The sequence below is a fragment of the Carassius auratus genome, chromosome 47 (assembly GCF_003368295.1).
Source record: "Carassius auratus strain Wakin chromosome 47, ASM336829v1, whole genome shotgun sequence".
Classification (NCBI taxonomy): domain Eukaryota; kingdom Metazoa; phylum Chordata; class Actinopteri; order Cypriniformes; family Cyprinidae; genus Carassius; species Carassius auratus.
The window spans coordinates 9,345,502-9,417,590 of NC_039289.1; the positions used below are offsets into that span (position 1 = coordinate 9,345,502).

The window sequence follows — 72,089 nt, forward strand, 5'->3', positions numbered from 1 at the left end:
GCCGGAGTGGAGCCAGCGGGCTGACAGGCTGAGGTGGAGACATGGGTCTGGAGGGCCAAAGTGCAGCCGGAGACTCAGCGCAATCCCAAGCTGGGGGAGGGGAAGCCTGAGGCAAGGCTGATGAGCCGCATGGAGATAGCAGCAGAGGCAGAGCCAAAGTGCAGGACGACACAAGTAGGGCCGACGAATCCAGGGGACTCGCTAAAACCAATGAAGGAGATGGGACCAGGAAACCTGATGGGGACATCGGGGGAGGAAGATATCCATACGGGACTGGAGCCTCTAACAATCTGGACGGGACTGGCGAAGAAGACAAAGGTCTGAGGGTGGGTACTAGGGTAGGAATTGGATCTGCGGACCACAGATCTATAAGGTTCATGTCCGCTTCTGACTTTAAGGTGGACTGATCAGCGTGCTTCACTTCCTTGGCTTCGGTGGGCTCTGTTTCCTGAACGTGCCCTGTTGGTGTCTTGGGCTCGCTGACTGTGAAGGAGAGGCCGCCTTGCTGGAGCATCCAGCCCAGATACTCCAGCCACCTTCGGCTTTCAGGTCTGAGGGGGAGGCGTAATGCTGGTGAGTCCATACCTTCCATTTGTTTCGATGTGGTTGGTTACTTCGACTTCGCTGGCACCGATACAGGATGGCTGCCACCGTGACGTGCTCTGCAGTTGTTTTTGTGTTTTTGTTAGTTTGTCCTGTCATTAGTTATATTCCTGCAATCAGTTTCACCAGGGACGAATTGCTGGACATTTGGCAACACACATCTCCCGATATATCACCGGTTTTCAACTATTCTGATGTTTTGCTGGACATTCTTGTTGGCGGAGCGGCTGCGCTGATCACATGCTTCAAGAAGATGCGCAGATGGGGAAAAAGAGCTGGCACGCTCGTGAGACTCAGAATACACGGATTTCGAACGCCGTTGCCTAGCATCCATCCAGCAAATCTCCACTCTCTACCTAACAAAACGGACGAACTGCTGCTCTCTCGGACAAATATGGATTTCTCTCACTCTGCTGCTCTGTGTTTCACGGAAACTTGGCTGAATGACAACATACCGGACAGCGCGCTCCATCTGCCGGACTTTCAGCTGTTCAGAGCGGACCGCGACGCAGAATCAACGGGGAAATCGCGCGCCGGCGGGACATGCTTTTACATCAATGAACGGTGGTGTACAGATGTAACTGTGTTAAGAGTGGTGGAAGTGACACTGTAAGATTATTCGGACTAAAATGCCTGCCATTGCTGTCTTGCTAAGGCTCATTTTATATTTAGAATTTTACACTGTGTATGCAAAATTGACTTACAGTTAACAATTAGCACTTTATGCCTAATTTGACAAAATGTCATTGTTTGCTACACATATCGCATCTCAAGTCTCTTTATGTACACTGTTGTCTTCTTTTTCTTCAAGTATACAACCTTTTTTGATGCCAATGGTTGAGTGTGGTGGAAATGATGCAACGACTGTGAGACGTGGTCTGAGTCGTGGTTTTTGGACAACGGATATCAATTATTTTCACACAATCAGTATTGAAATGGTTTCTGATTATTTTACTTATTCTGATTATTTTATTTTTGTGTGTTTTATAAATTTAATAATATTTTATGATAGATTTTCATTTAGTAAAACTAAAATTTTTAAGGATTTTTTTTTTTTAACTGAAAGCTGAAATAAAATAAAATATAAATATTAGGTGAAAAATTTCAACAACTTATTTCATTTAGTTGCCATAGAAACAGTTATAATTTTCATTTAAGTATTAAAATTACACTTCAAACTGAAATAAAAACTTTATTACAATTACAAAATTCCTTAAAAGTTAGACTAAAGTTAAACTGGTTTAAAATAATAATGATAATAATAATAATAATAATAATAATAATAATAATAATAATAATAATAATAATAAATACTATAATACTATATAAGCAATACTTAAATTTCTCAGACAACAATAAAACAGAAAAAAAAATATATAAATAAAAGGCATTTTAAAAGTAGTACAAATAAATAAAAGACACAATAAAATAAATAAATAATAAAATATTATCTAATTATTCTTCAATAACTCAAAATATACAACTTTTCACAGTGAAATTTGATGTGGAGAATGCAATGAGGGTCCTTGTGTACCAATGGACGAGTGTTGAAAAAAAAAAAAAAAAAAACTTTGTCTTCCACTTGTCAACAGAGCAATATTGTGTTCATAAAGATCATTTGGTGACCTGATTACTGAGCAAAACAAAATTGCTTCTGACCATCTTTCCATCAGACTCTACAAGACGATCTTCATTTCAATTTATTTAGCTGACATGTAGGCCAAGAGCTGTCTTTGTAGTTTTTCCTAGCGTGCTTTCATTTAAATTACTTACTGCCCAAAGTATTCCCTGAAAGCTTGAGTGTCGAGTGTCCTGCTAAAAAGATCAGTTTTTATGCTAGTCCAGGTTGTTTATTTGATGCTTTCCATACATCAACATTTTAAAGCATTTCTGTCAAATTATCCAGTTAAATTTACTGTCTTATAATCCAGGTAAATTTACTTTATGAAATATAAATGTACTAATAATTGTTACGATTACGTTTAGTTAAGTTCCTGTCTTGTCTGTTGTGAGGACTTCAGGTCCTGAGAGATAGTGGTGCCCAGGAACTTGAATGACTCCACTGCAGTCACAGTGCTGTTCATGATGGTGCATGGGGGGAGTGCAGGGTGGTTTCTCCTGAAGTCCACGATCATCTTCACTGTTTTGAGCGTGTTAAGTTCCATGTTGTTGAGAGTGCACCAGACAGCCAGCTCTTTAACCTCCTGTCTGTAAGCAGACTCGTCACCATCATGAATAAGGCCAATGAGTGTGGTGTCGTCTGAAAATTTCAGGAGCTTGACAGAGGGGTCCTTAGATGTGCAATCATTAGTGTACAGGGAGAAGAGCAGTGGGGAGAGAACACAGCACTGGGGAGCTCCGGTGCTGATTGTACGGGTACTGGATGTGTATTTACCCAGCCTCACTAGTTGCTGCCTTTCCGTCAGGAAGCTGTTGATCCACTGACAGATGGAGGTGGGCACGGACAGCTGATTTAGTTTGGGCAGGAGGAGGTTTGGGATGATCGTGTTGAAGGCCGAGCTGAAGTCCACAAACAGGATCCTCACGTAAGTCCCCAGTCTCTCTAGGTGTTGCAGAACATAATGCAGTCCGATGTTTACTGCATCATCCACAGACCTGTTTGCTCTGTAGGCAAACTGAAGAGGATCTAGTAAGGGTCCAGTGATGTCCTTCAGGTGGGCCAGCACCAGTTTTTCAAATGACTTCATGACTACAGACATTACAGCCACAGGCCTGTAGTCATTTAGTCCTGTAATTTTGGATTTCTTTGGGATGGGGATGATGGTGGAGCGTTTGAAGCATGAAGGGACTTCGCACAGTTCCAGCGATCTGTTGAAGATCTCTGTGAAGATGGGGGCCAGCTGGTCAGCACAGGATTTCAGACAGGCTGGTGTAACACAATCTGGGCCTGGTGCTTTTTTCCTTTTCTGCTTACGGAAGACCTGGCGCACCACATCCTCGCTGATCTGAATTGCAGGTGTGGGGGAGAGGGGGGATGCAGGAGGTGTGAATGGTGAGAGTGCTTGATTGGAGAGGTGTTCAGGGCGGGCTCCAGAAGTTGTGAGTGTTGTGAATGGTTGTTTGGAGAGGCATTCAGGGCTGGTTGCAGGACTTGTCAACGGTGTAAATGGTTGTATGGGGAGTCGTTCATGGCAGGTGATGGGTGTTCTTTCAAACCTTCGATAAAATTCGTTCAGATCGTCTGCCAGTCGTTGATTCTCCACAGTGCTGGGGGGTGGTGTCTTGTAATTGGCGATGTTCTTTAGACTTTTCCACACTGATGCGGAGTCGTTGGAAGTGAACTGAGTCCTTATTTTTTCAGAATAATTCCACAATTTAGGTGAGTCTTTGTAGGAATACACATATCCTCACAGAAATTGATATATGATGTTACGGTCTCTGTGAGTTCATCCAGATCCGTGGCAGCAGCTTCAAAAACACTCCAATCAGTGAGGTCAAAACAAGATTGTAAATCCTGCTCTGCTTCATTAGTCCATCTTTTTACTGTCCTTACTACAGGTTTAGCTGATTTTAGTTTCTGCCTGTAGGATGGTATAAGATGAACCAGAAGGTGATCAGAACGTCCCAAAGCTGCTCGTGGAACATAGTGATATGCATCCTTTATTGTTGTGTAACAGTGATCCAATATATTACTGTCTCTTGTGGGACAAGTAACATGCTGTCTGTATTTTGGCAGTTCACGGGAGAGATTGGCTTTATTAAAGTCCCCAAGAATGATTAAAACAGAGTCTGGGTGTTGTTGTTCTGTCTCTGTGATCTGGTCAGCGAGTTTCTGTAAAGCTGAGCTCACGTGCGCTTGCGGAGGAATGTAAACACTGACCAGAATGAACGAGTGAAACTCCCGCAGCGAATAGAACGGCTTGCAGTTAATGAAGAGTGTTTCGAGATTGAAGCAGCACATCTTCTTTAATTCCATAACTGAAGTACCATTTGACTGTACAAATCATCTTTATCTGCTGACGTTCAGTGTGGATGCTAAACGCAGAGCTAGCATATTGCTATTAGACATCTGAGGTGAGAGAGACAAGAAAAAAGAGCGGTTTCCCTTGTCTTTCTCTTTCACATGATTAATGTGCTATAGGAGTTTGTGTTTTGGCTTCAATAAATCACATAGTGGATCGATGGAAATAAGTTTGGTGTTGAAAGCAAATAACATTGCGTCTGTATTTGTGTGTACCGTTTCTCTGCTGGAGGCGAATTTCAAGACATTATTTTGGAAATACTGACTGTCTGTTTTTCTTTGAGGTCAACGTATCTCTCCCACTGGGTTGAGATTTGACAAATCACATGGAGGAAATACCCTGCTCTTCTCGGTGCTGGGATTCCCTGAGTGAGGGAGCTGGATGGAGACACGGCCTGCTTGGAGAAGATGCCTGGCTCCCAAGAAAGCGTGTGAGAGAAAGACAGAGAAGAAACAAGATTGATGGTGCTTGTCTCTGTTGCTTATTGGTGAGTTACACTCATCAGGATGGTAATGGTAATACCAGTCACTCTGCTATTTTTATTTCTTCCAGCTCTCAGTTCATTTAGCATTACAAGATCCAGATTCTGACCGGGATGATTTACTTTAGTGGGCATTTGGAATATCAGAAGGGACTCAAATTTGACTCTTTCACTACAACTACTACTACTACTACTATTAGTATAATGATTAACACAAACAACAAGATGATGTACAGATTTATTGTATTTTAACAGATTTGTTGTTGCTATTTTATCCTTCTATCTGTTATCCATCCTTCCATCCATCCACTGTCTGTCTATGCATCCATCCATCCACCCATCCACCCACCCACCCACCCACCCACCCACCCACCCATCCATCCATCCATCCATCTATCTATCTATCTATCTATCTATCTATCTATCTATCTATCTATCTATCTATCTATCTATCTATCTATCTATCTATCTATCTATCTATCTATCTATCTATCTATCTATCTATCTATCTATCACTAGCCTGGGACATGCTATCAATGTGTTAAATCATGCTAAAACGTTAGCAGTGTGCTGAATCATGCTAACGACATATTAGAAACATAATAATCATGTTAGAAACATGCTAGCAGCATGCGACTATTATCTTGAACTGTTAATTTGCGAAATAAACATTCACTTGTGATAAACTGAGGTAGACACATGCATTTTCTTTAAAGGTGCTTTGTAACAATGTTATGTAAATTGTGAAAAGCGCTATACAATTACATTTTATATAATAATAATAATAATAATAATAATAATAATAATAATAATAATAATAAAAGCAGTGGTAATAGTAGTGGTAGTAGTATAATAATTTGTTTATAATACTAATAATTATACAAGGAATTTTATTATTATGACCCATTTAATTCAAATTCCCAATATTACATAAACATCTTTGTTTGTGATCTTTGTTTGACTAGGGTTACATTTTGAGGAGAACAGTGAGAAAATATAATTTAAACACTATGTGGTGCACCATGTTTTCCTCTGGCTTTAGAGCATTTCTTAAATTGCTTTTTTGAATTTAATTCCAAGGAATTAACACAATTTCTGTGTTGCTTATGAGCAAAAAACCAACCAACCACCCAAACAACCAAACAAACAAAAAGCACTGTTATTAAAACGTTTGAACTTTTTGTAAAAAAACACTCTCACTTCCACTTAAATATCATCATTTTGGTTTTGAAGCATCACGTGAACAAAATGCACATCTGGTTTCCAGTCTTTGAAGAGGAAAAAGATGAAAACAAATGGATTCTATACGCCTCAAAAAAAAAAGAAAAAAAAAAAGAAATAAAAAATGGGGTGGGGGTTCAAAAAGAGAATGGGATAAATAACAAAACTAGTGAAGGATAGTTCTGTGTTATGGACTGAATCTTTTTAGTGCTCATCTATCTTGTGGTTCATAGACCATGTGCTACCTATTGAAAGCTTCAATCAAATCCACTGGTTTTCCATGAAGTCTTGGAGTCAGTGTCAAAGGGTCAGTGTTTGGCTAGTTTGCATGTTTTGTTAGCCATTGAAAGCAGATGTGACTTTTTAAATATCATTGAAAATATGTTGAATTGGTTATTGTGTGGATGTGCAAGTATGTGGTTAAATATATATATATTAATATCACCACAACTAATCGAGGATATTTACACACATAAATGCACATAAAATGAGAGCAATACTAAATTTAGCATTTTCCTGTAAGGTCTTAGCACTTGATCAACCTTAACTAATGATAAAATTTGTAACTAAAGCCTCGTCGGTAAACCCAGAACACCTTTAACAACAAACCAAAGTGCATTTGTGTACGTTCCCGAGGTCCTCCCAGCACGTGTTGGGACCTAAATTGGACACTGGACTTGTCGTAGGAAGCTTAATTCTTCCTGGCTGCATTCTTGCTGACACGCCAGGCATGGACCGTGCAATGGCTACTTTGAATGCAGCTGTGCGAAGATTAAAGTAAGCTGTAAAATCTGCAGAGAGAGAGTTGTTGATTTGTGTGAATGCTTTGCTGTCTAAAACAGCCAAGTGAAGTTGTGAGGGTGGCCTGCAATCAATGAGTTTCGGTAAAGCGTCTCATACTCTGTTCAGGACCTTGTCACCCCATTTAAAGTCTTTCCGTCATCGTAAAATCTCATGCCCTTAAAATCCCAATCTGGACTCTAGACCCATTTCCCCACAAAGTATATATCCACTCATAATTCATTGAATTGGCTACAACATTAGGTTGCATAATGGCATTGTTTTTATGTAAAAGTTGTGGAAAACTGTGACCAAACAGATTGTTTTCACATTTGTGCATATTTGGACACAGTATGTCGCTCTTTAATTATGTTGTCAACCCAAACTAATGTTTATATCTTTCGATTGCTTTCTTATACGCTCTCCCATTCTTTCTTTTGGTTGTAAAGCTAATAAAGTCACCAAGAGGGATTTTGAATTTTATAGTCTTTTTTTTTTTTTTTTTTCTAGCATTGTGGTTTTCGAAGAATGTCCCTGTATTTGGTTTGGCAGGGCAAACCCCTCTCTTTGTCTAGCTCTGGAAAAGTATAGTAATGCAGTAAAGCATGTATTGATGTTTACTTTTATCATTTGAGTTGGTGAGAAGAGGCAAGTTAAAGCTGCGGTAGGGAACTTTTGACGCTCTAGCGGTTAATAAACAGAACTGCTTGTGTCTTGCGGAAGAACATTGTAGCTGGAACTACTTCTCTCTTAATGTCTTTGAAGAATCACAAAGGTACTGGGTTACTCCGCCGCGGTATCCCCGAAGCAATCTAAAATAGTCCGAATATAAACACTTATTATAGGTGTACCCTAGTGATTCAGGACAAGCTAAACACGGTTTGGAAAATGGATTCATGGTGTACTCGCTTATTATGTTCATTTTTCTACATTTTGAACACAAACAAAGTTACGGACCGCAGATCTGATTGGTTATTTTTTATCGGGAGCGCATGACTTTCTGCAAATGGCAATAGGACCACTGGGAGGAGCCAGAGGAGCTTGATTTTTTTCACAGATTATCTGTCTCATATTCTACTGTCAGGACACAATGACAGGTTTAATAAATATGTAAAAATATTTTTTTTTACAAAAGTTCCCTACAGCACCTTTAAGTGGATATTAATTGTAGTCAAATTCCCAGCGGTCAAAGAGACCCAAGTGTTAACAGACCCACCTGAAAGACTGTTTCATTGTATTCTCTAAAAAAAAAAAAAAAACAATGGCACAGACGCACATGATAAAAAAGAGACAAATTTAGTTAGTTTTCAGTTAGTTTTTTTTTTTTATTATTATTGTAAAATACATACAGAAGAAAACAAATCCAGAACAACAACCAACAGTTTCATCTTACAAACAAATTCCATGAAAATACGGAGAAGTCAGAGAAACTCAAAACACAACTGTACAAAGTATGGGACCCAGATAAGCTCTTCTTGAAGTATTACGATCTTCAAGACTCCTTGAAGTATTCAGTGGGATAACACTCAAAAAAAGTGTTTTTTAATTTTATGTTTTCAACTTGTATCATAGTTCACAAGCTTAAAGGGGAAGGATTTTTTATTCTCTCATAGGTTTCCAGAAAAAAATACTCTCTCCATATACATATAAATATATTTGTGCTGTGCAAATTGCAAGTGTAAGGCTGTCCTTACAATCTAGAACCATAAAATATACCAGGACTTACATTGGAAGACCATAGCCATAGTACAAAGCATCTGAGTGAATAGTATTTGCATGTGTGTTTGTAAAGGAAATGATTATGTTCATCCCAACCCGTTGTAAACAAAGACGTGTCGTCGTCTTGAGTCCATTGTGTCTATTCTAGTGTGGGCAACCTGACTTGTTGAGCCAGTACAATGTGTCCATAAAAGCAACATTACAAAGAGTCCCAGCTATACATATCATCTCACATATCAGAGACCTAAACTAATACAGCTGCCTCTGGTGGTAGACAAAAGCCCAGGCTGCCTTTAAAGCACTTAATAAAAACCTGGCCCTTTCTCACTGGAAGAAGGCCAATGAAGAAACCACAAACTTTGATAAATAATATTACACAAAATATCAAAATAGTTTCAGGGAGCCAGCTTCCCAATATTTAAACAAGTACGTTTACCTTTCTTTCTTTTATTGTTTTGTTTCGTTCATCACATCAATGTATCCAAAGTGTTTTTCTCATAATTAAGTATTTATTGATTTATTTTCCGTTGTTCTAATTATTGCATGATAAATAACAATATGAGGCACTGTTCTGCTATTTCATGTCACGAATGCACTCAAAAGTATTCCCTGACTTTGATCCTATACACTAATATACATGGTATTAACTTTGGTGACGTAGGCTGAGGAGTGACCAAACTCACCATCATTGGTGGGGGGGAAACAGTAAAAAAAAGAAGCCTGTCATGTGACCTTAGCAGGCACCAACCCCAACCAATGAGAGTTATTCTTAAGGGTTCCTTGCAGACACTTGCTCCGGTCCTACCATTTCCCTGGGATTGGCGTACCGCATTCGTACCATGCGACGTAGGTGATATGGGAGTTTCCACCTATCTGGCCGAAGTGGACTGGCTCTTGTCTCATTGCCCTGTAGAAGCCTGAAAATCATCAAGAAAAGCATTAGACTCCAACCAATAATCATTTACTCACACTTGTATTTGAAACCTTTACAATGTCCCCTGATCTGGCCGGTTGCTTTTTTCCATACAATTAGTTTACATGGGGACTAGAGATTTCAAGCTTCAAAAAGAAAGCAGGTAAAAGTATATATGACATATATCATACGATAAGATTTTTGTGAATAGTGCACTCTTAACGTCTACAAGTGGATTTTGAATTTACTGAGTTCAGAAGCTGCTCAATACAATCCAAGAATGAATCATTTGGAATAGCTTTTTACATTGGATCAAATTATACTCATTCTAGGGTTGGAACACCAAAACGTTGAATACATAATCAGATGTATTGCATATGTCAACTGAAAGCACAATAACATCATATTTGGGGTTTCTTGTAGTTGAAATACCTGGCCTGTTTGGTAGCTGGTCTGCAGGGAGCTGAGTGCCCGTTCTTCCATCCAGGAATGAGTCCACAAACTGGCAGTGGTCTTCACCATGACCTGTCTGGTCTCCAATATTGTAGAATTTACCTGAAGGGATGAGGATGAAAGGAGTTGGCCATTTATTATCTATTCTAGCTTCAATTGAACCCAATATATAGTATGCTTCAGTGTTCGAAAGACTGACCATTAAGGGAGTCGCTCAAGTAGATCTTGTATCGTAGGGAGTTGCAGAGTTGGATGCCAACAAATTTGCGGTACCACGTCCTCTTGACATACTGCTTCCCGTTGCACTCAGAATAGGAGTCGGTTTTGAATGGGAACTGGGTCCAAATGGCATCTTTACCTGAACGGCATGCCGAGAAACCCCAAGATGTTATTTTATAAACTGTCAAGGCCATATATTATGTTCTGACACATGCTGTATAAAACACTGTTATTTTCAGTGGTCTTCTGAAGAGAAAACTGGAGTACAGACACCATTTTTTGTTTATACACATATTAGCAAAGGCCTACTGGAAATGAAGAGCTGAGGGGCTGCTCAATTGATTTATGTTTCTATTAGCTCCTGTCATATCCTCGTCTTACTATTGGCTAACTTTGCTCCCTATATCAATTGTTCCATTACTCTATAATTTTCATCTTGAAAAGAAAATACACAGGAAGAAATCGAGGGAGACTGATATCAAACTGGCCTATTCTTGCAGCTAAATGAGCGCAAGAAAGTAACAAGGCCCTTATTTGAGAGCAGAAATGGAGGAGGATGGTGTTGCCACTCTTGGGTAAATGTTATGTCTGGCTGAGAACTTGGTATGGAAGAAGTGAATTCATAGGAAGTCTCCACAGCTCCTTTACCCATTCTTTTTCCTACTTTCCTCTACTAGGACTGCTCGTTACATTATCCATTCATTCAACAGCTAGGAATTTGTCACCTGAGAGAAATAGTGTGCAAAGATGAAATGCGTACCTGAAACGTTCTCGCTTACACGCGGATCCGCTGCAAGAGAAAACAGGGCAAGAATGAGGAGAAATCAGAAATTATGGTTTTGTTTTAGAGCCACCTGGTCGTAGAGACAATCATAATGATCTGTGGACCATAGGAAAGTTGCTGACACAAATCAGCCAACTCTGCATTGGCTATCCATGGGTGGGCAGAATGCCTTACGTGAAAAAAAGAAAATACAATAAATTCCAACAGACAGAAAATACTGTGCTTTTCAGTGGATTTTGAATATCCCTTATGAAGAGAGATCAGCTGGCATGAACTAACCTGCCGGATCTGCCAAAGCTATAGGGGAGAGACTGAGCCTCATGGGCTTTGGCGGTAACAGCTCATCATTCAGTTTTCCTCTATTTCTTTCCCATCATCGCCCATATGGTCTCTCTTTAATTCCTCATTGCCTTTGCCCTGCTTTCCATTATGTCGCTAGTCTCTTTTTTATGCAGGCCAGACAAGGTTAAAAACTAAAGCCCCCTCCCGTAAAACATGGTGATGATATGAGTCTTTATTTGTTCCTTTTTTATGATGTGTTGCTAGTGAGCTTGTAAGACAGGAAAAGGTTGGCTGTGTGACAGCACTCCAGGGGTGCATCTGCAGGCAGTAATAGGGCCAAACAATGCTGAAGTCATTATATTACCAACAAACAAATTCATTAGATATATCTCTAAGAGATAAAGAAGAGGTCATAAATATTGGTGGACTTGCACAGACAGCATGCAAACCCAATCTGCAGCTCTTCCCTGGGGATATTTGCATTTTATGCCTAATGTGTCACTTTCAAACATATTTTATGTTAGTACTGGGATTTGTTTGGGATGTAAGAATATAGGAATGATTTATGGTTGAACTATGACTAAAATAAACAAACATTCAGATAGCTCCAGGACCTTGCATTCACATTTAAATATATATATATTAAAATAAAGCACCACATTACATGTTTTGATTGCACCACATCACTTTGATTTTGGGGATAAATGTTTTTTTTTGTTGTTTCAAATAAGCAGTGAAGAAGTTTTTGCAATTTTTTTTTTTTTCTTTTTCTAAGTAATTCTACAAGAAAAAAAAAAAGAATATAAAATGCATTACCTGACTCTGTGTTGAAGGTCACTGGTTCGCTGGACGGCCCTTCTCCGAGTTCATTCTTGGGTTTCACCTTGAATTCATAACTATAAGATAAGATAAAGACAGGTAATGGGACATTACGTTTCTGCTTTGATGCACATAAAACCATTAGGTATATTCATTTCAGTTCTATTGATATGCCCCTGACAAGGCAGTGAGTCTGCTTAATTCAAAAGTATTTTAAAAAGATTTCTTTATCGGAAACCTTGTGGGATGTTGTCAAATTCTGAGCAAAATGAGGTTCTTATTTCCCGTCTTCTAAGCCCTGACACTTGATATATTTATTCTGCAGTCTGAAGACTCAACGTCTGTGGCCCCCTTTAATGGATCCTCCATGTGTGATGTAGAGACATTACCAAGGCCCACGTGCCTTGAGATGAAGTCCATAGGATGTACTGGTTTATATTCTGTCACCAGTTCTTGAGCCTAAATTCAGTCTCATTAAAAAGCTAGCAAATGAGCCAGACCACAGAGCACGTGTCCAAACCTCACCTTTTCACCTCGTCCACCCCTGGTATTTGACACCCACATCAACTAAATACATCTACCAAAATTCAACAGGGATCCTTAAATAGAGAGATTGGAGTTCTCTATTGAGACTGTACCTTCTCTCTGGCTTGAGGTTCTCCACAGCTGTATGAGTCTGGTTGGTGGTCAAAATGGAAACCTGTTCACCATCAGGACCTTTAGTAGTTGAGATAACCTCATATTCTGTGAAAAAAAAAAGAAAGAAAAGGAAATGGATTTGGGACTGATTGACTGAGTATTGAAAGGTATTGCTTGACTAGAAGAAGGTAAGAATTTGACCAAAGTTGACCAGTCAAAGTAGAGATTTAGTGTTCAACTGATCATAATTGAGAAATAGAGCTTTACTCACTCATTGTAGATGAATAGTGTTTTACTGATCAAGGTCGAATGTTAGTGTTTGACTGAATAAAATCAAGGCTGACCAGTCAAATTAGAGGGTAAGTGTTTTACGGATAGAGGTCAAGGGACAGTGTTTGACCAAAGTCAAGGTTTAGTAGTTGGGTATTCAAAGTAGAACTTTAGTATTTGACAGATCAAAGGCAATGGTTAGTGTTTGATTGACTCTTTTTTTGACTGATCAAAGGCAATGGTTTTTGAGTCATGTCCTAAACTTTCACTTTGATTAATTGAAGAAAAGGATCAGTTTCATTTTAACACCACAACATATCACACATTACATTCCTCAGAGAGAAACCAATCGATATTAGACCATGGTTTTCCTTTCACAGTTCATCCCTCGATCCTACCTGTCGTCTCATTATCTGTTTTCTCCCAATCAAGAATAATGAAGGAGGGGCATCCTTCCACGGTTACAACAGTGAGGTTGGATGGGGCTGTTCTTGGAGGGTTGGTGACATTTTGTTCTCCAGCCTCCGCCTCAGGGAAGTAACTCAGAGAGGTGGTGATGGAGCAGGGTTCATCTGGCTTCTTATCCGTCTTATAGACCACATGTGGAGCTGGACAACAACATATTTATGTTTAAATTCAGGCTCTAAATTCTTTGCTTTGGCTCGGAAACTCAGATTTGCATCATTTAAAGTCCTTGGAATGTACAGCTACAGCAGTTAAGAAGTCTTATTACCAATGTAGCGTTCTTTGCCCATGGCATCAACTTTAGAAGCAGGAACAGAGCTGAATACTGAAGAGTTCTCCCATGTCTCAAATCGGGGTGCTAAGACACCAAACATATGAACAAACAGTGTCGACTATATCAAAACTATTGTTAACCGATTGTTTCAACCAGCATAGTTTTATACATCATCTAAAAATGTATTCAAAAGATGTTTAACCTTCAGCATAACATTGAGGAATAATACAAACCATCACATGAAGACAAACCTGTCACTGTGGGAGATGTTGTTGTCTTTGGTTTGGTTGGTTTTGCTGTTACAGGTGGCAGCTTGGGTTTCAAGATGGAAGCTTTATCCTGATTCAAGTCTGTTATCTTGTCTCCTGTTTACACAAATGAATTCATTAAATATTTTTTAAACATAGCATCTTCTCAAGTAGTTTAGTGTTAACTGGGAGAAAAGTATATCAAAACACATTTTTACATCAACATTTCTATAGTTTTCATTTGGCAGATTATGGGGTTCCAAGAGATGGACAAAAGTATTTACATTTAATTAACATTTTACCCACCTAATCCTCCAGGATTGCCAACAAGATTGGGCTTTTTTGCTGGAATAGGAAGGCGTGCAGCTGGAGAACCTGTAATGATGGAAGCAAAAGTCGTGAAGTGAAATCCTGCTAGATTCAGATATCCTACTCTCCCATTTCCTTCATCTGTTTCCACTATTAACTAACATGGACACAAGTCAAAAATGATACCAAAAGCACTATAATAGGTCAAAAATAGACACCACACATTCTCATAATATTCCCACATCTTCATCATGTTCTCTTAACTCATGAATTAAGTTTTATAAAAATAAAAAATAGTGGAACACATCACTGCTGTTGAATTTCTCTCACATTTTAGTGAAGAACCTAAAATGTGTGCCTTAAAAATACCAGTTGTCCATTAACCATGTCTGTTACAGTGTCAAATATCTAACAATCAAGTAATACATCCAAATTAAACAGCAGCAAGTTTCTAACTTAACTCAAAATATGGAACAATAGATGGAATGCCCTCATTCTGAACCACAATGTGGTCAAGCATAAAATTTCCTAAGACGAAAACACAGGTTTTAAAATCTTTCTCCTGATTTATGGGAATTGGAGCATCTCATACTCTAAATAATAAAATTGAACAAAATTCTTGTTTACTTTTGTGAACCGGCAATTTCGATGTTTTTCTAAACGAGAGTAGCAAATTGAGAGGTCAAGCTCACTTGTGAAGTTAATGGCAAATTGAATAAAATTCCCTGTTTTCTTTCTGATTGCATGGATGAAGTCTAAACATTGGCACTTCAACTGCCTTTCAGGCTTCAGTTCTCAGTGCCATCTTGCAGTCGAGCCAAAAGCAAACAGGCTAGAGCAAGTGGACTCTTCCCAGGAAAACTGATTCAATTTATATCCAAGGCACCAGTTGTGAAACCTTCAAGTTCATCACAGGGCAATCAAAAAAAGCTCAGCTCCCTAAACCCTGTGGGACAAGTCAAAACTGCAAAGCTGGGTGGCGAAAAAGCCAAACTTTGCTCAAAATAAAATTAAGGACCAACAGATGTCATACTTTTGCAGAGGGAAAGTAATTTCCAGAGAGCTAGCCGAGATTTTTGGTGGTGTTGCCCGATGTTTTGGGTGATCTAAAACTTTTGTGGTTAGACGATTTCAGGCAGCCACTGTCAAACAAATCTGCCATAGGATCTCTCTTCAGTAAAAGCCAGCTAGCCATGGCCTCCTCGGATCTCCAACTATTGGTCAGTAGAAGAAAACGAATGTAAACAGTTTGTGCTAATTTAGTTGTATTTCACAAGCTGTAAGTAATAAGCTGTGGCAATCATTTTGCAGACTTTATTTTGTCTGTGATTGTTTTATTTGTGTAGATTTTCTACTGATCACGGCAGCAATAATTAATCAAATGATCAAATAATAGGGAATAGTGTTACAACCAGACAAATATCCAGATGTTCAATGCAGTTAAAAATCCTATTGGAAATGTAAAGTGTCACTTCAGTATCTGACCTGCAGTGGTGCTGTACAGTCTTTACAAAGTATGCCAAATTGTGGAATCTGCTGCATTTTCCAAAACTAGTCAGAATTGATATGCTATGCGGATTCAGCACATATTCTTTGGCTGTTTTTCTGCTGATACCTTAATTTTATGATTTTGCTAGTCATCTAGGCACTAAATCAATTCTGTTTTGAAACTTTATTCATGATGCTAAACCAATTCTCGGTAAGCAGCCCTCCAGCATCATTTGCCATGTCAACTTTGTTGAAAAGAAAAGTAATGAGAATTAATAGTTAATGGTAAGTAGTATAATTTCAGGCTGTTTTTGATTTTGCTACACAGATAAACAATATGGCAGACTAAAAAGCCCTCATACCGCATGAAAGCTCAAGAATATATCAAAGCATGCAAGCTGTCATGCACATAATGAACTTTAACCAGAAGCAGCTACAGTCCTCTGCAGAAGTTTCAAACATTATTGCTGTAATGCACAAATAAAAGAGCCACAGCATGTTATGAGACAGTTTAGGACAATGGGGTGGGTTTGTGTGTCCTTCAAAAAGACATGTGTTTCTCTTGAAAATAAATGTCCTACGGCACCATGATGTTTTAGAAATTAAAGGAACCAATCTGGGGAAAAGATTTGAGATTTTTACACAAATCTCGTGGCAACACGGGATCTGCAGAAGCTTGCAAAACGACAACAAAAGTCAATGGACAACATGGCAGATTTGCAAGCAAATGGCTTGACTGGTGAATGAATGGATGGATGGACAGACATGAGTTTACAGGAGATTATGGATGGGAAGGACATCAACATGGGCACATGGGCTGCGTCACAAACAGACTTTCTGCAGGTTAATGATGGCTAACACAAACAGAGGACGAGTTGGCTCTTTTTACCGATTTTTGCTGTGGACCACATGACTGGTTTGGGGAGAGAAAGTCCCTTATGGAGCTCACCATTAGCTGTTGGAGGGGAAAAGAGCGGGTGTTATGGAGAAAAGGAAGACTAAGGTAGCATCATATTGTTGTTTTGCTAAGGTGCACAGAAGCTGAAGGAAACTGGGGGTTTACATAGAGTAATAGGCTGCCGTTCAACTGCCTGAGGAGAAGAGAAGGCTTTCAAGATCATATCAGTGCAAATGTTGGTGGTCTGAGTGCCCATGGGGCTAAATCACACATATTTCACTGACAGTAAAGCTGTCAGTAGTGACAGAGTATGATGGCCAGTTTGCACACAAACCACATGTTGCAAAGGAGAAAATTTGGCTCTTGAAGAGAAACTGCCCCAAGAGAACTGCAACAAAAATTACTTAGCTAAGAGGGGAGGATAAATATAGTTGACAGGGGAGAACAGAGAGGGGAAAAATATTCTCTTAAGTATTTTTAGTTAGTTTGTTTTGTTTTCTAGTAAAAATAAATAAACAATAATTAATACTTCAAATTCATAATATACATAATATATTTTAAATCATAATTTTATATCCACTGAAATTAAACCTAATTATTATTTATTTAAATTCAATTTTATAAAATTGTATTTTGTTTGAAAAACTATATATATATATATATATATATATATATATATATATATATATATATATATATATATATATATAATTATTTTGATGTAAAGGAGGCAAGTTCTCTAAATAAATAAATAAATACAACATAAAAGAAAATCAGAAAAGAAAGAAAGAAAGAAAGAAAGAAAGAAAGAAAGAAAGAAAGAAAGAAAGAAAGAAAGAAAGAAAGAAAAAAGACTGGAGCAAGAGGGGTAAGAGTAATGTCTTTTACCCCCATATCTTCTGGAGGAGTCACCACCAAGCCTGGGGGAAGAAGGTCTCATGCCATTAGAGAGAGAGAAATGGTATCTGCCCATGGACGTCTGATTCCTTGTGGTCACTGTTAGGACTGAATCGACAGGTTTGGGTGGAAGAGAAGAGATGGAGTCTCTCCGGATGCTCTTATCTAGATTAAAGAACAACAACAGCAGCAACTTTGGTTACTCTTGGAAGCATTGCATGCTGAGGCAGGTACTGTTATGTGTTAAAAAGATTTGCCATCTGCGGGCTGATGAGAGATGTCAAAGTTAGCTAGTCATGTTTCAGGTAACAATTCTGATATCTAAACTGAACTAAAAGTACCAGTACAGTATAATCACCATAAGGACAACATAAGAGCTTCTTTTAAAACACAAGTTATCTGCCTTGCTGCATACATAGGCAGCATCCTAACCAAAATCACCCTCTTAAGTGAATGATTTGGAACACTTTCTGTAGCTAGCAACTCAAAAGAATGCTCCTCCAATCTCAATTGTTTTGTGTTGGCATGCTGCTAAACTAACAGCCCAACATTTTTAATAGGCATAAAATTGGTAAACACTTGAACATTTTGTATAACATTAAATAAGTTAGTTAATTCACAATTAAATTGATACTTTTTGCTACTGGAAGAATTATATCTATAATTAAAAGTTGCTCCGCTTTATTCGCCACTTTGAATGAATTTTATTACTGAACATACGTAGCAATGCATAATGGGATTGGCTTTCCTACATTGGATGCGTTCGATAATCATGTTACGTGCACTTTGGAAAACCTATGATGCCTAACAATAAGTATAAGTAGCTTCCAAGGTTTGGAACAGAAACTATTGTTTATAGAAAACCGAATGATGTGAGAATTTAACAATAAATAATGTCTGTTCTGACTGTGGTAAGACTAAATCTGATGTGCTGATGATTACAGTAAAGTGCAGCAGTGCATTCCTGTCCTGTGAAGACAAAGCATGGTGTAGAGGAGGATACAGGAAAGCGGATTTCAGACAGTAACACAGACATGATATACACCGATGGGACAGTTGTGATAGCTTGCCTGACAGAGCAAATAAATGAGAGGATTATGTGAACTGATGTCACCGGTTCTTGCTGTTTTTATTGGCGGTCTTGCTCACATAGACTATAGACAGCTCTTCCTGTAATCCATTGAGCTGGAGTGTGAAAAAATGTCTGTTTGTGGCTGAAGTTACCGAATTACTTCATTCGATTGGAACACGGTTTGAACATCCATTAATTTCCCGCATATTACTTTTCTCCAAAACCACCTCAAAAAGCAGAGATTCAAATGAATCAAGCTTTGAAGTCTGATATTCCTGTGTTTAGACTAAGTTTGCAGTGGTAGAACGCAAACCAAAGGTTGAACGGCAAATGACAAAATAAAATACTCAAGTATATATTTGGTAAAAAGTGACTCACTGAGGCAATATCTTATTTTCTCATTACCTGTCAACCATCAGATCCTGAAAGAAGTATTTTTTTTTAAGAACTTTAAAAAAGAACAAGAAGGAAACATAGTAATTACCGGAGGAACTATGTGGCATCTGAGTGGCACTAGGTGCCCTGGTTTGGGGGTGTCCATGTAGGGGTGTCCGGGCACTGCTGGATAAGGAATAGGGGGTAGGGGTGACTGAAGGATGGGAGGGCTTAGTGGATAGGAATTGGGGAAGGATGGGACGGAACTCCACCAGGTGAGAGGAGTCATTTCTAACATGACTGTCTGAATCTGTTCAGGAGAAATGAGCAGATGAGCTCTCCATGCTGGAAAAACCAAGTCAGTACACCTCAAGGTGGTCTAGTTGGTCAACCAGTTGAAGATGGAACAAGGTTAATCGGATCAGCAACTTAGCCAAAGTGGACTAGCATCTCAAACCAGGTCAATTAGAGGTCCCACCGGGTGGTAGGACCACTGATAATCCATCTAGAATCCATCTAGCTTGTACCAGCAGTTTGGACCACCTTAAACTGGTTTCATCTGGATTTTCCAGCATGACTGATTATTGAGACCATGACTGGAGAAGAGTCCCAGTAAGATGAACTGTGCACTCCTAAAACTAAAGGATCCAAATGGGTAAGGGAGAGGTTTGGAGTGATTTCATAGAAGGTTATCCAAAGACCCATTCAGTGACTAATTCTCAAAAGAACCATGTTTTACATTATGTTGAAGGACATTATAAAGATCAATATTTTTTCACTATCAAGAACCTTTTGTGGAATGGAAAGTTTCCACTGATGTTACAGACTCTACATGGAGCCATCAGTTCTAACAATCTTTATTTTTAAGAGTGTTTTGTAAAAAATGTTTGATAGTAAACACGTTTGTAACAATTACTGAGTTTCATACTATTGATTCTTGATGGCACGTATGCTTGAGTGCTTATTACCAACACTGAGCGTTTATTCTTATGATGTTTTTCAGGGGGGTTGAGAATGAACTTGATGACTTTGGTCTCATAATCAGTTTGGCTCCAAGTGGAAAAGCTCAGAGAAATCTTAGCCAGAGTTCAGAGACAGGGGAAGACAGGAAAGGAGGTGGGACTCCCAGAATTCTGCCTTTCCCTGCCAGAACTGTCATGGGACTGATTCTTTCTCTGCGTGCAGTGACTTCATGCAGACTGAATGAAGGTGCAAAACATAGTGCAAAAACACTGCAAATGAATGAAAGGGTTGATGAAATCAGAAAAAAGAGAGATGGGTTTGAAGCTTAGAAGATGGAAAACAAGATTAGAGATCAAAAAATGTAAGAAAAGAAAAAGAGGCTAAACTGTTAAACTATAAAAAAAAAAAGTCCAAGTTGATAAAAAAAAAAAAAAAATGTAATGATGATTTCTACAAATTGGTAATACCACATAATGACCGACAAATGGAACTTTAAAAAAAAAATGTACTCTGCCATTGCCATGGTGCAGTGGTGGCTTTACATTATGGTACTCTGATATTTGCAAACGTTCTCTTATGGTAACCATGTGTAAATAGCACATTTACCGTAAATCATGGTCATATTATTTTATTTAGTGTGATAAGCCTTAATTGAGACATAATTTGCTGTTATAACACTACATACTGTATAAACAAAGAATTCATAGTGGCAAAGAGGGACAAAGAGGGGAAAGGACAAAAATAAAGGCAGAGTGCCGTTTATGTCCACAGTAATAAATCAGATGAGGGACTTGGGAAACCAAACATTTATAACAGTTATGATGTGATTGACAGGTGATGAAATGATGGGGGATTGGATGGACATAGATGAGCATGACAGGGAAAGAGCTGATTGGTGGACACAGAGAGTCTGAATGGTGCTGATGGGTGGAGCGTGAGCAGGCCTACAGAATCCGCGCCAATGCGTGACCATGCGTGACCACAGAGGGGCTTTTGCTGTGCACATCCCTGGGAAAACTTACTCTCACACTTGCTCCTCACTGTGGAGCCGGCTGGTCAGGAATCCTCATCGCGGTGGAATTAGGACTTTCTAACTCAATGTCTTACAAGGCATGCCAGCATGCAGCCAATCATAACAGTGGATGTCTTTAATCCCCACCCATGCCCAGCAAAGCAACTAACAACTGACTGCTCATAAGGAGAGCGATTTAAAACAAAACGTCTCTTGGTTACCGGATGGGAGCTGAGGCCATTTTGGCTCATTGGCTCTTGGAGCAGCCACAGTTCCTTGCTGGACCATTGGTGGCACTGTGGAAAATAATGCAATGTTTTTTTGTAAAAAAAAAAAAAAAAAAAAAAAAACTGAGAAAAAACATGCAGGCATCCCCAACAGGACTCTTGAGAGGGAGAAAGTATTCAATGTCTTTACTGTGACTTCAAATGCAAATTTAAAGCAAGTGACTGGATTAAAACCAAATCCTGCATGAAAGAAGAGTGCAGAGAGAGTTAGAGGGAAAATTACCAAAAGATGTCTTGGGACCTCCATTAACACCTGTGTTTTTGGGCGGTCCTGGCTGGCTTATGTTGTGGAGAGCTAGAAAGATGATTGTGAAGGAAGAAACCGACAGAAAATGCTTTCAAAAAGATCTCCACAGACCAAAAAAAAAAAATAATCATTTTACACAAAGATTAAAAGAAAAACATTCAGCCAAAAATTACTTAACCATGCAGCGTACAGTGACCTGGATTCATTTTATTTTATTTTTTGCTTAGACTGTAAGTCATATATAGGTTGAATTTCCCAAAGTGTAAACACTGCTCTGCTATCAAAACATTCCTTTGTTTGTTTTAGGGTTCCAATCAGCCTAGCATAGCAACAGTGCCTCAACCAATATTGTGAGTTTGGGTGGGAGTTATCCGTTTATTTGACCAATGGCAGAAGTGACAGTTCACCTTTAAATTTTGGTAAGTCCCACACTCAAATCTACCTAACCTCTTCAGGTGTCCCAAAACTACTATGGTTGATACCTTTTAGGTGCTCTTTTGTCATTTGACAAGTTTGACTGCCCTTTATCACTATATGCCTTAACTGTATGGCAAAGAACAGTGTGCTATTGGCAAGTTATTTGGGATCTACAGAAGTAAGTAAGTCATGCGGGTTGGGAATGACATGAGGGTGAGTAAATGATGACAGAATTATCTTGTTTTCTTTACTACATATAGGGCAATTCTTAAAAGTAGTAGTAGATGGTCTTACCATGTCGAGGTGGGAACAGACTGCTGTGGGGTGCAACCTGTAAAAAGAGCGTTACTAAATTACATAAAAAACATGAGAGAAACACTAAATGTTGTGCATGGCATGTGGTTTTGCCTGATAAAGTCAGTTGTTCTGTAAGTCTTCTATACTAGAGTATATACAGCTACTGTAGTTGACATGAAACAACATTACACACCAAAGTCTTGACAAAGGGGCGGTTGGACTTGAAGGTTGTCTGCATTTTTTTGTCTGAAAACAAAATGATAGCAGTGCAAGTTACACTTGATCATCTTTTTTAATTTCTCATAAAATAAATAAAATAAATAAAATTAAATGGATGTTACCTCCCATGTTCGTGTTGTGGATCACTGGTTTGCTCCACATTCCACTACGGTCGTCTTTGTTGGATCGGACACCAAATTCATAGGGTGTGTTGGGCTTGAGGTTGTCGATCACAGTATCAGAGGTGGGGCAGGTTTGGTAGATCCACTTCCTGTTCCTTTCTCTATAGCGGATGGTGTAATGCCTGGTTCAAAGACACATTGGTTAAGTACTGTATTTAGTGGACAAAAAGTTCAAGAATCATTTCTACACCCTAGTTTTGGCTAGTTATAAAAAAGTATGTTGTATATCAAATGTTGGCATGTTAGAGGTTCTACAATTTTAGTAAACTGGTTTTATGTCACCATAACAGTGATCAGGGGTTAAACAGAAGGGCTTATGTTAAGTTTATTAAGAGTACTGGTTCATGACTTTAGTTACCAATTGTTTTTGTCCAGGTCAACATTTCCAATGGCCTTTCTAAAAGTCTCTCTTTATTGAAGAAAAATGTTCAGCGAGTTGGGGGGCTGAGAGTATGTCAGTGCATCCCAACAGTGCCTGAATCCTCAAAAAGCATTTAAATGTAGACACACCACACCTGCAGTGGCAGGTTTCCATATCCCACACATTTTTTTTCTTCATCTGTGTAGAAAAACATCGCACTCATGCAATGGGTCTCTCGATTAAGCAACATAAATCCAGTCTCTTGTCAGCGCAGTGAGAACATTGAAGAAAAACCTGCACTACACTGTAAGGCATCTGAGGACGGGACCCCTAAATACTAGAGACAGGGTGCCATGATATTTCATTAAATTGTTCCCCAATGTTTTTCGGGTTAAATGGTCCCTAAATATGAGGTGAAGTAAATTAAGTCTTCCTCTGGGATTTAGAACATTCATATGGAACATCTTGGTGGAGGAAAAAGTAAAATCCAGATGTTGTTTGTGTAACTCACCCATCCTCCAAGCAGTCGTTCATGATGTTTCCCTCGTAGGGCGTCTTTAAGTAGGTTCCCCAGGACAGAAGTACAGATGTCGGTGTGACAGAATCGATCACCAGGTGAAGAGGTTTGTCCAGGTTCACCTTACCTGTTTCAAGCCCAGATTTATTAAAAATTATGAGAAACCAATGTTAACAGAAGGTCTTCAAAGATTCCCACTGGCTCAATAGCACAGTGTGGTGTATTTTCCACTAAATATACCGTCATGGATTTTTTTGATTTTTAATCCATTGCCAATACTTTTCTTATATATTGCACCCTACCTGTGCAGTGCTTTTTCACATCATTGGTTGGGATGGGCTGAACAGCTACAAGATACTTGGGCTCAGCATCTGTGAAATAAAGCATCTCAAGTTATTTAAGGGTTCAGACAAAACCATCCTTACAATAAATTCAATCCAACATGAAAGAAATAACCTAAAAACAAAACAAAACAAAAATAAATGTAAAGCCTACAACACACGTCAACAAAAGTTTGAGTACTGAAGACTCTCATGGCTCTGTCTCTCTGTGTCTCATAAAATCTGATTGTTTGACCTTTAACAAAAGTGGTCCCCAATCCTGGTCCTGAAGAACCATCAACACCGTATATTTTAGATATCTCCATAATCGAACACACCTGATTCAACTCATCAGCTCATTAGACTCCAAGACCTCAAGAGGTGTGTATGTTAGACAAGAGAGACATCAAAAACATGTAGTGCTGGATGTTCTCCAGGACCAGGATTGGGAACCACTGTTTTCTGACATGGCATGTTTAGTTTTGTTTGTAAACAATAAACTTACTTTAACAAATATATTTGAAAATTATTAGGATATTTACACATTGAAAGTATTAGGGAAATTTATTGTTTGTTATACCATGAGTCATTAAATTTAACAGTTTGTTAAAAATTGTATAATGTATTTATTTTTTTACTAATTAGTTATTACATGTGGTTTAAGATAGATATTTTTTTTTTAAATGGCCTTTTTCTGTAACAAGAACACTCATTTTGTCACTGGCCCACAATTCTGAACGTTTATGGTAAACTTCTGTTCAGTAAAATGTCTTGAGTTGTTTAATGTGAAGCTTTTCACACAGTTTATAGCTATGATGACAAAGGTTGCTAAACATCTGTGTTACCACTGTAACATAATTAGACCGCACATTTGCCAAAATTTGATTTGTTGGGGTGATAAGTTTGTCAATTATGCCTTTCTAGCAGTTATGAATATCTACACAGGAAAACTCATTTAGGCAAAAAAGCCCATTGGATTGATGGGCAGTACCAAAGTCCACAAAAGTCTGGACATTTATAAGTATATGTTTGTGTGGCATGTCAAGTTGGGAAGATGCCAATAACTGCTTTCGCCATTTGACCATCTGTTGTGCACATGTATCATATTGAAATATCAGCACACACTGTAAATTCAAGTGAAATGATCCTACTGCTTGCAGCCAATGTTGAATAATAATGTGACTCTGTGTTCCTGTGTTGGTATGTGTATGTAAAGCAGCCAACAACTTAGAGGATTTTGTTCGTTTTGGAACAAAAAATGCTTTGTTTGCAAGCTTCTGGATAAGTGCATAATCAGCAATGTGTAATTATATTTTTTTGTTTGTGTCAGTGCTTTCCTTTGAGCTGAACCTCAAAGACCTTGACTTCACAAGTTCACACGTACATATAATAAACTGAGTAAACGGTTATGCGTATTTGGCGTGCTGTCCGGGGAGAGGACTCCAAACTCAGTACTTACTCCCGAGCCCGGGGTACTCCCCCTGACTGGGGAGAGGGGTCCAAGCTCGGCGTTTACCCCAGATCCAAGTACTCCCCCAAAGTGTTCTTCCCTGTGCTAGGTTAGGAGCGAGCTGAAGGTGAGAAGTTGGGGTGGTTGAGGGATGCTGAAAAACTAGAATAACGAAGGTAGGACTGGTTTGATTATTTATAGGGGTTCTCTCTTGCGCTGATTGGATAGATGGATGTGATTAATGATGATGAATTGGCCGCGTTATTTATCTGCGCATGCTCCTCCCGAAACTTGTTTATAAAACATCAAAGTTTGAGACCTTGTCCACTTCAGTCTTAAATCTTAAATCGCATTTTCTATTATTTTAAAATTCTATCCGACACTAATAAGCTGATGATTATTTAGACAAAATTGCTTTTAACAGCTAATTGTTCAGTATTAAAAGGTGACATATAACAAATTTCTTATTTTCATGTTATGGCTGATGACTGATAAAGAGCTAATATAAAAATTCTACAAAACATTGATAATTATTTTCATGTTATAGCCGATGACCGATAAATAGACAAAAGTAAAATTCCATCCAATTTTGTTCAAATAAAACACCAAAACATTACTTTAATTGCTATAGGTAAAACTTACATGTCACAGCATTATAATGTACAATTTGTACATGTATATTCATATTGAGATTTGCTAAAAGTTTAATTAGTTTTTACTATATTTTCTTTTCTTTTTTTAGAAATTTTAAGTTCATGTTAAATAACATCAAATTTAATCCAAAATGTAAAAATTTGAGAAAAGGTTATGACCAATTAAATATCCAATATCGGCCAATACCGAATTTAGACAAACTTCTTAAGCCGGTTTTTAAAAACTAACATTAGCTTTAGGGTCCCTTTGACCTGACCCTATCCTTCTCAGAATGAACTCCAGGATTGTAGCTCCTAGGAACGTGATGATGTATGGACAACAGGAAGTTATTTTACAGACGAAAAAAAAAGTGGTTAGTGTTCTTTGGAGTAATATGTGACCTTTTTACCTTGTCAAGTGTGATGTGTGGGTTTTTGGTGATGACAAACACTGTGGTTACCAAACCTTTAACAAATAGCATTCATTTGGGATTCAGTTACAGTTTTTGTTTTCAAATAATGGCAGAGCTGGCACAAACATGGGTGTGCAAATCAAGACAGTGGTTTAAAAGGGGCAAGGAATCAACATTTGTGGTTACTCCTCCATTCCCATGCTAACCCATAAAACAACATTAATTATTGTTTTGTGGGCTTCGTTTGGGCTCTTAAGTGAAATAATGGCTGCCTGTGGTTAAACTCGGACTTACCAATCTCGGTCTCATAGGGTTCCCCATTTTCTGGAAGCTGAATGAACTGTTTGGAGAACATGCTGGAACCATATCCTAAAATGTAGCCTTCAAGTTTGATGTCAGGGTTGGGTCGAACGAACTTCAGAACTATGGTATCCCCACTCGCGTTGATTCGAACCTTCATATTCTGTCTTCTTACTGCAAAAAGAAGTGTTTGAAACACTTTTAATTGGGTTAAGAAACAGACCTGCAGCTATTCAAATGTTCTCTGTTTCTGTGTTTTTACATTCAATGGCAGTAAAAAGGAAATGTACAAAAAGAGTTACTTTCAGAACACCGCAATGAATAAATGATTAATTACTTAAAGAGTAAGTCTTTATGTTTCCCATGTATTGAATGGAGATTGTTGATTTTTGAGGCCAAAGGGGGACGGAGGAGGGCTCTTTTGAGGAGCACAATACTGTGTGCCATGAAAATCATCATTGAGGTAAATCAAGGACAATGGATTTCACAGCTGAGCTTCCCATCACTTCACTCAAATCACAGTAGCATATGGACCTCCAATATTATGGACTAGTAACGCAGATTTACAGTCAGAGGAATTATGAGCATTTGACGCTCTGTACAGTTTCAAGAATTTGACACAGACCCACATTTAAAGTTATCGGATCATTATCTATTCAATCCCACACCAATCAATTCATTATAAATTAGCTTCTTTTCTAGCAGTGTAGTCTTTCACTGCCATTTCATTGGATAATTTGCAGCATGGAAAATGTCTCGAGTCCGTTTCAGGCCCATTCTAAATCCAACAAGCCACCAGGCTAAGCAGAGATTTGTTTCGCTTCCACCTTTTCTCCATCAATCAGAACAGTTTAACACTGAGTTAAAGAGGCCACAAGACGTCCTCCTTAAACTGATTTAAACTGGTTGGTCTGGGCCTTTGGAAAGTGATGTAGGTGTTTAACTTTAAAAGTAATTGCAAGCTTGGCAGGTCAAACTCATCGCCCCTATCTGTCAAAGTCTCGACGAAGCACCATTTCAGCCAAAGCTCTCATTAATCAAGCTCTTTAAACAGGCAGTTCGCCAAAAAAATGAAAATCCATAACATACTCGCCAACCTAAAACTATTCGACGTCGGTAGAGAAAAAAGATTCTGAAAAATATTGATGCAAATCTTTTCGAACAGCAACAGTTCCTATTGACCACCGATATACATCGTAAATGTTTTCATATGATAGAGCACTAAATTACACATTTTAAGTTACCTTAAGTCATATGACAGCTTTGTATAAGAAAGTCAAGTCTTTTAGTGAGTTGGTAATTCAAGAACTGCTGTGACCTGATCATTGAGTCAATTAGTTGAAAAAATGATTTTTTCTTTTGAGCTTATTCTTTGGATGAACTAGACATTCAATTCAAAAACTACTCAGTCTGATTGTGAACCGGAACAGCCAGTGTAATGAAACATATAGCCTTAATAAATAATAATAATAATAATAATGAATTGATCCAGTTCTTGACACAACCGATGGAGTTGCAGTGCTTCTTGAGTCAACAGCACACCAGAGGGGAAGAATTTCAATAAATAATGATTTAAATTCAATCTGTTCCACACATATCACTATTGTATGACTTCAGAAAACTTGTATGAAGTGAATGAATTTCCTGGACAACTTTTAAGGGTGGGTGAAATGCTCGTTTTCACTCAATATCCTGTTAATCTTGAGTACCTATAGAGTAATACTGCATCCTTCATAACTCCAAAAAGTCTTTATTTTTATTATATTTATAAGAGAAAGATAGTCTGTACCGATTTTTCCCGGAAAAACACGAGCGCCTAGAGGTGTGACGTGTGGGCGGAGCTAAAGAATCACGAGCACCAGTAAGCTTTTCAGTTGAGAGCATGTGGAAGCTGTGACACAGATCCAGAGGCTGAAATTTAACAAGAGCAGCATCAGCAAAGGCGGTATGCTATGTGGTATGTACTGAAACTGTATATATTTGCTTAGCGGTTTTGGAAAATGACTAAGTTCCACTTTATGTCGTCTTTTTTTTTATTTTTTTATTTTTTTTAAGCTGTACATGTGGAAAGTGCAGTTTGATGACAACATCGCATGTTGTTTACTTGATGTGCTTACACGCTGATAGTTAAGTTAACAACACAGAGATATTTGAAGCAGTTTTACTCACCGCATGTGGTTCTAACACACAATCGTGACCCTTTTCCGTTGGGACTGCATTATTCTTAAGAAATAAACGATGTGCAATCCGAAATGCAGGGAACAAACAAAAACACTTGCACAACTCCGTTGATGCTGTGTAAAAATAAACTCCATCCACTGGTCCCTTAATGCTGTTTCTCTTTTGGTAATCTGTGCAGGGTTGTCTTGCCCTAGCAACCAAAAACACACTTCTTTTGTGACTTTTTGCGACGCTCTCGCTCTGATCAGGCTGTGCTCAGCCTCTCTCAGTGCTCTGCTAAACTGGAGCGCGCGCTCTTCCGGCAGAAAAGCGCGCACTTAGGACCCATATAAGGAAATTCCGCTCCATCTAACGTCACACAGAGCCATACTCGAAAAAAACTTTCCGAAACTTGTGACAAACCGGAAGAGGTTTTTTTGGAACAAAAATACTCCTTCAAACATACAACTTAATTTTTGAAACTTTGTCCATGTTTAGCATGGGAATCCAACTCTTTAACAGTATAAAAAACTCAGTATGCATGAAATAGCATTTCACCCCCCCTTTAATGATAATTAAATGATAATTGGGTGTTTTACTGTTGTTTTGTGAATTTCAGTGGTCACTTTTGGAAAATAGATGCATGGGTGCTATTGCTTTTTATGTTCAAAAAGAAAAACATAGCAGCATGTGGGTCTAGAAAGACATAAAGGTGAGTAAATAATGACAGATTTATTTGTAGTTGTATTATTATAATTTTTTTCTGAACTGTCTGTGAAGAATCACCCAACATTGAAGCACAGGCGTGTGGAAAGTCAACAGGCTAATTCAGTAACTCGTCGTCTTAATCTTTTGAAACCAGTTAAACAAACAGAATAGAGGAAGCGTGTGTGGTCAGGGAAGCGGCTGGATTTGTACAAGGAAATAACTACAAACCACTGAATCACTGGGATCACTGTAAAATAAACAGCTCAGTGAAGAACACTTGAAAATGAACTCTACTTTAGGTGTTCCCTACACAACAGTGCACCGTATCACTTTGATTAACTATAATAAAAAGGCAGGCACAGTCTTGTTTCTTCACCTATTCATTCAGATGTCTTTTTCAATTCCTAACCATGTCATTGTAGCTTAAGACTGGGGCCAAGGCTGTGAGTCATGGATAGGTTGGCATTGGCGGCAGAGTGGTGTTTTTGGTTTGCCTATTTGGTAATACTGTGATTTTTAGACAAGTTAGGTTGTGCACCTTACTTTGTGAACTAAATAAAATGATTGCTAAATTATCAAATTGAAGATGTATGAAAAAGAAAATAAATCCATTTAATCAGTAATTCTTTCTTGGGTCTTTGAATCCAAAGATTTGATGTTGTACCTTAAAAAAATCTGAAGGGTGGATAAATAGCAAAGGCTGGGCAAAGGTATATCTCATTTGACACCACTGACAAGCGTAATCATGCATGCTCTTTCCTGGCACTGATGTTGAATGACTTCTAGACTCAGAATAATCAGCCCCCATCCAGTGCCCTGCCCCAAGCTGAGTTCTGTCAGATATGGTTCATTTTTTAGCTTGTGCATGAATAAGGTCCAGTTTTAATTGGACATCTGGCACTTGTTCCACTTTAAACATAATTTACAAATGCATTGGTTTCTGGAAGGGTCAGTCTGATTCACAGCATTTCTCCTGGACACATGCCATGAAACACAAAGCACTTGCCAAGTCTGCATTCAAAATCAATTCGCTTTATCAAATCAAACTTGATTTTGCTCTGTTACTTTTTGTCATGTTTAAGACTTTAAATAAGCAATTTCAAGAAAATTAGAAGAGATCTTTGGGCTTCACAATGAACAGCCACCAAGTGACTTTAGTGTAAAAAAAAATGAATGTCAATTATTTCCACTGTTGAGGTTCACAATTGCTTAATTTGTAGAAGATAAGCAAATAATAATAATAAAAAAAAACAATGCAGTAAAGAAATGACATGAGGTTGAGTAAATTGTGACAGATTTTGATTTTGGGTGAACTATTCCTTTAAGTCAGCAATTTTCATGGAAAATCCAGAAATCTAGTTCTTATGTAGAACTCCAGGCTCTTGCACACCACATTACACGATAAACATGACCCAAATATCCAAGGAGATGATAAAAAAAAAAAAAAAATGGCACTAAACTTCAGAAAAAGCGAATCACCTGAGGGCACGAAGAGAGTGTAAATCTACTGTTTTCCCAGACTTCTGCAAATCATTCTTCTTTCAGGCACATTTACAACAGTTCTGATCTCTGCACTCAACAGCTGCTCTCCTTTTCCTTTCACCTCCCAAATCCTTTCATCCTCTTTTTCTTGTTCTGACTTTACTCCGGTGCTCACTTAGACACATTTTAATATTAAAACAACCGGTATTAGTTGCTTATACACAACCCTTCATTGTCAACACCAATCCTAAACACATGCTCTCTCACAATTCAAGGTTTTCTTTTTTTTTCTGATACTGTTTGGCTTCGGTTCTCAGTGTGCATTGTGAGCCTTCAGAGCTTGTTTTTACAGTACGTCTGCCTGCACATGACTTGTTAAGCCACCTTTGCCCTGCAGCAAGTTGAAGTACAGTAACAAGTAGAAGCTACATCTGAGCCACGTGAACTGCTGTGTCCTTTTAAGGCGTCAATTTTCAATCAAGTTCATCCATGCTTAAAAAAAAACCCCAAACACTTAAACCAGCCTAAGAGGGTTTGCTGGTTTTAAATGGTTTAAGATGGTCTGGAGGGTCTCTCAGCCTGATCAAGCTTGTCTTACCTGGTTTAGCTGGTTGCACAGCCTGACCAAACTGATGTTCAGCTACTTCAGTGAAGCGGAACCAGTTTAAAATTGCCCAAAACCAGCTTAAAACCAGCAAACCAGACCAGCCGGAACAGATAAGTGTGTTTCTTTACAGCAGGGATGAGAAGATCAATTTTCAATGCATCTTCACACTTGTTGAACTCAGCCCCACCCGGTAATTTAAACTCTGTCTTCAAGAAACGAAGTTGGCTAACGAAAGATAAACACAGAACGCTCCTGGGCTGGTTGACTAGCTGTGCTGAATGAAACTCGGTACAAGAGACAGGGATCTGAGCCAGTGCAGACATTCCTCCCCTCCGGAGATGGAGGTGGTTTTTAATAGCTGATAAATGAGGACTGATAGTGAACCGAGAGCTTGTATTACTAATGTCATAGCTAATCTAAGCACTCAGGGAAGCTGGGAGCTAGAGATCTTGCAAAGATACATGCTTATACACACATACACTGCTGGCACAGAGGAGGCAGGTGCTGGAACATATGTAGACACAGACAAAAATGCACCATGAACAGAATACTTAGGTGCAATGTATTCATTCAACAAGCCCTAAAACACACAATCAAGCACCATCGTGGAATATATATATATACACACACATACATATGCATACATAAAAAAAAAAAAAAAATGTAATACAACTTGATTTTGGCCAGCTTCATACACCATGTGGTAACCATTAGCACTGTTTTAAATTTTTGTCTATCTGCCATTTTGCATCTCGCAAGTGCCTGGTTGGTTTCTGAAGCTGGATTCTGGACAACACTGGACAAATTGCACGTGCCTCATTTTCCAGTACTTTTTCAGGCTCCAACCCCATTTTTTTCCCTTTGCAGAGTTTCGCTACACCCCAAATGTAATCATGTTGTATATAATTTCGCTACTAATCTGCTCACGCATGCCCAAATGCACCTGCAAAATGCATGGAATGTTCCTAAAAATGAATGAAAAATAAAACCAATGGCTTGTTCAGGGCATCTTGCAATGCAAATGCAACAGGTTAATCATGCACCTGCAACTCTACAGAAATATTTTTTAGGATCACATTACAATCCTAATTTTACAAGACCTACTGCAGAAATAAATGCATGACATTCTGAAACACAAACAGGTGCATCATAAAAAACACACTGATCACCAAAAGACATGAGTGCCCCGTGCTGAAGGGCATGACACTGTGAGTATGCGGCACCATGGTGCTGAACTTGCCTCTGACTCTTTGTGCTGTGCTGCAAGCGAGGAGGAGAATTCCTGCAAGCTTCAGAAGGAAGCCCAAGTGAAGGACAGTGCTGCCTGCCATGGTGCTCTGCTCCGAACCGAGAAGGGATGCTGCCCGATTTCTCTAAGTCTGTTGCTGCTGGTGCTAGTGTCAAGTCAGGACTTCTTGAGCTCACCGTGTGCGTCTGCTGAGTGATAGACAGTGCGAGAAGTCCTCCAGGATGTATAGTGACCAGGGAGGGAGGAGATTGCTGATGCATGCCTCAAGCACACCCACCCTCACCAATCCACACACACATTTGCGGGGGGTGAGCATGGTTTTCATTTACTGGTCTTGCTCGACCAAGCGCTCTCTCACATTTTCTTCCATCAAGGATTTTTCCCTGCAGCTTTTGTGTTTGTGGGTGTGCAAGTCTGTGCTTGTGTCAGAGTGTTCCCTCGAAAATTTGATTGGACCTAGTACACAGACTTGGGGCACCCCTACAATGGCAAAAAGCCCAAAGAGAGTCTGAGTACCAAGAGGACAATGACTGATAAAGTACATAAGCAGGACATGAAATGGACAGGAGGATGACACAAACTTCCCTTCCTCCAGTGAAATAACCTGGTGCAGATATAGTATCCCTCTATTTCATCATCACAGCGGCACTTGTCTGCCTGTGCCCATTGCTAACCACTGTTCATTACATCTTGTCTAGAAGGGTGTCCAGCCACACATTCTCTGCCAAAATAACCTCACCTCTAGGGCCATAGGCGAAAATTGGGGAGGTGGTTGAGTGGAAAGTGATTATAATGACAAGTGCTTCCAACACGTGCCACTGCATGCAACGTGCAAAGGGAAGCACTCACTCCAGTGAGCCTTGTCTGACAAACAGGATGTGAACAAAGACATATTCATGAATCAAGCAACCTAAAAATGATGCAACTACAGCTTAGCATGTGTCTCCTACTACATCATCAGCACAGAGCACCATAAAACAAGAGCTCTACTCCAGGACGTCCCGTGCTCCAAAAAGAGCTTTTTTAAAGACCATAGCAAGCAAAACAAACTCAAAAGAGAGAAAAAAAAGAACAATTTTGGAAAACCACTCCCTATCATGATTCAAACAAAACGTCACTCATTTATAGCTGTGAACATGTCTACAGCTGCTTGCTTTACCAATACAACAGTTTACAACCAAGTGAGTTGCCAGAATCAAGCAATATGTTTATGTAATAAATTTAGTTGATTTTTTTTTTTTTTAATGTATTTTGATTATTTGTATGTGTGCCTGTTAAGGTTTGATTGAATTTGTGTAGCACCACAACAGTCTGAACTAATTTTCCCAAGGGATTAATAAAGCACTAAACTAACTAACTCATCAGGCCATGGGATGCTTTTGGCTAGAGCTTTAACTCTACGCACACACGCATACACACACACACACACGCACGCACACACACACACACACACACACACACACACACACACACACACAAACATACTATATATATATATGGTTTCAACAGATGGTACTACTCTGTGTCTCTGTGATTGCCTCGTAAATTCATAATGAGTCACTTCAAAAGACAGAGCTGGATTGGACAAATTAGAGAAGACTTGTAGACCAGAATCAGTTCATTACTGCTTTGTTTTTCATGCCTGAAAACATGTTGACCTGTAACCCTCCCTAGGAGCATGCCTCAAATTGTCATGCTGCCTTTTAACTGCTTGACCATCACCCTGAGGTCAAGCAGCTCACCTTTTAACTGAGCCATTGATTTTACAATGTTTCAGCTTGAATGCATGGTATGCCAATACCTTTCTTGGTTATGCAGTTCATTTGAAGCATATTAAATAAAGCTTACTGGAAATCTTAAACTAGATCAGCATTCATTTTTTGACCAGCATAGACAGCATAACTAATAACAATGCAAATAACAATATTTTATCTTTGGAATCCTCAAATTGAATTGTGCACAAGCTCCTAAATGAATAAATAAGATAAAGGATGTTTCAAAATAATACTAGCCCCTGCAGATTAATAATATATAACATATTTTATATATACATTACTTTTCATTAAATCAATTACTAAAATAAATAATGCAAAAATTGATCAAATTATTTTAAATAATTAAAAAATAAATTCCATAGCACAAGTTGTGTTGTTGTTGACTTTGCTATGATATCAAGAACAGTGAAATTGGTATCAACGAACAAAATTTTGGTACAGAGGAACACACACATATGACACACAATCTGCTCATGGCTTCTCCTACTTAATATCAAAGTGATGAGTGTTGAAACTAAAGGAAAGACTTGACAGGCTCCTTGCAGTTTGTATGTCATTGAAATCACGGCTTATATAACAGCTTCACCATGTCTAGCCTGCAAATTGAGCCTTTTAGAAGGGAAAATCATTCTTAGCTTCACAATGCAGCCATTGTCTTTTAGCCTTGAGCAAATGGCATCAGTTAGAGGAGTGTGACGCGAATCTATGAAATTTTTCTAAAAAGGAAACAAACATTTAAAGCCTCCCCTCCAGCACCCCCTGCTATACATATTTAACAGATTATATAAATGAGATGTTCCATGACCTACCTGTCAGGCTGAATTGCCTTCCTCACAGGTATCACTGACACAGGCCATATTATTGCTGCTCAGGTTTGGGCTTGTTCCATTGTATTCCACATGGATGAGAAGTTAAAGCTGGTTTTGCTCTAAACATCTGAACTGCGTGGCTTATATTACGGCACAAACGGCCAATGAAAATGTCACATCAAGTTAATGGCACGTTTCTGATTCTAAACTGAATTCTGACATTCGGTTTGCACACATCAAGCAGTTCCTTGGATTTCAAGGCCTGTTTGATATGTGTACATAGAAGCATTGTTGGTCCCATCTGTGAAACATTTCATGCTAAAATGAAGCCCAGCTCAAAGCGGCCCTGAATTACCAGGGCAGACGTTCAACAACACTCTCTGCTGACTTTCATCAAACTCCAGACACTTGGTTTACAAGTAGATGTATTTATGTAGAAAAAAAAGAGAAGCTGCAGAGCTGACTTTTAAATGCTAAATGCTACAAAGTTTATTTTTTTATTTTTTTTCTGGTCTCACTTTTGATTTGACAGGGGAACTTTTACTGAATATTAGTGCACATGTCCAGTAAGTTCAAACACTGATGTCAAAACAGGAAACAGTTTGCTTTTATGATCTGGCATGGTTCTAATGTGCGCGTTTGGCTTTTTAAAACCAAAACCCCTCTGAAATTCCCTGCTGAGTCACATGAACCATAATTTCTTACCCATCATCATCATCATCCTCCTCAGAGGAAAAACACTTACCTGTTTTGTAACATCCATTCATCATCTGTCTGTTCCTACCCTCCAGTGCTATGTTTTCCTCTCTGACCTAGAAGCACATTGATCTCAAAGAACTTCAGCATGTGCTCATGGACATTAACCTCTATTCCTAAACCATCAATCATTGTATTCTCTTTGCTTAAGTGAATCACAGGACATGTTCTCCAGCATGTAACTCATAATATGTTACCTTAGAGATCACCCTGGGCTGCTGAGATTTGAGTGAGGATTAGAACAGTGCAGTCCGTTACATTTTTTTAGCTGTAAGTTGTTGGACATAAATCATTTTGTGTGAGCGGATAGAGGCCGTGATAGAGGTTAATGTTTTGTTTTGGTCAATGAGAATGAGAGGACTTTGTAGGGACCAGCCAGTGCTCGAATGTCTCATGGGGTTTCTCAACAGTGAACATTGTGAGGACCAGCTGTACATCTGGAGCCTGAAGAAGAGAAACGTCCCCAGCTCCTTTGCAGGAACAGCATGCTGGGTATTTTCCACCAGTTTATTTGCATGTCTAAGAGGAAAAGAAGATCATTGGGTGAATGTAGGTCAGAGCGTCTTTTCGCTCAACTTTAGTGATCCAGATGAGATGAGATGAAACTTTTTGGGTTTTAATGCCTATTAATGCTCTGGACATCTTGTGTATAAATGTGTGGACATTACATGTTCCACATGTTCATAGTTAAAAAGGCTACAGTGCATTAGACTTTAATTTCTCTCGCTTGAGGGGCCTGGATCACACCAAGACTCTTAGCAGCCTTAACACTTTATACAGGAGAGTGCTCAGTAAAAACAAGCTTGTGGCCAGCTGACAAGACACATTTCATGGAAAGATTACATCTAAAACACTTTAAAAATTTTAAATAGATTATTTTATATCAACTACAAAATTATGATGGTAAATGGTAAATATGATTAATGACCAGATACTGCCTAGAAAACATACACTTTCTATACAATTATAGAAATGCATTATATTATATTATATTATATTATATTATATTATATTATATTATATTATATTATATTATATTATATTATATTATATTATATATTTTGCTTAGAGACAGATTACTCCCAACCCCCTAGGATTGTTTGCATTTATTACACACATTATACCGTTAAAATACATATTAATCTTTACAAAACTATACATAATTATAATAGGATAAGGCTTTGGCTTTAATAAGTGGTCGTTTTTTTTTTTTTTTTTTTTTTTTTTTAAGGAAGAAATATTCAGGTGAAAGTACGCTTTGACAGAAATAATAAATAAAAAAACTGGACTGAAGAGTTTTAAGCACATTCAGATTCACCTGTTCATGTGAGGTGTTTCATGGGGATTTAAGTCCAAACATGTGCACATGCAGTGAAATACAGATGGTTTCTATCACTTTACTCATCTTCATTCTCAATATTGAACTAAATAACACCTCTTTGAAATGCACTGGTTTAATGTGCATTTCATTCATATGCAAAACTAGATGTCACCTATGAGTTGTTATTACCAGTGAAGAACGGTGACGTGTTGTCTTATGAAGATGTCCTGCAAGTGCCAAATTTGTCAGAAAGAGGTAAGAGAGAATCATTTTGACACATAAAACCTTAGCCTATTGCCATTAACTACACTAACGTATAATGTATGTTTATAGGTAGAGGTCTGTAGCAGTTGTAGCCTTTAACATCACATACAAGTGACACATATATCAGGCATGTTTCCTCCAAGCAGGTAATCTTCTAAACATATTGAATGAGAAAAATAAAATCATAGTACAAAATTAAATCAATGACAACATTACAAAATATAACATTAAAAAGTGTATAAACCACTAATTTTTCTAAATAAACATTTTGCAACAACGCCACCAGCAGGGAACTAGAGGATGCAGCATCTCGTTCCCCTACTCAGGGAACCATGGTTACATTCGTAACCTGAGACGTTCCCTTTCAAGGGAACTTCAAACGTCCTCTAGGGGGCGCTATGGGGAACAGTATACCCACGCCACCATGCTGAGGGGAGTGCAGGCCAGAATCATGGCGAACACTAAGTACCAACTCTACCATTTCCACGGGAGTTGCCCCTGGGATGTTTAGACGGCTGTCTGTGACAGTACCCCTTACGGCCAAAGGCCTAAGCTAAATACCCAACTTAATTGTTAGGGCCTTGGCCTAGGGTAGAGCTGAAGGCTTGAAATCAGGAAAGATTCCTTTAAAGGGATACGGCTAAGAACCTAGCATTTTATACCAGGTCTTGCCTGTCACACAGTGGCTACTGCTAGCTTTCGCATAAGCTTGCTGAAAGAGCTGTCTTAACAGTTCTCTAGTAGCAACACCCTGTTTAGATAGGTATCCAAGATGAACAGGGCTTTTACCAACTCAAGAAAGGGCATGAAGCAACCGCACAATGCCCTCACCATATATGATTTTAAGAAAGAACGCAGAATACTAACGTGCAAACTTACCTTAGTGTGGATTTCAGAAAGTGTGCAGAGACTTCACATGCACACTTCACATAGCATAGATTTTCAAATACTGTTCTAAGGATGGGCTCTCGTGGCACTCCGATAGAGCAGCTCATAGATGGAATGGTACATCTCAAAACAGTATGTTTGAGAGTCATCAACTCGATCTATGGAAAAATACGGGAGCGCTCTGTGTTAAAATACAGAGATCTCAGTCTCATATGAGAGGAGAACTCAGAGCTCAGAGTAGTGTGCTCATAGGCGACCCTTTTTGGAAAAAGGGGAGTGCTGCTTAACTACCACGATAATCACCCAAATAGCCCCTCATGTTGACACACTGATACACACTGGATGAATGATGCCCAAGGAACCTAATCATCTCAAGAAAGGCAATGAGGTAGAGCACGTAACCCTTACCGTACAGGATTTCATAAAGTGCGCAAAGTGAGTCTTGCATGCACACTTACCACTTAAGTGGATTTTAGAAAGTGTGCAAAGTGTTCACGTGCACACTGACAACCATGTGGTTTTGAGAAAATACACATAGCTAAGCGTGTGTACCAAAAGGTTCCCAAGCATCGCAGAGGCGCTAAATTGCACGGGAGAGGCAATCTCAAATTTTACAAACCTAGGACGAGGGGAGCATCATCTGAGGCAGCCTATACAAGAAGACTTCTGTAACTGCCACCTCCACCTCCGCTATATGCGACAGCACCACTAAGCGGCCAGGAGACCCCTCAGGGTGACCTGTCCGGACATCCATGAAATTCCCTGCAGTGCTGTGCCAGGCCTGATGATCAAGAAGGCTTCCGCAGAAACGTGTGTTCTCAGCCGCCTAATACCAGAACATGAAGCAGGATAAAGGAAACTCACAGAGTTTATTAGTAGACACATAACCACCAGCAATTTAACACACAAAAGTATATACAGAGAGAGTTACATACTCACCCAACCTCCTGTGCTGGAGCCCCGCTCAAGGGGCGCAACCTTTTAGTCCGGACCTTCAGTAGGGTAGTTGGCCCGCTAGCAGGGTTGCCAGGATTTCACAGGAAAACCCACCCACTAATCAAACCTATAGCCAAGTCATATTTCAAGGGGGTCCCAAGTTAAAAATTGCATTCCGTGGGGGTAAAATACGTTGGTGGGGTTCATCTTCTAAAATACACATTCCAGGGGATACAGATCATGTTATTGGAGTCGCTTCAACCCACGATTCAACAAGTGATTTTAAACAAAGGACTTAGGTACCTCATTTCAGAATACACACACACACACACACACACACACATACATATATATGATGTGGTTAAAACCCTCTTACAGTAGGGTCAGAAAAATAAGTTAAAGTAAATGACCTTAGGAAGAGATATTAATCAACTATTGTAGTCATAATAATCAGATAAAATAATTATGTTATAATATTTTATATTATAATTAAAGAATAGGTTGCATATGACAAAACTGGATCTAGTAAGCAGGCAATAAAAAGAAACAAATTTCAGGAAATGATTTTTATGGTTATGCAGGTTATGCAGGCTAACCCACATGGTCTGGTCTTGAACAATTTGTCCGAATCTGCTTCAACCTCCTCATTTACGATTGTTGAATATTGACTTTTCTTGTTGTGCTCTGTTGGTAGACCACTGATGAGGTTGTTCTTACCAAAACTGGAGCAGTGAAGCATTTGTTTACTTAAAATTCAGCCTTTTTTTATTTAGTGGTGACCTAGAATCTCCATCACACCACATCTAGATGCTCCCAAAGTAGGTCCTGTCAACAACTCCAGTTGCAAGTAATATTTTGGACAGTTTGTTGAGGAACATCTGGACTTGTTATACTTTCATTTAGATTATTCATTCCTTAACAGAAATGGAAATAGCTTTAAGCAACCTTGCTGCAAGTGATAATGTACAATTAAGTATGATTTTTGTTGAAGAGTTTTGAGTTAGGCACTTGCGTCCCTTCCTGTTAAAGTCCAGAATAACATACACTTTGGACCAGACCTCTTGACATTCATCAAAGGTCTGGCTATACAAGACTACAATGATTGTAACCCATGCACCACACTTAGAGATTAAACCAACAACCTTACAATTACCAACTACCACTAAGCCACAGCCATCCCATGATACTTCCGAGCCATTTAGTGCTATGTAATTATCAGATCTTGATTTCAGTATTACTGAAACATAAGTTTAAATAGTCCACCTCACATACTGTACAGAAGCTTCTTAACAACTCCATGGAAGCACTGACACAGAATCTAGCCTCAAATTTGTACTTTCCCCACATTTCTCCTGTAGTGCTGGCAAATCCCTTATCTATGATCCGCTGCTAAAACATCGTAATTCTGTGGAAGCAGCTAGCAGTGGTTTCTGAGAGTCATAAATCACATTGTTTGAGGAACCAAAGTTCAAATATATACAGCAAATACTTTTGCTCAAAAAATCAGCGCCCACAAGATTATTTATTATTATTTTAATGTTTTTTAAAGACATTTCTAATGTAATGTAATATTATAAAATATAATTAACATTTTAAATAACAGTTTTCTATTATTATATATCTTAAAATGCTATTTATTCATGTGATGCATCATTACTCCAGTCTTCAGTGTCATGTGATCCTTCAGAAATCAATTTAATATTCTGATTTGGTGCTCAAGAAACATTTCTGATTATTATCACTATTGAAAGCAGTTGTGCTGCTTAATATTTTCATTAACATTTTTTCTTACTAACTCAAACATTTTGCGCATAGCCAACCAAATTAATTTTGTCAATTGGTTTTGTTTTACAAGATTAAACAGTTTTACTGAATAACAAGGCAAAATTGGTTATTTAAAAAAAAAAAAAACATTAATGTTACAAACATCATTCACAATTATAAATATTTCCCCTCTAGTCCTACACTCCCAACCCAGAGTTACAAAGTTCCATGTCCCAACCCTACGGTCCACATACTGAATGCATCTAAAAATGTTACAAAACACAATACACAAATACTGAATGCTGAAGAATTTCAATCATGTTATTTAATCTAGCAAAAAAAATTAATATTTGTAATTTTAACTCTTCTGTTGATTCAGGATATAACATGAAGGATACACACCTTTCAAACATATTTTTGGTTTCAGTCAAACCAGCTGTCATAATATTCCATTGGCTAAAGATTCTTGTTTCCAATGGCCTGTTGACAACTTTCTTCCATGTTCCCACCTTAACAATCAAGAAACACTAAAGGTTTAGATTTCCTCACCAGGGTCTAGCAGTACTAAAAACACAGCAATGACTTCTACGAAACAACTTCTAGGAATTATTTGGGTACGTCTTGTTACACCAGAACAGTTCTCTATCAATTAAAATAACACTGAACATCAGTTTGTATAGTTAAATTTGTGGAGTAGCATTCGCTCAACCCAAGAATTCTCTCAAAAGTTTTCTGGATGTAAGGATGTAAAGTGCAGCTATAATGATCAATTATTTTTGTGATGTCTGTTGAATAGAGACACGACCAAGAACAGTTCATATTTTCACTGTTATAAGTATTTGAACATGTGCGGTACTGTCAATACTGCTTGTTTGAAATTAAGATCAATTGATCAGTCATGATATGCAAAACCTACATTATCAATGGAAAAGTAAAAACTGCTGATGCAATAAACATTAATATATATATATATATATATATATATATATATATATATATATATATATTAAAATAATAATGGCTTTTACTTATCCAGCATACTTCACCTTTGATGCTTATGACAGCAGAGAGATTAAAAAGCATATTCAAGGAATTAAGGAATAAGCCATGTAATCTTCCAAGTGCTCCAGGGAAGTTCCTACTTACGAGTTCGGAAATTACAACATGATGTTCATTCATTGATTTTTGTCTGAATAAAATGGGCTTGCTGGACTATTTTATACTTTTCTCTCTCATTTTAACATTTCCAAAATGCTAATGCAGCATAAATAGGTGCACATTTGGTGGAACTGATGTTTTATTCTATGATTTCCATGCTGCAGCAGAGAATTATCGGAAATGTAGTCTGGTTGCACAATGTTTCCTCTTAATAAACTTTCAATTCAATTCAATTCAAGTTTATTTGTATAGCGCTTTTTACAAAACAAATTGTTACAAAGCAACTTTACAGAAAATTATGTTTCTACAATATTTAGTAGTAGCTAGTAGTTTGTGCACATTTGACAGGATTTTAGAAAAAAATAAAAATAATAATAATAATAATACAAGACGTAGTCAGCTAGACGATGAACTATCAATATTATTAATTAAGTTATTATATGATTCAGTCACACATTAAGCAATAATTGTTAGTTCTGTTTGTTGATTCAGGGTTAGCATCATCTGGGGTCCTCTGAGGGTCAGCATCATCTCTTCTCAGGTGTTCTGGATCCAGACTGAAGCTGGTGTAAATCCTAGTTACCACGGGATGTAAATCCCGTGGCGAAACATAGAAACAAAATACAGACATCATTAGCATAGCTGCTGATCCAACAAAGTAAAATTAGTTTAACCCGCGGGCGTCGTGCTGCGAACCGTCTCGATCAGGCTGCTGAAGTCCCTCTTCAGCGTCTCCGTCTGCCGCAGCGTGGTGTCGTTAACCCGGGCGTGAAGCACGACCGCTCTGGGGCTCTCGCCGTCCTTCAGGATCGCGGGTATCTGCGCAGAAACATTGAGAACACGAGCACCAGGCAAACAATGAGTGTGCACTTTACCTTCGGCTAACGTAGCACTTACGTGTCGGACGATGGAGTCTCCGATGATCACAGCGTCGCGTCCTGTCTCGCGGAGGGGAGCGAAGCGGTTCTGGATGGAGATCTCGAAGGCAGGAGGGGGAGAAGTCGTCGCCCGGGACCCAGCTCGCGTCCTCCGCTGATTGTTTTTGTTGTAGAATACAATAGAGGATATATTCACGCGCTATATAAACGGAAACGATGATGTATAAAATTGATTTTTAAGTTAAAAATAGTCAATGAAAAGAATATAGTGACGGAGCTCAAACGCAGTACAGCCGTCAACAACAAACAACAAACCAACTATATTAGTGTCTTCTGGCAAACTTTATGTTCTTCTGCGCTTGATAATGTCATGGAAGTAGCAACAGATCTGTTCTTTCATATTGTAATATACTGTATATCTGAGTGAAAAGGATTATTAAAAAAGAATGAAAAGTTATGAGATCATAAAAAAAAAAAAATCCACATACAGTATACTGTTCACAATAAGATCTATGAGAATAATTTTAGGGTGAATTTCCATTTAATGCAGACTTTAAGGGGTGTTTGGGTTTCTCTTTCCCTGTCAAGATACAAATACCACCAAAAAAAAAGTTGCTCTAGCTGTAACTAGCTTGATTATCCCTTTAAATCTCTCTGTGAAAAACAGAATCAGGAAGTGATTTTAATCTATTTACCATCATAAATCCAGGCACGACTTTAAAAACTTTTTATCTTGGAGTGTTTTGAGGAAAGGATGGTTCATTGCTATCATGTGTGTTTTTCTTATCTGCAGGCATGACTAACTCCTCAGCTGCTGTTTGCTGATCTGCAGATGTAGTTCATTGCTTGGATTACGATTAGCTATCATAGATTTCCTTGCGGTGGATCCAGTAAGTGATGCAGGTTCACGTCAGTGAATGGGCTCTGTTCCGTCAGAAGCTTGTTAAACGGCAGCTGTGATGAAGCTGAGCTTCTGTGCACACTGCTAGTAAAACAGTGGCTATGCATTTATAGTATGCTATTTCTAGTGTATGAAATTCATTAATCACTTAATCATTCTCATGTTGTGTTATGCTTTCATTGTATGGAAAAGAGCAGCGTGAACATTCTTTAAAATATCTTCTATATGACACAAGGATTAATATATTATGGCAGAATTGACATTTTTGGTTTCCTTTTAAGTGCCCCTATTATGCCATTTTGAATATTGCCTTTCATGCAGTGTGTAATGTAGCTGTATGTGAATCTAAATGATCTGCAAAGTTGTAAATCCAAAAGTGCACAATAAATAAAGTCATTGCCGCCCAAAAGAAAGAATAAACTCTGAACAGCCTAAACGAGTCGTTAGCAATTAGAATCCCACTTTTGTGATGGGTACACATCATGTGGTAACACATTTGCATAATACCCACATATGATCAGATCAGCCGGCCGCAAACAACTTGACCCCGCCCTCAAACACTGTAGCTTGTTCAAGTCAAGAAGACGCTGTGTCCCATGCGGTGAAAGTAAAATCTCTGTGAGCTTAACGCAGGATATGCTTGCTCTTGAAAGATGGCTCAGTACCCAGTTTATTTGGACTAACTGGCTTCACTTAATCATATCTTGTAAGTATGATTAATGATAGATGTTTATATTTCCTATTGAACGTTCAAAATACAAAACTATGGCAATGGGCGTATTGTTTCTGACATGCGCTGTACGCAGTAGACCAATCTCAACAGACTGAGCCATCTGACCAATCAGAGGAGAGTAGGCTCACAGAAAGGAGGTTGAATCTTAGAACTGCTTTGAACAATTCGTTTGAGAATCGTTGTAAAACTAGTTGATAATAAATGCATATTTTGAAAAAACAAAAACATTTTTTTTTACCTTGCATGAATGTAAACCTATTGTTGGAGACTCTTAAAACAATATTAGAAACCTTAAAAATGGCATAATAGAGGCACTTTATTATATTCCTTTTAGAGAAACAGAAACCCACTATGTTGAAGTGTTTTTGAAGTAAGGACAGTTCACCCCACAATGTGTGTTTTTCTTATCTATAGCCATGACTAACCCCTCAGCAGCTGTAGAGAGACTTTAGGATCAAGGCTTGGATTACTATTAGCTACCATAGATTTCCTTGCAGTGCACCCAGAAAGTTATGTAAGTGGATGTCAATGAGTGAGCCCAAAGCCACTTATTAAATGCCTGCTGTGATGAAGTTGGAATTATTGACAAATTTAATAGTTGCGTTACAGTCCAGTTTATGTAAAGTTGCTATTTCAGGCTTGCCTGCTTTTGGAAAAATGTGGGTGTACATTTTTAAATGAAATTTTTATACATACATATATATATATATATATATATATATATATATATATATATATATATTATAACATTCAAAAATATATATATTGAAAATCTTTATGTTATGTAATGCTTCACAGTCCTGGATCATTTAGTGCTCAACCTAATACATGACTAAGCAATTTTTTATTTGCTTATTTATTTTACTGATTGCGAGTTTACACCCGTAGTATTTTTCGAAAAAGATGTTTTTGCCTGCAATATTAATATCTTAATTTAATGTAATTTTTTTTTAAATCCACTTGGCTTATAAATCTGAAGAAGCACATACTCATTGATACGGAGCCCCGCACATGATATGCAAGAAAAAATAAATAAATTGTGCGCACAATTTACAAATTCGTTCCCTCAATTTACTAAAACGTAAACTATTACTATTGCCTTCCCTCGATTTACTATTGCGTTCACTCGATTTGCTAAATCATGCGCACTATTTAGCAAATCGTGGGAACGAATTAGTAAATTGTGGGCACAATTTATAAATTGAGTAAACGCAATAGTAAATAAAGGGAACGCTATAGTAATCGTGTGCACGTTTTAGTACATTGACAGAACAAATTAATAAATCGTGCACACGATTTAGCCTTATATTTTTTTTCCTGCGGATGCTGGATGACAGTTTTGATCCAAATCCATGTTTTTTTTTTTTTTTTTTTTTTTTTTTTATCATCGCTCCAGGGTGAGGATGTAGAAGGACGCTTGTTTTTGCAGTTTCATTATTCCTGTTCCAAAGAGAACAACCTGCCAGTGGTAGATAGTTTCCAACCACCGTAAGATTGATACGAAATGTCCAAGTGTAGCACCTGCTCCAGCCAGTGGATTTTGTCTTTTTACTTAAACAAATTCTCAATCCTGTTTCAACCGGCTGTCACACCAGAACATTAGCCACTGTCGGTTTCACTTGGATGGATGTGGCTGATTGGCAAACTTCTTAAAGGCCTCATATTTGGGTTCATGGAAGGTGTTCTCTCATATGTGCTCTTTGGAATCAATTCAAGATTTTTTCTCCCCATTTTGTATTACGTAACATTAATGAAGTAGGTCTGGAGACTATATGCTTACAGTGATCTCAGACGTGAAACCTGAAAAATGGAAAACAATCAATACAAGACTTATCACACTTTACAGGTACCAGGCAATTGGACATATATGTGTTTATTGGACCAGAATATGATGGAAATGAGTGTTTGCAGACTTTGACATACACATTAAGTGGAGGTAAACAAAGATAAACAGTCTTTATATGCGATTGGATGTTTATAAGATGTTTTTTGACCAGCAGAAAGGTCACAGAAATCAAAACACACCAAGGTAAGTGAGGGAATTTTGTTCTGTAAATGACATGATGCTTGTTGTCTTGTGACTTTTCATATTTAATTACCTGTAAAGCTGTTAAAAAAAGCCACTCGTGTCAAAAAACCTGTATCTTTTGCTACAGAACAACTGGACACCAGGAACTTGCACCACAAAGCTGAATCCATATGAGCAGCACAGCTGTTTTCAACATTAATAATAATCAGAAATCTTTCTTGAGCAGCAAATCAGCACATTAGAATTATTTCTGAAAAAATTGAGTAATGATGCTGAAAATTCAGCTTTGCATCACAGGAATAAATTACTTTTTAAAATATATTCAATTATAAAACAGTTATTTTTAAATTGTAAAACTATTTCACAATATAACAGTTTTTACTGTATTATTTATTTTTGATGAAAGAACTGCAGCATTGATTGATGGGCATAAAACAATTCTTTTAAAAACATCTTACCGACTTCAAACTGTTCATTTCCATTTGACATTCTTCTTAACATGTAACTGTCTCTGTTGCTATATCCAAATTTAAGATTATTATGTTAGTGACAGTAATATCCTTTAAGAGAGGCTTGTTGGTGTATTGTATACCAAAACCATTCAACCTTATATGATAATATGAGAAACCACAAGATGTTAATGTTCTAAATTTCAAATGCCAATAAAAGCAACTTGTTCCTGGGGAAAACGGTGGTCTCCAAAAGAAGCACATTTGCTCTGGAGCCAACTTTTAGTAATACCTCCATTCCACAGAGATGTCCTGCAAGTACTGTATTTACACAGCTGATGTTTTCTTATGAGATTTAGATTATCCTGCTGCTGTGCAAAAAGGTTTTCAGTGTTATTTCCAGGTTTCCATCTAAAGATAGTCAAGAAAAAATGTGCTTCCCAGGATGAGGTATATGTTATACTCAGTTAAAGTTTATCAAGTACAGCTATTAGTGTTGTGGAAGCTGATTTGAAATGTAGCTTGCCAAGTTGCTCATAATTTATATATATATATATATATATATATATATATATATATATATATATATATATATATATATATATATATATATATATATATATATATATGTGTGTGTGTAAATTTTAAAATATCTCCCTTGAAGTCTAGTTAACTAATCCAACAATCCAACATATGCTCATTGAGAAAACATACCTATTCATAATACAATAATACACTGCAGTTTCCAGTTGAAATGACTACTATAGCAGTAAAATACCAACAATTATTATAGGGGCACATTAATAAAGGCTTTTTTATGTGCATATATTTGCACAATACTATTTCACAACCTCAAAGTGATTACTCAATGAAGGTAATAATGGTTTGACCAATAACATGCAGACATTGTACGTACAGTAAGTGACCAGTCGTGGTGCGTCGAGACCAAAGTTGGGAGAAGTTGGAATCTACAGAGAACGGTCAAAGCAATGCAAGTACACGTACACATTAGTGTTTGACTTGAAGCAGCACTGAGCAGACAGATCGGTGTATGACATCAAAGTACTGTGAGAGCACTTCAAAAGCATAAGAAGCCGTCTGCACTCTAGCGCTCTCTCGGTGCTTTGTCATACAACAATTGGTCTGTGCAGCTCAAACAAAGCCAAAACTTTTATATTTTAGGCAATATAGAAATCATGGCCAGGACATGTCCTGGGAAAATGGAACATTTGGTCACCCTAATGTAACTTAAATGATGATTAGCTTAGCTTAGCATGCTAATTATCCACTCCATGCAGTCTCAGTGTAAAGGTGTGATGTTTTGTTATGAATTCATTCGTGTCTGGATTTAATAGAGAACAGAAACAAAAGGTGTTAGAGATCATGGTCAAGTCTTATTTTAGACTTTTCTTGGAGCTGTTACGATCATACACAATGTTTTCAAGATGTGTAACTCCTTTCTGGTGCTAGGATCTAAAGAAAGCCTTGTTTTGAATTAAGAGGGTTAGGCTTGCCAGATAGAAAATAGTGTACATGAAATTGTCTTAAGCTTTGTATAATCGTTGTGAAGATACATGGATTTCTATAACATTATATAGATAATTATATGGAAGAAACAGTTCTGTACAATATCATCTTTTATGTTCCACAAAAAATCATATAGGTTTGGAACGACATGAGGTTGAGTAAATGATGACAGAATGTTCATTTTTGGATGAATTGTTTCTTTAAGGTCACGATTTGTGTAAGAGAAGCTAGCAGATCAGTGACAAACTGAAACGTCTCTCCAGGGAGGTGGTCATTCTTGATTTATGGGGGTATCAGGTAGTATAGACCAGGCATCCGTGCTTTCTGAAGTCATGAGATCTACATACAGTGTGTCAATCTTGAGAGAAAACGTATGGCTGTGGACTTGGACCTGTATAATGTCTGATTTTGTTTGGCGTTGTACGTTGAAAATCAGTTGAAACTCTTTGTTGCCTTTCACATCTTTACTTTACCATAATTTCCATATCTCGTTCTCTCGCCATTTATGCCTTTTTGACAGGACAATGTGCTGCCAGTTCGGTGGGTTTTACGGTCAGCTTGAGCTCCAGACGTTTGGCCCGCTCCAGCTTCCAGTTTATAGAGGAGTCTGCAGGAGCCATTATGGCTGCCCCGGACTGGCCAGGCCCCAATAGCAATGCACAGCAGATTAAAGACAATTACGCAATAATGTATGTAAGTTCCTCACAATATTTGTTTTGTTTGTTTTTTTGTCTCTTGAACAATTGTATCTGAAATTTTATCTTGCATTTGGGCTGTTAATGTTAGACCAGGTTGGTCAGTTACTGTATGATTGCCGAAATTTCTAAAATGTTGTAAAAGAGCATCAAACCCCGGCACTGAAATGTATGCAGTGAGATCATAGCTAATTTATGCTGGTATACCACAGATATTACCCACTGAGGGACCAGTGATGAACAACAGTGATTGCTGAATGAAAAGTGCCCTGTTCCCACCATAAGGTTTACATTGAGTCTCTGTATAATCTGACATTACATAAGACACCGCTCTCCCAGAGGGGCTGATAAAAACACCTCCTTGAATAAGAGCCACTTGTTTAAACCTCAAAGCAACAGGAATCACCTGATTCTCCTGCGTGAGGAAAATTATGATCAATGTGATCAATGAATGAGTGGATTTAATAATAACATACATTCAAATGCAATTCATGCATTTAATGATTTGAATACAACTCTAGTAATATAAATATATTTTTAAATTTATTGTGGTATTTTTGGAAGAATGAAGTCAATATATATTTTAACTTCAACTTCGACTTTAAAGTTGCAACTTCCAAAAAAAAAGAAAAAAAAAAAAAAGAAGAAGAAGAAATCAAAAACATAGAAACCAACTGTAATACAGAGTACATTTCTAGGAACATAATGTGATTTTAAAAAGAGTTCTCATTGACCCTGATACTGTCATCTTATGTAATTCTGAAACCATGACCTCACAACAGTAACGCATTACATAATCTAACAAAACATTGAGTATACATCTGCTTAACAGCTGTCATTTACATCATCGTCATCCTGTTTCCTCTGAACGAAGCGGTTACTTCAAGTCATGGCATTTACAGTGGCATGTCTTATATGCACATGCAGCAGATACAGATAAATAGTTTTCATAAAGCTGCCAGTGTCATGGCATGCTTTAGGTTGGATTCTGGACTTTTCGGCTGCCCTCCAATCAAGGATACTGGAAGCCAAGGAACATAGAAGAAATGCGCACAGCATGTAGAGTGAACATTGCTTTTGCAGGCCCCCATTGTCACGCTGCACCGTCTTTTCCACAGGCACCCGTCCAGTGGAAATGCTATCTGCACAAACTCATAGCACACATCAGTCAGTGCGATCAAAGTCTCATAAGCAATTTTCTTCAAATACGAGTCATTAAAAAGCAGTTCAGTGCAATTAAGGAAGCAGTTCAGGGATATTTGAACTCTGAGGGCCTTCGGTTAGATTCAAGAGGCTCTTGATGTTCGAAATTTGAGTTTGTTGTTCTTCCTGTTGCTTTGGCCTCTATGTACACTTTTGCTTTCCCAATCGAGAGTTCTGTGCTGTCTTTCAAAAGAGTTGTGGGTGTCACAACAGTTCATAAACAGTCTCCTCATGTGGACAAAGGTGGGGCAGTGAAGGGTAGGGTAGGAAAAACGAGTGCAAGAGAGAAAGGGAAAAAGTTGAGACCTCTCAAATGTTTCTTTCCACAGGAAGCAGAGTTCATTTTGGTGAGGCCCACGTGCATCCTTCAAAAAAAAATTCTAAATAGGATGTTGCAAAGAAGACAGACGAGAGTTAATGTCTGCCACAAGCCAAATAGAGAACCAGTGGAGGGGAAAGAGAGGGCGAAACAGATCCAAACGAGCTGTAGAAGAGTTTTGATGATAAAAGTGGACATTAATTATAACTTATGAATGTAGCAAATGTGGAAGTTTTTGAATGTTTGATTCTGTGTAACGATTCTAGTTCCTAATCAATACTTTTAGAGAAAATATTTGACCTGGTAATTGGTCCTTATACAGGTGCTGGTCATATAATTAGAATATCATCAAAAAGTTGATTTATTTCACTAATTCTATTCAAAAAGTGAAACTTGTATATTATATTAATTCTTTACACACAGACTGATATATTTCAAATGTTTATTTCTTAGAATTTTGATGATTATAACTGACAACTAAAGGAAAATCTCAAATTCAGTATCTCAGAAAATTAGAGGATAACTTAAGACCAATACAAAGAAAGGATTTTTAGAAATCTTGGCCAACTAAAAAGTATGAACATAAAAAGTATGAGCATGTACAGCACTCAATACTCAGTTGGGGCTCCTTTAGACTGAACTACTGCAGCAATGCTGGTGGCATGGAGTCGATCAGTCTGTAGCACTGCTCAGGTGTTATGAGAGCCCAGGTTGTCTGATAGTGGCCTTTAGCTCTTCTGCATTGTTGGGTCTGGCATATCGCTTCATCCTCTTCACAATCTATGGGGTTATGGTCAGGCGAGTTTGCTAATCAATTAAGAACAGGGATACCATGGTCCTTAAACCAGGTACTGGAAGCTTTGGCACTGTGTGCAGGTGCCAAGTCCTGTTGGAAAATAAAATTTGCATCTCCATAAAGTTGGTCAGCAGCATGAAGCATGAAGTGCTCTAAAATGTCCTGGTATACGTGTGCGTTGACCTTGGACCTCAGAAAACACAGTGGACCAACACCAGCAGATGACATGGCACCCCAAACCATCACTGACTGTGGAAACTTTACAATGGACCTCAAGCAACATGGATTGTGTGCCTCTCCTCTCTTCCTCCAGACTCTGGGACCCTGATTTCCAAAGGAAATGCAAAATATAATTTCATCAGAGAACATAACTTTGGACCACTCAGCAGCAGTCCGGTTCTTTTGAAGCGAGATGCTTCTGATGCCGTCTGTTGTACGAGAATGGCTTGACACAAGGAATGCCAAAGCTGAAACCCATGTTTTGCATACGTCTGTTTATAGTGGTTCTTGAAGCACTGACTCCAGCTGCAGTCCACTCTTTGTGAATCTCCCCACATTTTTGAATGGGTTTTGTTTCACAATCCTCTCCAGGGTGTGGTTATCCCTATTGCTTGTACACTTTTTTTTCTACCACATCTTTTCATTCCCTTCGCCTCTCTATTAATGTGCTTGGACACAGAGCTCTGTGAACAGCCAGCCTCTTTTCTCAGTGACCTTTTGTGTCTTGCCCTCCTTGTTCAAGGTGTCCATGGTCATCTTTTGGACAACGGTCAAGTAAGCAGTCTTCCCCATAATTGGTTAGCCTACAGAACTAGACTGAGAGAACACATAAAGGCCTTTGTAGGTATTTTGAGTTAATTAGCTGATTAGAGTGTGGCACCAGGTGTCTTCAGTTATTGAACCTTTTCACAATATTCTAATTTCCTTAGATAGTCAATTTGGGATTTTTCTTAATTGTCAGTTATAATCATCAAAATTAAAAGAAATAAACATTTGAAATATATAAGCCTGTGTGTAATGAAAGAATATAATATAGAGGTTTCACTTTTTGAATGGAATTAGTGAAATGAATCAACTTTTTGATGATATTCTAATTATATGACCAGCACCTGTATACCACAAATACTATTGACAAGGGGGTTTCAATTCCTAAAGGGCCAGAACCCTGTAGAGTTTAATTCCAATCCTGGTTCAACACACATACCATGTTGTTTTCAAATAAACCTGAAGGACTTGATTAGTTGGGTCAGGTGTGTTAAACTGGGGTTGAATTTATACGCTGCAGGGCTCCAGCCATCCAGGAATTGAGTTTGACATCCCTGCTATAAACAATACTATATTTGATAATATATTTTTTGATTTTAAATAAAATACTGTTTACTTTAACAAATCATCTGAATCTTTTTACTTAAATGAGAAAATAACTCAAAAATGTTATTTCTTTCATGTTGTTGGAAACCCCATTTGACAGTAACATTTTAGAAAAACTGATTCATTCAATCCTACTCAAAAGAATGATTCAGGCAGTATTCCTCACAAGTCTTATATTAACAATCAACATGACTCAAATTAATGACTATTGGCTAGATTTACAAAAATTTTGCACCAGCACATTTTGCACCATCTTTTTTGTGTTATACTAACAATAGTTCTGTCAGGGTTTACAAAAGACACACAGTGAAGAATTAGTGCTGAAAAGGCATGGACACAGTTATTTTTGTGCCATTTCGCTAAACGCTAAAAGGATACTGTTTTTTTCTTTGTTGTAAACAAAACTTGGTTCTTGTGAGACTAAGCGTATTCTCACCAGAGCTTACGCTATGTGCCTATGTCATCCACTAGACGCCACTTTCTTGAGAACGCATGTACGTCAGTAAGCGGAAGCAAGAGATTACTGTTTATAAAGTTTTAAATATGGATATTTTTCTTATATACACCTAGGATGGCTTGAGATTGAGTAAATCAAATTCTTTCAGATTCCGTCAAAATAAATATATTGTGATTCTATTCTACAGTATGACTGTGAGTGAAACTAGAATAGTGCATTGTATGTTGAGTACAAATAAATCAAACTTTTGTCCGACACTGTAAATTGGACACTGCTTTGCTACTGAATAGCATTTCAGGAAATACTGTCAAGACTATTTTTAGTTCTGTTTTGTCCACATCTGTAGAACCAGAAACAGATCCAAAAATCATGAACGATCCGGTTCCAGTATTTTTTTTTTTTTACAAAGTGGAATCAGACTGAATAAAAACTCTTCCCGATTTCCAACCCTAGTAGTAACTTGAAGCTTAGACCAAGCTTCAAAACATTAGTTTTAGTGTACTTTTCAAACAGCTATCTTGGCTTTATAGCCACCATTAGTACATTAAACTCTGTCATACTGTTGTTAAAGCACCTCCAATTGTTAAGAAAGACTTCATAAGTAATAATATTCACTGCTCGTTATTATAAAAGAATGATTGTTACTGGATTAGAGCGGATGACCAAACATGGAAGTCTGAGAGGTAGCAAAGTCAGGATCCGGTGAAATTTTCCAGCCCTTTTCTGCAACAATACAACATTAAATGCTGTCAGCCGCTTAAAACAAAACAAATCCCTAAAAAATATATATATATATAATTAATCCGGCTCTCTTCAAGAATCAGTTGTGCTGGAAAGGCGAAATTGCCCTACACTCTCTGCTCTTTGACGGGATCAGGTTTTTCACACATTTGATACAACCCAGCTAAGAGCTGGTTAAATACATTGAAACAAACTTTCCATCTGTGTATGGAAATGTAATCACTATGGAAATAAACATTTGTACTGGGAGGTGGTTTTAGAGGCTGTTCTGTTACCTTATCTGGATAGAGGGTCGTAGTACAAACGTGACACTACCAGCTGCTGCTAACGTTGCTGCTGTTTGAGTCAACGTACCGTATAATGGCTCCGGTTCAATGTGGTTTCTATTAGTTGTTCTCTTATCCAGATATTGCAGAGCTCGGAGTGATGTTGTACTTTGAACTCTGGTTTTGAAGGGCAGTGGGGCCCAGAGACTTGACAACTGAAATGCGAAACTGTGACACACAAAGACTCACTGAACGCTTGTGCCGCCAGCTACACCTCACACTGAGGTAAAGCAGAGGTTCAGAAATAGTGAATCAAAGTGCCTGTTGTGAAAGACGTTAGGCAATAATGTGAGAGAAGCGACACTTCAGTGCACGTCTCGGGTCTGGCTGAGAATGATTTATTATGCTCCCTTATGTTGAAATTGTGTCGCTGTTGGACTGTGTCTTCTGTTCATTCTCTGTAGTGGAATATTCAGCTCTTGCATGTCACCAAGAGTCTTCAACACACTGTAAATTTTCTGGCTTTGCTGAAAATCATCCAAAATAGTCTCCATTCTCCATTTTTTGGTCATGAAACTAGAACAACATTACTGAAGGATAAACAGAAAAAGATGTCATAATGAAACCAGCGTTTTTTTTTTTATTTTTTTTTTTTTTTTTAGAACATAATGTTGTGTCCGTTTAGGGCTTACATTGTTCACATTTCCTGTTTAGTTCCATTTTCACAATCAATAAATAAATAAATAAATAAAATTGCATAATAAAAATATAATTAAAAAAAATTAAATATAGGCTTATTATATAAAATATAATTACGTAATATTATTTTAATAAAAATTATACTAAATACAGTTAATATTTTATAAATATATATATATATATATATATATATATATATATATAATTATATTTTCTGAAATGGAATTATATTACACTGTAAGAAAAAAAAAATCTGTAGAAAAACAGAAAAGGCACAATTTTTTATTATTATTCATGGGTGCTGCGCCTTCCAGTGCCCTGTGCGTGGTGCATACGCCCCTCGGTGTAGGCCGGGGCTCGGAACTACTGTAGTATTTCCACTCACCATTACCAAAGCACTACCTCACTGGGTAAGATTGGATAACACTGGGAAAATGTACCCATTCCGCTTGGAACAGGGACTCTGTGGAAGCCCTATCCTTCCCAAAGGAGTTTTCGGAGGCAAATACACATACAGCATACTTTTAGGCATATATGGATAAATTTGAGGTGATTGAAACCATCTTGGGAAGGCAGAAGTCTGCCTGGGGGAAACACATGATCTAAGGCTATATGGGGATTATATGCATATGAGTAACACTTAAGGCTCAATATGAAACCCAGCCTTCAATGGTTTTCATGGATTCATCATGAAGGCCGGGCGCCAGACGTTCAGCCGTGTCCAGCTGCCTAGGGTGATGAAGGATCACAACAGGGTCTACAGTATGGACACTCTGGAGTAGTTTTAGAAAGCTAACACTAACCAGGGCTTCTCAGTGCCACTACCAGTTTGAGTTGAGGACACAGGAGGATACTGGCTCTACATGAAGGCTATAGAACCTAGCGAACGTGTTAGGGGTCGCCCAGCCCGCAGCTCTACAAATATCTGTCAGTGAGGCGCCATCAGCCAGCGCCCAGAAGAATGCAACACTTCTAGTTGAATGAGCTTGCAATCTGAATGGGCAGAGCACACCCTGTGCCTGATAAGCCAGGGTTATGGCATCCACAATCCAGTGGGCCATCCTCTACTTAGAGACAGAATTCCACTTCTGGCAGCCTCTGTAACAGACAAAGAGCTGGTCTGAGGACCTGAAGCTTTGTGTCTTCCAGGGGCAGGGCTTGGAGGTTCACCACTTGGCCTATAAAGGGTGTGGTGGGAACCTTGGGCACGTAGCTGGGCCTGGGACTCAGGATTACCTGGGAGTCAGCCGGCCCAAACTCTAGGCATGAATTGTCGACCGAAAATGCATGCAGGTCCCCTACCCTCTTGATGGAGCCCAGTGCAAGCAGGAGCAGAGTTTTCAATGAAAGAACTTTACCTCAACTGACTGCAATGGCTTGAATGGGCCCTGCTATAGTGATTTAAGCACTAGAGTCATGTCCCTAGAAGGTATAGAGGGGAGCCGTGAATGATTTTGATGGGCTGTCACTAGGAGCACTAGTTTGGAGCCCCGTGCTCCCGTACTTTGCAAAGTGTCTGTACGAGAAGACTCACAATGGGAAACACATGGCTGTGAGATGTCTCTGGAGAAGCAAACAGGTCCGAACTGTCTCCAAATCAGCTGGACCTTCCAAAGGAGGAGGTGGCAGGAGAGTTGTGACATGCAACGGGAGCACAGACCACCTTGTCGTCCATTCAGACCATCACGTGCTTGCCTCATAAGTGACCTTTGAGAGAGTTTAATGCAAGGCGCACTGCTAACAGCACTAGGCTGTTGATGTGCCAATGAAGCTGCGGGCCCGTCCAAACCCCTGAGACTACATGCCCATTGTACGTCTCCCCAGCCGGTGGTGGAGGCATCTGTGTAAACCACAGTATGCCTGGAGTTCTGTTCTAGGGGCACCCCTCCCCGGAGGAACGTAAGATCTGACCACGGGGTGAGGGTTTGGCTACAGGCCAGTGTAACTTAGACCGGGTGAGTGCCGCACTTCCACGCCCATCTTGGGACTCGGCCATGAAGCCAGTGCTGGAGCAGTCTCATATGTAACAGGCCAAGTGGTGTAAGTGCCGCTGCAGCCACCATATGCCCCACGATCACCTGAAAGAGTTTCAGTGGGACCACTGTCCTGCCCTTGAATGTATTCAAGCAGGCTAGCACCGACCGAATCCAACTCCATACTGAGAAAAGAGATTCTCTGCATCAGAGAGTGTTTGCTCTTTTCCCAGTTGACCTGAAGGCACAACAGGCTGAGGTGCCGGAGCACCAAGTTTCCGAGCTCTCACAACTGATCCCAAGATTTTTCTAGTGTCAGCCAATCATCTAGATAGTTGAGTGCGGCTCCACAACACTGCTTTGCTGGAGGCTGCTGCAGATGCGGCATGAGAGTGGGGGTGGATGCAGGGGGCTGCCCTCGGCGACGAGCAGGCTGGGGCACTGCAGTCGGCGTACAGGTGGAGCAGCTTTGCTCATGAATGCGATATTGCGTAGCTTGTCAGTGATCCACGCTTCTAACTATTAAATGCCGCTTCATTTGAAAATGCATGTGACAATCACATGCGATATATCACCCATCCCTAAGGTGGAGGCAACACCTGCCTGCTAGGGCAGGATGTGTTGGATCACCTCAGTCTGCTTTTGGGCAGCCGAGAACTGCTGGGCAAAGCTCTCGACTCTTTCGCCGAAGAGGCCAGTCTGGAACACAGGGGCATTGAGAAACCAGACCTTGTCGGGGTCCCTGATGTCTGCCAGACACAGCCAGAGTTGGAGCTCCTGGACCACTAGTGTGGACATCGAACGACCCAGCGAACTCACAGCTCCGAGATGGTCATCTTCCCGCAATGGGGACATGATGCATCCACGTAGGCCGCCTCAGCGTGCTTGATGCTAAGACAAGTGAGGCAGCGATCATGTCCATCACCCGGTGCCAGTTAACGACTGCACCCAGAAATGCACGGGTGAAACGGCATCCTTACAAGGACAATCCGTCGTCTTTAAAAAGATGCACCCGTGGAGCACTTTTAGAGGAAATTGCTCTCTGGGAAATGCTTTTTTAGTGCTGAGGCGCCAAGGGGAGATGGCCACTTGCAAAATGACAAGGGGTAGTGCAGCCCGAAGTGTCCCATCCACTTGACACTGGAACGACTGCCGCTGAAGCGCTGTCTCGCCAACACAGAAAGCTTCGGAGATCATGCTGAACTCGTAGTTCACCGTAGACACAGCTGAGCAGAACGATACTGTCACTCGGCTCCAAAGCAAAAAGCTGGTATGCATTGCACCTACTTCTCTCTTATACTTATGCTGTGATCAGTGACAGCTGGATGCAATAATTGCATGCCAATGAGCATTGGCTCATTTAGTTTACACTTGAAGTAGATTGGTCTATCGCAGTGATATCCCAATTTTGTCAGTCACCGATGTGACATCGAGGGTGACCGACTGAAAGAGAATATATTATAAAAAAATGTAACAAGTTGATTTTATAAATGTATGCAGATAAGTCTTTGCAGGTGCATTTTTTGTTTAATTTGTGGAACACAACAGGGTGAGCATTAGGGATGATCAGAAATACACATATATAATCAATAAAGTAGGTGACTTGTGCACTATAGTTTGAGTCATTCTAGTCATCTGGCTCCAAAAAAAAAAAAAAATTAATAAAAGAACATACCAAACCAATGTGACATTTTAATGTGAGGAAGTGAATGAGATTTCAAAATTAAGAGCCACCAAATTAATCAATCTCTCCTTCCCTCACTGTTTCTCTTGTTTTTCCCTGTGTTGTTTTGGTCCATGGCTTTCCCATCCCATAATTTCCCTCTGCCCCTATGGAGGAAAATTCCAGACTTCACGTTTAATCGGTTTCAAACACATTCACCTGCTTTGGCAGAGCGATGGACAGATTCAGTCCAGAGGTGTGTGAATGTGTGTGTTTTCCCTAGCAAAGCTCTTATACACTTGCGAGCTGATGGTTGCAATTGGAGCTATTCGGCAGTATCATTATGTTACTGAATTTGGCAGCTTTACACCTCAGCACCAGTCCCTCTGAGGGAGACGCTTAAATGCTAGAGATTGCTCACAGTAAGAAAAGAGACCCGACATATTAAATGAGACGATGGATTTTAGCCATTCCAAAGTTCGACATCCTGGCATTTAAATTCTTAAAGCTTCCAGATATATATCTGGAAAAGCAATTACTGGTAATGCTTTATAGTTTTTTATTAATAACTTCAACGAATTTATTCTTTTGCTATTGCTCTTATTGTTGGGGATTTGAACCAGACACTCTAAGTATTAAAATTTAACTCGTAACTGATCCCACACGTGGCTACGAACATGAATGATGCCAAACAATATATATATATATATATATATATATATATATATATATATTATAGCGGGAAATTAATATTGCAGTAATTAAATATCCACTTAGTTATCACCAAAGCTCTCTATATATTGCTGTAGATCATTAAACTTTTACACTGCCTCAGAAGCCTGTCCAAAATCAGTTTCGTTAGGTGCCTAATTGCAAAAATGCTGCCTGTAAAGTCATTGCCTGATACGACAGCGAGGCAGCAAGTCACCTGCCTAAGTTTTCGGATGCAGCCTTGGTGTGTTTCCACCGCAGGAACTAAATAAAGTTCCGGGTAAAAAAATGCCCATTAGAAAGTCCCTACTGGTGAGGTCGTACTTTTTCAAAGTTCAGTAACTTTCGGGGCGGGACTTGGGCGCTAAACATCCTGATTGGTTGAGTTCACCCAGCATTGATTGAGTTCAACCACCATTTATTCTGATAACTGTCAAAATATTACTGTTATTGTGTCATGAAATGTAATTTTTAAAGTATTTCAGCCGAGAATGTAGATATTTAAAACTAAAATCTGTGGTTTATTTATAGAGACAGCGCCTATTTAAAAATGTTTTTCGCCGATCTCGGAGACGGTGAGCTCCACGCGATACAGTGGTTATGTATCCGCTAAGAGCAGCCTCACCTCGGCTAGACCTTCTGATATGTGCCGCTGGCTTTGATGTCTCTTGAGTGGTTTAACATAAAATATCATTTGTTTTGGGTAAATCTAACAGGTTATCTTTGGTCTGTATTGAATTTATCTATATGTTAAAATGAAAATAAAAAAGGCAAATTTATATAATATTTCATTTCATTGTAATGGCTGTCTATATATATATATATATATATATATATATATATATACACATATCCCTGAACTAAGTACATTTCTGCAGCTGTTATTTTGTTTAAATTAAAACAGAGGAAGGCAGTGATATTTGATATCATAATTTGTTTTATTGTAAATATACAGAGAGGAAAATTGTAGTAGCCAATGCGAGCTGTCTGAAGTTATCAAGTACGCTGCTGTTTGCAGAATTACCGTATTTGAGTCATCGCAGACATCACACTCCCGAGTCGAATGCAAAAAGTCTGAACTACCAAGGATACACGTCCAAAATTTGCGTACTTTGTATATTGAGGAACGCGCACATACCTACGTCACCAGTCTATTTGCCTAATCTTCTCGGTACTTTAGACCGCGGTGGAAACACAGAAAGCAACAGGTCCGGGGGGGCGGGAAGTTCCTGGGTAAAAAAGTAAATTTTCGGTGGAAACGCGGCATGAGATGATTTGGAAAAATCTTTTGAATTATATTATAACTTTAATTATCTTTATGGGAAGTCGCACCAGATGACATTTTAAAACCCAATCCAACATCGCAATCATCAAATTGCGACAGACTTCGATTTTTAATATGATTTAATTATAATTGGTTAAAGCTGTTTTTATTCTTTTTTATATATATTTTTATTATTTTATATTCAGCGATTTAAAAAAAAAAAGCTCATAACACAAACAACGTATTTTCCATAAAATAATAGGTCATCATGTCATTGACCCACTTGCTTTATTTCAGGTAGTAAAACAACTGCACATTTGGTGCTTCCCAACGCGTGCGCCACCGTCACAATGGATTCCTTCCAAACTGTCTCGACGCAGATCGTCCTGGGATCTAATGAGTACCAGGGTGGAAAAAAGAGTTCCTGCTTGGATCTCAGCCGCCGCCGTTATACCGCAGACTGATCGCTGGTGTGACTATGTGCGATTAGTCCTTTAAACAAATTCAAGGCCTTTCGGAAGGTCTGCTCTAGCTTACTGTAGCTGTGCACAAATTATTTTCTCATTAGCCTGGGCTCTGCTGAGTTTATTTATGACTAAACCTATTTTCCGACAATAAAAAAATGGGTAAATCTCTGTCACTTATCTTCATTCGACAACGTTACAATTATACAGTCATTTGATCCTGATGTGTTGTTTTTTTTTACTTCTCAGAGGAGGTTCTGCAGGCCTTTCAGAACAATCTACACTGACAGGAAATGTCCCCACGGGTCTTCAAAACATCCTTCTTTTTGAGCGATGCATTTAAACTCCTTCTCGGCTCACCCTGTTACTGTATTGAGTGGCAGAAAAACAATAAATCCCACCGGGTGTTTTACAACTCAACTATTGTTTAAGTTTTTCCTTGTTGACGAATGTATTCCATTATATACTCACTTCTTGGTAAATTGGTCGTGATGTGGTGTTGGTTATGGGCTTATGTGAAGGTGACTGGCATCAAAACAGCATCTTTCAGCAGGTTTGAGACACAGAAAGATGTTTTTGCAGTCTTTCATCAACACTTCTTCCTTCACGGCACACCATGGTTCCTTGACGGATCAATTGTAACATGTCAACAGCAGGTTGAAGCGCTCACACAAACAGACCTATTTGTGCTGGCGATGTACACACAAACACATATTTGCATGAGACCACAAGGATGTCAGCACTGAATGATGGATACAGACATTGCAGTTTAGTCCCTCCTCAAATCAAAGAGAATCTCGCACACACAAAACTCAGGCCTGTCCAAGGTCTGAGGAGGGAAGTCTGTATGTCATTTGATCCGTTCGCCCAGTAAACTGGCTCATAGCTTTGATTCTTCACAGGCACGTGAGAGGGAAACGAGAGAAATAGTTCAGCCACGTGCTGCTGTCTGGCTCTGCGTCTCACTCTCAGCCCCAGCACTGTAAATCTGCTTAATATCACAAACTGAAAATATGTACTTTTTTCATGTGTTTCCTTGTTTCTTTCTTTTTCTTCCTTTTTTAGGACTAGACATCTCGACAGACGATACCTCCATATGGCCATTTTGTCCGTCCATCCATCGAAACACTTTCCATCTTCTAACGTTTAAACACCTATACATTGGAAATATTTCTGGAGACAGCATTTTCTTTAATTAGGGTTGTCAACTTCAAAAAAGGAAAATACAGGAAAGTTGTGGTTTATAATGTATATACATTAGGCTATATGGTATATATGAAAATGAATATTTTTCAATTAAAGAGAGCTTATTGATTTAATATGGGCTGCTTTTGGGTTTTTGACACTTTTTTATTGGTCATTTTGTATTTCAAGAATAAGTGTCAAAAAAGCAGTCAATAAACAGAACAAGGGAGGTCATTTACAGGACACATCAATTAAGCCCAATATATGGGACATCTCGACTAATATGGGACAGTTGGCAAACAAATATCAAAACATATTTCTTTCTGCAATTAGATTAGCTTGTGTTTATTGCCATAGCTTTGTCTGTCTGTCTCTGTCCTCTCTGTTCCTTGCGTGCCAAATTACTAAGTAACTGTACTTGGAGATAATTGCTTCCATGCAATGAAAACACCTGGATGACTACTACCCAAAACAGGCAGAGTGGAGACGCGTCTTTCAGTAACTGCTCTTAAACACAGATACTCAAAAAAATCAGGTACGCAGTCATTTTCATATTGGAAAACGTGGACTGAGGTTTTGTGCTTTTGCTGTACTTAAAGTGTATTGAGTGCTCAGCATGTGATAATGGGTGCACACCAACTAATTCAGTTTGGTTGTACAGTAAGTTGCACACTAAACTGTGTAAATACAAAGCCCCCTGGTGGCAAGAATTGTTTGCACTTTGCAAATTAATATGATGGAATCAACTTCAATTAATGAATTTAAATAAATAATGTATATAAATATACTTATACTTAATAAAATATCTTGGATACATATTGGCAGTTTGTGTAATTTAACACTTTTTCCAACCATTGTTTTATTTTACTTTGCTTTGCTGCAGTGAAAACACGTTTGCATAAATACACCTTTAAAAACCAGGCTCTTTAAGAAAATTCCAGAAAGTTATGGAAAAAGCTACGCTCCATTTATGGTTTGCAGTGATGGCTAAATCAACTTCAGTCTCAGCAGAGCACAAGAGCAGAGGAAACAGGATGGAGAGGATGCGAGAGAGATACATCATTCACCTGTGCATTAAAAATCATCTTTCGCCACCACATGCTGGCACCATTCAGAACAGGCTTTCCCAAACTTTCCAGAGGCTCCCACCGAGCTCAATCCATCACACATCAATCTCCACATACATGAAGAATGCTAAAGAGTGTCTGTTTGAGTAAATCAACTCATGGGATGTGCACTGCAAACATATCCATCCACACTTGTGCAAAGTGACTACAGATCAATCACACATGAAGCCAGGTTTTGATTGCTGGCCCAAAAAGCAAGTATTTTGCCTCAAGGATTTCACTGGATCCTCAGCTGAGCAAACTCAGCATTCATGACCTTAACTTCTGCGAGTCAAGATTCAGACATGTGCACAATGCACATCAATCAACAAATGAGAAGCCAAAACATCTCCAAGTTTTACAAATAAACAGCCGAGGGAATGTGGCTACTAATCCTAGCGCTAAGGTCGTGATGAGTCAGCTTCGCCTTACACCCCACAACATTTTCACGCCACATAAACGGATGATTCACCCGTCCAGTTGCTGTGGTGAATATTTATCTTTCCCACACACTGATCTGATGTCACTGTCCACTTTTAGCGGTGCCTGATTTGAAACGCAGCCACTTCTCAGCCACTCCCGGCTTGTGTTGTGCATGTGTTTCCATGGCTCTGCTGTAATGGATCACAGGGGGAGGCCGGTTCTTGGATGGGGGCTAACTGTAAACGTGTTGTGGTTTTGGAGGTCCAGGCAACATTTCTTGCATTTCATCCACTGGAGGCAATTGCCGGCAGGGCCAGCACTGAGTGAGGGCTCAGATCAACACCATAAGGCCTGCCATTTTTCCAGAATCATGCAACAGCTGAGTTACTTAAGGTTTTCATGAAGGATGAGGACAGAGTGTTGGCTCATAAGAAATCCCAAGATGCCTCACCATTTCCACATAACAGTGGCTCTCCTCTTGAGAAGCGGGTGATTCCCTCTTTCTCTTTTTCTCCAGCTGTATGGGCTGAGCTCAAGGAGACATACATCACAGGCATTGTACATCCAAAGGTTAAGTCACTTGTTCCATTCTGGAGTTAACTTATCCGCCGGTACTGGCACAATGATTTGTTTTATTGATGCCTCTTGTTGAGTGTCTTCTGGACAACGTTTGAAAAGAGTTGGCAGAGTGAGGAAAGAAAAGAAGGCTAGACAGCACAAATGAACAGAAAATGGGAGATAAAAAAGGTGTACGAGGAAACCTTATCCACTCCTTGACCTTGACTTTCCAGTTCATCTCAGGAACGGGAGTAATTGGACCATTGGTTCAAACCAATATTGCATAACCTCGGCTTGGTGAGTTGACACTGTGAACCAAGTTGTGTTTAGTATGCATCACATTGCCCAAAACAGGAGGAATCAAGGGAACTTTACTGACAGAGGAAATCTGTGTATTTTTGGGGGATTCCATCACCATTGTGCCCTTAAACAAAGCACTGAAGTTACTTCAGTCAAAATACCCTCAATAAGTGTAGTCAACGTTGCTTTGGATTAGGGTTTTCAAACCCTGCTTAACAATTACAGTAAGGTGTCTTGGAACAGGCTTTAACTAAACTCAATGGAACTCCAGAAAGAGGATTCGACAACCCTGCTAAAGAGGCTATTTGCCTTTTTATAGTTTCTTGGAACATTGTAGGTTTAAACTTGCAAGGGGCAATCCAGGAACTATCGACATTATGTCCTAGTACACATCACACAAATTTAAGTTAATTTTGCACAGACAACTGGTACAAAGTTTGGTCCACTTGGCAGCAAAATGTGGTCAAGAATTGGCCAAGTACCAACAGTTAAAACCTTGGAGCCTAATGTCTTCAGATAATAGTTATACGGAGAACAACCAAACAAACTAATGTAAGCATTTACAAAAAGAAAGTGGGTGCTAATAAAAATAATAAATAATTATTACAAAGCATTTTCTGTTTCTGTTTTTGGCCCAAGTGCACACCGACATTTTGGTTTCAGACCAGAATTTTCTATGTGGGTCATCCCTGCTGTCTGGATCTCAGGGGGCTATGGATTATTTTTATTTTTTTTTCCCATTTGTTAACAATATTAACTAAATTACAAATAAGTAATTAGTAAATAACCTAGCATGAGGTGGTAAAGTTATAGTTAACCACTAGTAGCTTTCATAAATCCAATTACCTAACTTGTGGGGAATCTGTGGTTATGTCGCCTGAGGTTAAGACTGCTTCAGAATAGGACTTTGGATTTATCCCATTGTATAAGCATCAGTTAAGGCAACTTGTCATTATAATATACTTCTGGCAGATGCCTAGTAGCGGTAACAGCGTGTCTACACCACGCCGCGCTGCAACAGCTGAAGTCTGTCTTCACTGGAAGAGACAAAGCGACCAGTGAAAATCACTTAAAAATGTGTGTCAATATGTCATCAATAGAATGCGGGGATTTGATGTGCCACTACATTATTTAATATAGTAGACAGTGTAAGAGTTTAGCCAAATACGCCAACGTTATATTGAGTACCTGAACAGCGCAGAGGCTAATCTGACAAAGAATCACAGTGTCTGAAAGAGCTTTTCATAGAAAATAAAATATGCCTACAAACAAATTACTTAACAAAAGCTAATTAAATCTCGGAACCTTCATTGCGAATAAAATCTGTTCTAATCTAACTTGTAAAGCAAATTGCACTCAGTTGAGGTTACTTGTACTGTACATGTACTTTCTGGTGCGTACAAAGGCATTTGTTGATAGATGATTAATTTGTTGATAAATTGCAAATCAAACAATAAATCACAACATTGTGCACTATTCTTTATTCGTAAAATAGAACTTGTGCTGTGACGACGATGAAAATCATCTTGGAAATCAACAATATTAAAAATATACATAAATAGAACAATCTGTAATGATAGTGGACATTAACTTTGGATCAAATAACTTGTGTGTGGCAAGTGTTTTACAAAAGTAGAAAAAAATAACTTCAGGATAGTCACTAAACACAAAACACATTACTAAAAGAAACATTGAAAATTTAAAATCATATATATTTTGTATAAGGAAAATTCTTAGTCAATAAGCTGTTTTAACAACAACAACAAAAAAGTCATGAGGGCTAAACACTAAAGTTGTAAATATAGATATAGAACTACTCTTCTCTGTATTCATTAAAATAGTAAAACTATTGTCAAACGTTCTCTCTTCAGTCAGTCCGTATTTTACGTCACAAGAAATTATGTCTCGCTTCGCAAATAAAAAACGATCAAAAAAAAGTAACAATCAAAGTGAAGGCACTGACAAATTCAAAACCATAAGAAAGAAATATAGGTTTTCCAAAAAAAAAAAAAAAAATAGAAGAACCAACATGAAGCCCGTATATATAGTTGCGTTATCTGGTATGTTCAGTTGATACGGATAGGTATCACTTACAATTGTTTATGAATATGGCCTTGACAATGCAGTAATAATTCAGGCCATCAGTAACAATAGTAAACATAATCACAAATACATATTTTTTCTACATCAGATCACTATCTGTCAATCCATCATCGTGATGGTTGCACACTCATCCATAAGCACATAAAATCAAAAGTCCATTTACATCTCCACAAACTATCTCCCAGCATAGTCCACCATGGCAGAAGAGGACCTCTGATTGCATTCAAGAAAAAAAGGCATGTGTCTGTTGGGCAAAAGATGACCAGAAGTACATTGGTATATATGTTTTATAATGTGAAAAAAAATGCAGAAGCATAATAAGAATAAGAATCACATGTACCTTTGGTTTTGTGGGTTGCATCACTAATTGGAAGAGCTCTCTTGTCTATTGTCAAGTGCCCTATAATGAAGACATTCAACATAAAAAAAAAAACACAAATGAACACAAACCAATAAAACTTCATTCATCACAATGACAGCCTTTCCTGATTGAGAAAAGCAGTCTGTTTAATGTGACACTAAATCAAATAAAGACGTCAGGCTTTGGCTTGAATTGAACTATGAACTGAAACTTTTTTGCCTGGCTTCATTCTAAGAACCAAAGATATATATAAATACACATAAAACATGTAATTTATATATATATATATATATATATATATATATATATATATATATATATATATATATATATATATATATACACTATTATTATTATTATTATTATTTATTTATTTTTATTTTTTTTTCAGGAGCTTTCTTAATGATGCACAAAAAAAATTTGCTACCATAGAATTTTGCCAAAATAAATAAATTTGGCAATAGGAACATACAGCAACAAATTTAGGCTGACTACCAATTGGAACAGCCCTCGCATCAGGAGGTCACCTACCATGACTTAAAATGTCTACGTAGGCAGCTCACTAGGTTTTGGTTTGGCTCCAAACTCCAGTGAGTGATCTGCCCTGTGCTCGCAGCTGGTATGACAGTTAACCATTACTCAGCCCTAGCATTCATTTTTCAGTCTGGTACTCTCCACCTTTCTGGAACTCTATACGGAACCTGGCACATATAGAACACCCACGAATGGGCCTTCTGTCTGGATTTGTCTTGCCTTGCTATTGTAGCTTAGAACATTGAGCTCTTTTGAAGACATATTAACTACCACTGCACAAGGAGTTCAATTCATATCCAGAAATTGACTGTCTCGAAAAGACATTCTTTATGATTCAAAAGAAACAAATCCGTGCCCTTCAAAAGCATGAAAATAATTTTCAATTTAGTATTAAATATTGCTTCTGGATGTGAGCAGTGGCACCAGTTTTGAGTGTTTAAAACTGCCTTAATACATTTTAACTTCATAAGATCTGGTCAGTGATCATTTATGACACTTCATAGCACTTTGTGTCCCATATTTTCCAATGTGGCAATACAAAAACTTTTTCAAAAAGCAATCTTTTTGACATGATGTGGTTTCAGAGTTTCAAAATGGCTAAAATGCATGTAATATTCAAGCAACCCTATAGGTGTGGTTGATCAGAGATGGATGGATGGATGGATGAATGGATGAATGATAGAACAATGGATGGATGAACTGACTTGGAGTCGAATAGATGATAGATAGATATAGATAGATGGATGGATGGATGGATGGATGGATGGATGGATGCTGAACCTTGTTCTATAGAATTGATGGATTTATGTTTATGTGCAGCTGAGGTCATACTTCACTGAAGGACAAGGGAAGTTTGCTTTCCAGTAAGTGGTGCATTTAGTGGTTATTCGGCTCGGCCTCTTACTGGCATCCACAGTGCATACTAAACAAAAGTGATGTGTTCAAAACAAGTTAAGCCCTATCTGCAGCATCTGTGATATGCAGTCAGTTACCATGTAAATTGATGCTGACTTTTCTGTCAGTTTTTTTTAAACAAACAAAAATGGAGTTTATAGTACCACACTTGCAATAAGTCGACGGGGAAAGACATTCCAGGGGAGCATGCAGCTCATATAATTCTTAAAATGGAATTCATCCATGCAGAAATGGTTTATTGAAAATGTTTTTATTTTTTTTTTATTTTTTATTTTTTTTATCATGGACAGATATCTCAGATATATATATATATTTATTTATTTATTTATTTATTTTTGTTCATGGTCATCGACAATATTCACACAGATGCTGTCCACTGAGTTTGGGTTTTATGGAAACTAGAACATAGTGATGGTGTGTGTCAGGTCTATTATCATTGGTTTTATTATCACCAAACACTTACACTTGGTGCTGTCGGACAAAATTTGCAAACTGGCGGTCCTTGGCATACAGCTCGATAATGCGAATGCGGTCCTGGATTTCCTGTCATGACAGCGGGAAGGTGGAAGAGACAGAAGAAGACAGTTACATAACAAATCAGCTGACCTCTCTGCCCCAGTCCTCCTTTTACTTCTAGATGTCTAGACCAACTTGGCACTTTAAACCAAGAGCAAAGGTGAAACACAAAATCTTATGAAGGATCTCTTTAATTATAGGCACTTTTATGTGGCACTTTTACGGGATTGATTTTTATCCAGAGTAAAAGACCAACAGATAGACAGAGAGACAGATAGATAGACTACATATAGATAGGACAGAAAGTTATATAGGATAAATATATAGATAAACACACACAGAGACAGACAGAAACATAGATTATTATTTTTAAAAATATGAAATCCACTGTAAAAAATATTGTTGCAGTTTACATATTTTAGATAATTGCGTAACTGTTACTGTAATAGTAGTAGTATTTCTGCATCCATCAACAATCCACTTCATGTTTCATGGATTGCAAAAGACATCTCTCCTCAAAAACAATTTAGTGCATTCAGTTCTGACCATTACATAAGAAATATGATTTATCTCCCCATAAAGTATTGTTTCCCAATGAGGACATGCTTGACAATTCTCCATTGTTCAGCATTGCCAGAATTTTCTCCATTGTGACCATATATCAGTATCTCAGGCTATGACAGTTTCATTGCCACGGGGAACAGTGCTTAAGCTGAAGGACATGTATTTTTAGGAAAGTTTTTGAGGAATATTCTACGCAAACATGTGGCACAGTGAACGTCATTAAAACACTAAGTAATGCTGCAGACCACTTGCAGAAACACACACAGCGGTACAGCTCTATGGACAATGTGTATCATGAGCACCTAATTATTCACGAATTATCAACGCTCTCTTGGAAGTTCGTAACTATTTAGCTTTTTTATGTTCATTTGTAAATTTGTCATGCAGTGTACTTAAATTCAAATTAATAGTTAAGTGTAACTAAATTTTTTTCCTAAAAAATGTTCGTACAAAAAACATAGTACAATTTTATACAAAATTACCACCTCTATTCACTTTCTTATCAGTTCAGTTTAGTATGTGGATATTTTTATGTTAATTTGTATGATCACATTCATACGTCGTCGTACAATCTACTTAGCCCCATTCGAAGGTTAAAAGCCCGTTCACACCAAGAAAGATAACTATAAAGCTAACTATATTAGTGTCCGGATAATATCGTCTGTTCATTCCAAGCGCACGCTCGTCTGGCACTTTCAATTCTCGAGCTCATCATAGTAGGATTGATTTTGATTGGCTGTCAAAGTTATCATCATTTATCAACTGAAAAAAAAAAATCGTTTTGAAAGCGATTCCAACGATAGCGTTTCTCTGTGCCTGCGGTGTGGACTTGCAATACTTTAATATTAAGAAAGATTTTTAGAACTATATCTTTTTATCTTTATTGTCCATGGTGTGAACAGGCATTCAATTTTGGAGTGGACCCTCATGCTTACAATTTTTATAAAAAGCATATGTTTTCATATAAATAATATAGTACTTATTCATATGAAATCGTCACCTTGTAAAAATAATTGCGCTCCATTTGATGGTTAGGCTTGGGGTAGTGCTTACTTTTTTCAATTCAATTCATAATCAGTTAAATTAATTGCATTTATATTAGCTTTCTTTTTGACATAAGATATTCTGCATTGCTGCCACTTGCCACTTTCGGAAGTTGTCTTTTTAGGTCCGAAAGATGTATTTTTAATAATTTGCCAACTGAGCAATCGACAACCAGGTACGATATACCACATCAAGTGGTCTTAAATCTTCCCCACAAAACCTTGATTCTTGTCCAAATTAATTTAGTGTCTTCTAAGGTCTAATTCAAATTAGAATGCTAAGAGGTTAACATGCACACAAACACACCTCTTTCGTAAGTTCACTGTTCTCATAAATGTGTCGTATTTCCTCGCTGCTGAAGTCCGTGGAGGCCTCAGCGCTGGCAGTGCTGTACGCAGGGGCATCTGGGTAACGGCGGTAGTATTTATTATACCCTGTAGTAGCTTCACTTTCAAACATGGGATTGTACTTAGTGGCTCTTTCTAGAGATGGCATGTTCTCTGAATATCTGTTGAAAAACGTCAGGAATTAAAAGTCAGATTTTGGACAGCAACATCAGAAAAAAAAAAAGAATATTTTGGAAAGACATGTTTGAATCTCATCCAAAATAGGTTTCACTCCTTGTATAATGTCATCTTTCTATTGTTTCTGCATG

At 38.4% G+C, this 72,089-nt stretch overlaps 2 protein-coding genes across 7 annotated transcripts in view; both read right to left on the reverse strand.

Moving 5' to 3' along the window:
* Positions 1-8,368: 8,368 nt before the first annotated feature.
* On the reverse strand, positions 8,369-33,276 carry LOC113065032 (target of Nesh-SH3-like). 6 transcript variants are annotated; one of them, XM_026236143.1, is made up of 22 exons: positions 33,007-33,276; positions 26,804-26,983; positions 23,997-24,065; positions 23,689-23,821; positions 22,757-22,938; positions 22,609-22,661; positions 22,413-22,449; positions 21,678-21,749; positions 21,389-21,463; positions 19,302-19,502; positions 17,737-17,910; positions 16,840-16,905; positions 14,460-14,528; positions 14,157-14,270; positions 13,900-13,989; positions 13,565-13,774; positions 12,896-13,001; positions 12,255-12,334; positions 11,133-11,162; positions 10,353-10,511; positions 10,133-10,255; positions 8,369-9,704 (listed from the first exon to the last, which is right to left on the reverse strand). In XM_026236143.1, the coding sequence occupies exons 1-22, from the start codon at positions 33,095-33,097 to the stop codon at positions 9,589-9,591; spliced, it is 2,430 nt and encodes an 809-aa protein (XP_026091928.1). In that variant the 5' UTR covers positions 33,098-33,276; the 3' UTR covers positions 8,369-9,588. The 6 variants fall into 6 exon arrangements, with proteins under 6 accessions (XP_026091928.1, XP_026091930.1, XP_026091929.1 ...); XM_026236145.1 differs by lacking the exon at positions 21,389-21,463; XM_026236144.1 differs by lacking the exon at positions 16,840-16,905 and having other exon boundaries at positions 33,007-33,274.
* Positions 33,277-66,912: 33,636 nt separating this feature from the next.
* The window catches only part of LOC113065033 (interphotoreceptor matrix proteoglycan 2-like), a 24,142-nt gene continuing 18,965 nt past the window's right edge, over positions 66,913-72,089 (reverse strand). Inside the window, exons 17-20 of the mRNA XM_026236150.1 lie at positions 71,741-71,942; positions 69,774-69,853; positions 67,841-67,900; positions 66,913-67,744 (exon numbers count right to left, since the gene is read on the reverse strand). Coding sequence (XP_026091935.1) covers positions 67,864-67,900; positions 69,774-69,853; positions 71,741-71,942 — 319 coding nt within the window. The 3' untranslated portion in view covers positions 66,913-67,744; positions 67,841-67,863. The remainder of the gene's footprint in view (positions 67,745-67,840; positions 67,901-69,773; positions 69,854-71,740; positions 71,943-72,089) is intronic.

Coding starts and splice junctions, on each gene's coding strand:
- LOC113065032 (XM_026236143.1), bottom strand. CDS start 33,097: ATGGCAGGCAGCACTGTCCTTCACTTGGGCTTCCTTCTGAAGCTTGCA. Junction 22,662..22,756: donor CCACAACACGAACATGGGAG/GTAACATCCATT, acceptor TTTTGTTTTCAG/ACAAAAAAATGCAGACAACC. Junction 13,002..13,564: donor AACAGATAATGAGACGACAG/GTAGGATCGAGG, acceptor TTTTTTTCACAG/AATATGAGGTTATCTCAACT.